The sequence below is a fragment of the Bidens hawaiensis genome, unplaced genomic scaffold (genome assembly GCF_021521415.1).
Source record: "Bidens hawaiensis isolate Kalapana, Puna unplaced genomic scaffold, B.hawaiensis_p1.1 tig00025182_1, whole genome shotgun sequence".
NCBI classification, from domain to species: Eukaryota; Viridiplantae; Streptophyta; class Magnoliopsida; order Asterales; family Asteraceae; genus Bidens; species Bidens hawaiensis.
In genome coordinates, this window is record NW_027494006.1 from 271967 (window position 1) to 344055 (window position 72089).

The following is a 72089-nucleotide window of genomic DNA, read 5'->3' on the forward strand; positions in this document are numbered from 1 at the left end:
ACTTGGAAAAGATGAAATATTAAAAATATATTATCCTTGAATTAATAGTAACTCAAAAAGAATAAATGATCAGATAGATGTTACCTATTTAGGGGGATCCTTGATCCTTTAAGGATAAAACATCCTCTAAGGATAATAGATCCTGATCAGAAAAAATATCTCTTGAGGTGGATAGCATTCCATGCTCTTGGTAACCTGTTGCTTTCCATTATGAGCAAATGATATGCCCCCTTTCCTGCCTCCGATTCAATTTGATAAGGTCCTTCCCATTTGGGTGCTAACTTTCCATCAGCCGAATTGGTAGTATTTTGGAAGGCTTTTCTCAAAACTAGATCTCCTTCTTGAAATCTTCTGATCCTTATATTTTTGTTGTATGCTCCAGCTACCCTCTGTTGGTAGGCTACCATCCTGATCTTGGCCAAGTCTCTGAGTTCTTCTATAGTATCCAAGTCTTCAAGAAGGATTTCTTCATTGGCTTCAGGATCACGGATGCTCGTTCTTTTCGTAGGAACCACCATTTCTGTGGGAATTACTGCTTCTAATCCAAACACTAATGAGAAGGGTGTTTGGCATGTTGCATTTTTAGGCGTAGTCCTGTCTGCCCAAAGAATATAAGGAAGTTCTTCAGCCCATTTTCCCTTCTTGGATCCTAGCTTCTTCTTTAGATTGTTGATGATGATCTTGTTGCTAGACTCTGCTTGACCATTGGCTTGAGGATGAACTGGAGTCAAAGTAATCATCTTGATGCCCCAACTGTCACAAAAGTTAGTGGTTCTATTCCCGATAAATTGGGAACCATTGTCACAAACAATTTCAGCAGGAATACCAAATCTAGTTATAATATTTCGTTTAATAAAAGATATTACTTCCCTTTCTCGGACTTGTACAAATGCTTCTGCCTCAATCCATTTGGAGAAGTAGTCAGTCAAAGCAAGCATAAAGACCTTTCCACCAGGTGCTTTTGGTAGCTTGCCTACAATATCCATACCCTATTTCATGAAAGGCCATGAGGAGGATATAGGATATAGAGGCTCCGCTGGTTGATGAAGGATGTTCGCGTGTCTTTGACAAGCATCACATTTCTTTGAATACTCCCCTGCATCCTTCTTCATTTTTGGCTAGAAGTATCCAGTTCTGAGTATCCTGGAAAATAATGCTCTTCCACCTGTGTGATTGCCGCAATATCCTTCATGAAAATCCTTGAGTACTTCTTGGATCTCGGGATCCTCAATGAATCTAAGATATGGACCTGTAAGATATTTCCTATATACCATATCATTTAACAAAATATATTGGGATACCTTGATTTTGAAGGACTTGGGATTTTCTGTGGCTGGAATTTCTCCAGTCTGAATGTAGTTCTTGATAGGATGGATCCATGATCCTTTGTTATTTGAGGATAAAGGATCCTAGAGCACGATTTCTTTATCATTCGTTATCTCTCCAAGTTCTTGTTCTCCTATTGCTGGAGAGAGAATGTGGATTATTGGGTTTTCAAATCCTCGGGAATCTTCAGAGATGAGGCTAAGTTTTCCAAGGCGTCTGCCCTAGCGTTTTCTTCCCTCGGTACCTGTGTAATACTAAATATTTCAAAGGATTTCGATAACTCCTTCACAACATCTAAATATTTCATTAGTTTCTCACCTTTAACAGCATACGAGCCATTAAAGTGGTTAGTTATCAATAAAGAATCTACATAAACCTGAAGATACCTGATCCTCATTCTTTTGGCTAATTGCAAACCTGCGATTAGAGCCTCGTACTCTGCTTCATTGTTTGTTGCTTGGAATTCACAAGCTATGGACTGGGGTAATATGTCCCCATGTGGCAATTTCAATAGGATCCCCAATCTTGTACCTCTTACATTGGAAGCACCATCGGTGAATAGTATCCAAGGATCCTTGGTCTTTTCCAGTTGTTGGACCTCCAAGTCAGCTTCTTTTTGTAGATAACTAGTGAAATCAGCCACAAAGTCCGCTAGTGCTTGAGACTTGATTGCTGTTCTCGGCTCGTATTGGATATCAGATGCACTTAATTTTACAGCCCACTTGGCCATTCTACCTGATAACTCTGGTCTTCTAAGAACATTCTTTACAGGATAGTTAGTTCTCAAAATAATAGGATGGGTTTCAAAATAATGTCTCAATTTATTAGAAGCCATAATGAGTGCAAGAATCAACTTTTCTAAATATGAATACCTGGCTTCCGCATTTAGAAGACTTTTACTTACATAGTAAACAGGATGTTGTTCACCTTCATGATCCTTTACCAAGACGGCACTTACTGCATTTCCTGAGACAGCAAGATATAGATATAAGGATTCTCCATCCACGGGCTTCATTAGAGCTGGAGCTGAGGATAGGTAATCCTTTAAGGCTATAAGCGGAGCTTCATGCTTCTCTGTCCACTCAAACTTCTTATTCTTTCTAAGTATGTCATAGAAGTCTTTGCACTTCTCGGAGGATCTCGAGATGAACCTATTGAGAGCGGCTATCCTTCCTGTGAGCCTTTGGACATCCTTGGCATTTGCAGGAGACTTCAAATTAAGGATGGCTTCGATCTGTTCGGGGCTTGCTTCAATTCCTCGTTTAGTTACCATATATCCCAGAAATTTTCCAGCCCTAACACCAAAATGGCATTTTGACGGATTCAATTTCATGTTATAATGGTCAAGGATATTGAATGCTTCCTCGAGGTCCCTAAGGTGATCCTCAGCTTTCTTTGATTTTACCACCATATCGTCTATGTATACTTCCATAGTCTTGCCCAACTGATCCTTGAACATCATGTTGACCAGTCTTTGGTATGTTGCCCCTGCATTTCTTAGTCCAAACGGCATAGCAGTATAACAGTATATGCCGGTGGAGTCATAAATGTTGTATCCTCTTGATAAGATGGTTCCATCTGAATTTGTTGAAATCCAGAGGAAGCATCCATAAAGGTAAGCATTTCATGTCCTTCCGTTGCATCCACCATGGAATCTATATGTGGTAATGGGAAAGGATCTTTGGGGCATGCCTTGTTTAAATCGGTAAAATTGACACACACCCTCCACTTTCCATTCTTTTTTGAAAAAACGACCACATTAGCTAGCCATCGAGGATATTGAACCTCTCTGATCATACCGGCCTTAAGAAGTTTTTCAACTTCTTCTTGTATGATCTTGTTCCTCTCAGGAGCAAATTTCCTTCGCTTCTGATGGACGGGTTTAACAGATAAATCAAGGCCGAGTTTATGAGTGATTACCTCTTTTGAAATACCTGTCATGTCAGAATGCTTAAAGGCAAAGGTAGATCTTCTTTGCCCTAAAAAGGATATTAAATCCTCCTCAATCTTACTGGGGATACTGGATCCTAGGAACACCTTTATTTCTGGATCTTCGGGGTCCAATAATATTTCCTTAAGGTCTTTCTCCCGAGCTTCCAGCACGTCCCTAGGATGTTGCTGTAGTTGCTACGCTATAGATTGCTTGGCTGTTGGCTTCATTCAGGATGAATAATAGTTCTTGGCCTCCGCTTGGTCACCCACTATTTTTACAACTCCCCAAGGAGTAGGTAGCTCGATGCATTGGTGATAAGTTGAGGCTACTACTTTTATTCCATGGAGCCAAGGCCTACCTAAAATAACATTGCAACAGGAAAGGTTATCTATAACACAAAATTTTTTGTATGAATTTAACCCTTCGATATAAATTGGGAGGTTGATGTCCCCCAATGTCTTCTTGGTTTCACCACTGAAACCGACTAGCACCGATGTTCTAGGAATAATCTCCGAATCCGGGATGTTCATCTTATTGAGGACATCATGTTGGATAATGTTGACCGAGCTGCCACCGTCCACTAGGATCCTGCGTACATAATGGTTAAAGATAAATAAAGTAATAATCAAACCGTCATGGTGAGGATCTTGAATGTTCAGCTTGTCTTCCTCATCGAAGAAGATTCTCTTGTCTGTTGTTAGGGTGGTTGATACTATTGGTCGATCTCCGTTATCCATCTTTATCTCTTTGGCTAGTCTTTTTGATGCAGAAAAACAAGTTCCACATATGTCTGAACCTCCAGAGATGAAATTGACCGTTTGCACATCCAGCTTGTCCTGATGAGGATCCTGGATCCTTGAAAAAGATTCTCTGATCAATCACTCAAATAGTGGGGATGAGCGGTCTTCTCTCATCGTCCAACTCGAATTCTTCTACGGGATTTTCTTCTATAGCACAAGAATCTTGAAATAATTCGTAGTCTCTGGAGATAAAGTTGATCACTTGAGCATCTGGCGGTGGTGGTGTTGCTTTCTGTGGATGGTCTTCGGGATCCTGGATCTTGGATTTCTTTCTTCCCAAGAGTTCTTTAAAGTGACCCTTGCTCAGGAGGTATCCAATTTCCCTCCTAAAGCCGATGCACTCGTCTGTCGTATGGTCAAAGTCTTCGTGGAAGGCGCACCACTTAGACTTGTCCTTGAAGCCGACAATCTTTTCATTCTTTTGGGGCCACCTTGCTTTTTCTCCAGATCCTTCATGGCACAGATCAAGCCATGAGTGTCCACAGAAAAACAATAGTCGGAGATACAAGGATAGTCTTCATCGTCATCCCCTTCTTCAACTGCTCGTACGTTCTAATTGTTGAACTTGGCATACGGCTTCGAATTGTTCCTGTTCCAGGATCCTTTATTCTTTTCGGGGGTTTCTTGCTTTTTTTGTCCCCCAAGACGATCCTGGATCCTTCTGTCTTCTTCCAATCGGATGTATCTTAATGCCCTGTTTCTTACTTCGTCTAATGTCCTGCAAGGAGTCATCAATAAATCATCATAAAAAGGGGAGCTTTTCTGAATTCCCATCTTGAATGCTTCAACAGCAGTAGTAATGTCAAGATTTGGGATTTCTAGAGCTTCCTTGCTGAACCTGGTAACGAAATCCCTAAGGGATTCATCACTAGGTTGGATTACACGATATAAATCAATGGTTAACCTCTCAAATTTTCGACTACAGGAAAATTGAGTGTTAAATAAGTTAACTAAGTGAGAGAAAGAAGTAATTGAAAAGGGAGGAAGACTTAGCAGCCATTTTAGTGCGGCTCCCGTTAGTGTGGATCCAAATCCTTTGCAATGGCAAGCCTCCTTGAGCCTTTCAGGAATAGGATTAATTTCCATCCTTTCCCTATATTGGGCAACGTGTTCCTCAGGATCGGTGCTCCCGTCATAAGTCTTCAAGTTAGGAGTTTGGAACCGCTTCGGGATTTCAGCATTACAGATAGGTGGAGCGAATCTGGATAACTTGTGACTTCCCTCCGGTATCTCAGGAATTGGACGTATCACCCCGGGAACACTGGATATCATGTCCTTGAGTTTTTGCAACTCCTTAGCCATTGCCTGGTTGATATCTGCATCCTGCATCGAACCACGGTTAGTGTCTAAGGATATAGGATCATACCAGTTACCTCTCTATTGGGTGAAGTTCGGTATCCCGGAAGAGTATCTGGGATAAGAGGAATCAGCAATCGGAGTGGGTCCTCCAGAAGCTATGGTATGCATGGGGATTATGTCCCCATCATGGACTTCAGAAGACCGTTGATGGTGGGATTCAAAGGATCCTTGATCCTGAAAGAAGGATCCTTGATAAGGAATCCCGGAGGATCCTGGCGGAAGCATCCCTGATCCCCTTTGGAACATCGAGGAACTCTGCATTGGTTGACCTATCGACCCATGGTTGAATCTAGATGGTCCTTGCTGGAAATCCGAATATCCTTGGATCTGATGACCCATGGATCCTTGTTGAAGGATGGATGATCCTTGTTGAAAGGCTGAGGATCCTTGAGTCTGAGGACCCATGGATCCTTGTTGAAGGATGGATGATCCTTGCTGAAAGGCTGAGGATCCTTGAGTCTGAGGACCCATGGATCCTTGTTGAAGGTTGGATGATCCTTGCTGAAAGGATGAGGATCCTTGAGTCTGAGGACCCATGGATCCTAGTTGAAGGATGGATGATCCTTGAGGAAACTGAGCCAGGGATCCTGGACTTGTGAAACAATCGTCCTAGGCATCAGAGGGGTGAGATCCTCTGCTGGCCTCTTAGATTTCTTGATGTCTTCGATCTCACACAGGATCTTTTGGTTGGTCTTGTTTTGTTGCTCCATATATGCCTTGACCTGCGAAAACATAGATGAAACATCATTGTTAGTGTTAACCACTAGGGCAGTAGCAGCAGTTTTTGAGCTCTGGAAGACTAGTAGTTGTGTCTTGCTTCCAGAGGCAGTAGCCTTTGGTGCTCCCGTGATTGGCGGAGGCATCGGCGGCAAGGTCCTTGAGGAGAGAGAAACAGAAGACGGCATTGTTGATGAAGCAGAGGTTGATGGAGAGGCAATTGAAAGTGATATGGGTATGAAAATGTCGAGAGTCGATGGAAATGATATGGATTATAGCATCAATTGCCCCACGGTGGGCGCCAAATTGTTTTGGACAAAAATCTGCTAAGGATAATGTATCCAAATCTGTTATGTGAGGTTTAGTGCCAATACGGAAATGATGGGTATATAATCGTAATCTTGGTGAATACAATGATTTGATCACGAGGGAAAAAGCCCTTAATTACGATAATCTTACTTCGGTCAAAACTTAACAAGGCAATCTTTGATAAAATGACTTCGGTCAAGGATTAACAAGATAATCTTTGGTCGAATCACTTTGGTCAAGGATCAACGAGGTAACCTTTGGTCGGGTATACGTGATTATTGTAATCTCCGGCACAAAAAGCCCTCGGACGGTGAAAACTATCACCGTCGTTTATATTGATAATAAAAGGTGGTTACAAGTGTTGTGGAATTGATGATCGAGATTACAAAGTAAACTAGTGATTAGAGAGAATGTATTGCTTCTGCTCTAGCATGTGTGATAATACATGTGTCTTATCTACTCGATCATAACTCGGTTATATAAGAAAATACAAATAACAATATTTCCTAACAATCCGGAAGTCTTCCACTAGCCTCTCCCATGACTTTGACAACGTGCCAATAGCCGTTCAATAGCGAGATAAGCGGAAGAACGAGTCTTGGAGCCGTTATTGATATCTAAACATCAATCTTCAGGTGAATTCGTCTATTAACAGCTATATTGAATAAGGATCCTAGATCCATACTCCAGCTAGAGAGTACTCCGGGAGGATAATTGATGCAAGTACGTCTCAAAGTTGCCACACCTGTCTTACACATCACCATACTAAACGCAATCATTAGTAAACAAATGATACCGAGGATCGTCGATCCTTTATACCCTGATACATATCTCAAGGATAATCTATCAGTAAGATAGTTAAGGATAAAGAATCCTCAGTATAAAATTCATGGCCTAACAACAACCATGTCGTCTATATAGACTTCCATGGTTTTCCCTAATTGATCTTTAAACATCATGTTGACTAAGCGTTGATAAGTTGCTCCTGAATTTCTTAGTCAAATGGCATGGCAATATAGCAATATATTCTCGTATGAGTCATGAATGCTGCATTTTTCTGATCAGATGGTTCCATATGAATTTGTTGGAATCCAGAGGAAACATCCATAAAAGTAAGCATTTCATGTCCTGCTGTTGCATCCACCATGGAGTCTATATGTGGTAATGGGAAAGGATCCTTGAGGCATGCCTTTTTTAAATCGGTGAAATCGACACACACCCTCCACTTTTCATTCTTCTTTGAAACAACAACCACATTAGCCAACCATCGAGGATACTTAACCTCTCTGATCATACCAGCCTTAAGAAGTTTTTCAACTTCTTCTTTTATGATCGCTTTCCTCTCAAGAGCGAATTTCCTTAGCTTCTGATGGACGGGTTTAATAGATATATCAAGGCTTAACTTATAAGTAATTACCTCTTTTGAAATACTTGTCATGTCGGAGTGCTTGAAGGCAAATGTAGATTTCCGTTGCTTGAGGAAGGATACTAGATCCTCTTCAATGCTGGTAGGAATACTGGATCCTAGGAAAATTTTACTTCCGGATCCCCGGGATCTAAGGATACTTCTTTCAGGTCTTGTTCTCGAGCTTCCAGCACGTTCGTAGGATCTTGTTGTAGTTTCTATGCTATCCTTTGTTTGGCCGTCGGTTTCATGGACGAAGAATAATAATTCTTAGCTTCCACTTGGTCGCCATCTATTCTTACTACTCCCCAAGGAGTTGGTAATTTTATACATTGGTAATAAGTAGATTCTACAGCTTTCATTCCATGTAGCCATGGCCTGCCAAGAATTACATTGCAACAAGAAAAGTTATCTATAACACAAAAATTTTTATAAGAGTTTAACCCTTCGATGTATATAGGGAGCTTGATGCCCCCCATTGTTTTCTTAGTTTCACCACTGAAACCAACTAGCACGGATGTTCGGGGAATGATTTCTGAGTCTGGGATAATCATCTTCTGGAGTACATCATGTTGAATTATGTTGACTGAGCTTCCACCATCGACTACGATCCTGCGCACATAATGATTAGCAATAAATAGAGTTACAATCAAACCATCGTGATGAGGATCCTGGATGCTTATTTATCTTCTTCGTCAAAGAAGATTCTCTTATTAGTCGTTAAGGTAGTGGATATGACAAGTCGCTCCCCGTTCTCCAACTTGGTCTTTTTAGCATGTCTCTTGGCCGAGGAGAAGGAGGTTCCACATATATCCGATCCACCGGAGATGAAATTGATGACTTGTGCATCAGGTGGGGGCGGAGTTGCTTTTTACGGGACATCTTCAGGGTCCTGGATCCTTGACTTTTTTCTTAATAAGAGTTCCTTTAAGTGGCCTTTGCTTAGAAGATATCTGATTTCTCTTCTTAGACCAATGCAGTCGTCAGTCAAATGGACAAAATCTTCATGGAATGCACACCATTTGGATTTTTCCTTGAAAGATGTTGCTTTCTCATTCTTCAAAGGCCACCTTGTTTTGTCTCCAAGATCCTTCATAGCACAAATTAAGCCATGAGTATCTACAGAAAAGCAATACTCGAAAATACTTGGATAATCCTTATTATCATCATCTCCTTCTTCGACTGCTCGGACATTTTGGTTGTTGAACTTGGAGTATGGCTTTGAGTTGTTATTCTGTATAAGGATCCTTGATTTTGGTTAGGTGACTCTTGTTTTATTGGAGCTCCTAACCGTTCTTGGATCTTCATGTCATCCTCTAGCCTTATAAATCTGAGTACCCTGTCATCTAAATTCTTGCATGGGGTTATCACAAGATCGTCATAAAAGAGGGAGCCCCTATGTAGTCACATCTTGAATGCCTCAACAGCGGTAGCCATATCAAGATTAGGGATTTCTAGGGCTTCCCTGCCAAACCTTATAACAAAGTCCCATAAGGATTCATCATAAGGTTGGACAACTCTATATAAGTCACTAGTTAATTTCTCAAATTTTCTACTACAAGAAAATTGGCTATTGAATAAATTAACTAAGTGTGAAAAAGAAGTAACAGAGTAGGGAGGAAAACATAGCAGCCATTTAAGTGCAGATCCTGTTAACATGGATCTGAAGCTCTTGCATAGACAGGCATCCTTGAGTCTTTCAAGAATTGGATTGATCTCCATCCTCTCCCTATACTGAGCCACATGTTCTCTGGATCAGTGGTTCCGTCGTACACCTTCATATTGGGGGTTTGAAAGTGTTTTGGGATCTCAGCATCATATATTGGTGGAGCAAATCTAGACAGCTTGTGGCTCCCCTCTTATATTTCAGAAATTGGTCGGACCACTCCTGGCATGCTGGATATCATATCCTTAAGCTTCTGAAGTTCCTTAGACATGGCCTAATTGATACATGTATCCTGCATGGAACCAAGGTTAATGTCTAAGGATATGGGATTATAAGGATTGCTTCTTTGTTGACTAAACTTTGGCATCCCAGAAAAGTAGCCAAGATAGGAAGCATCTGCTATGGTAGTTGGCCCACCAGAGGCAATGGTCTACATAGGGATGATGTCTCCTTCATGGACCTCTGAAGACCTTTGATGTTGAATTCCTAAGGATCCTTGACTCTGCCAGAAGGATCCTTGGGTTTGGAAATTGAAGGATCCCTGATGATACAATCCAGAGGATCCAGGCTAAGGGATGGATGATCCTTGCTGAAGGAAAGTGGATCATTGAGTCTGCTGACCCATAGAACCTGGTTGAAGGATAGATGATCCTTGCTGGAAGATTGAGGATCCTTGAGCTGGCTGAGCCATGGATCCTTGAGTGGTGAAATCCAGCATCCTTGGCATCAATGGAGTCTGATCCTCCAATGGCTTCTTATTCTTCTTGATATCCTCTATCTCACGTAAGATCTTCTGGTTAGTCCTGCTTTACTGCTCCATATACGCTTTAACCTGTGAAAACATAGCAAAAACATCATTGTTAGAGTTAACCACCGAAGTGGCAGCAGTAGTTTTTAAGCTCTGGAAGACTGGAATTTGTTTCTTGTTTCCAGCCGCGGTGGTCCTTGGAGCTGCTGCTAGCAAAGGAGGCATCGGTGGTAAGGTTCTTGGTGGGTGAGAAACTGATGAAGGCATGGTGGATGAAGAAGAAGATTGTTGAGAGGCCATTGATGGTGGTATTGTTTGAAAAGGTTGAATATTGATAGGATATTTTCTGGATTATAGCACCAATTGCCCCACGGTGGGCGCCAAATGGTTTTGGTCAAAAATTAATCAAGGATAATATAACCAAATTTGTAATGTGCGGGTAGATTGATAATAACGATTATGAAACAGTTGCAAAAACAAACACAAGGATTTTTTACGAGGAAAAGCCCTTGATCTTGGTCGGATCACCGGCACAAAAACCCCGGGTGATGACAATTGCCTTTCACACTATATTAATCAAGAAAATAAGAATACAAGGTTGGAGATTATGATCAGTAATATAAGATTTCTAAGTGTGTGTGTGTGTGTGTACAGCTAGAGAGAGTTCTTGATGTTGCTTAAGTGCGTAGGTGATGTGTATATGCCCTAGCTGATCAATAATCTCGTTATAAATCAAAAATAACAACTAACTAGAAGCCCTATAAATCCATCACTCTTCCATTAGCTTCGTCCACTCCTTTTGACCACTTGCAGAAGGAGTGCAGCAGTGAGATATAAGGTAGACTTGGTCATGTTGCGGTTATACCTATTAATCACAATACCATTCAAACACAATCATTAGTACACAAATAATACCGAGGATCCTTGATCCTAAGTAACCTGGAATATATATCAAGGATAAATTATCCAGAAGTAACACAAGGATAGAGTATCCTCGGCATAAAATCTATGCCCTAACACGCCTAGGCCGTGGTTTGGGGTGTGACAAGTGCTGGTATCAGAGCCATCAATCTTAGTGAATTAGGTATTAAATAATAATACCTATGCTTCGATCCAAGTGAATAGGAAAAATATTTTATTACTTGTTTTATTTAAATAGGGATAAGATAGGTTGGTAACATTTTCTATCACTCCTCAATCTAAACCACCCTTAGATGTCTTTCAAGAAGATAATGGAAGGTTTCATGAGATATGCAAGGAAGGCTGGAATTCCCGAACCTCTATCCAAGGACAATATGAGCGAGGATTACTACGAGGCCTTCTTCAACCAAGATCACACAATCGACCCAACCAAACATATGTACTTCCCTGGAACGGAACAACTGCCGATCAACATACCCGATGATCCACCAAAGCAAAAGTATGAAGCACCAAGGCATTCAAGTTATCATCCATCAAGTATAAAAATGTACCATCTGTGCGACATCCCAATGTATCATACGTCCAACGTCCCGACATACCATCCATCTGGCATCCCGACGTATCAACCACCCAATCCTCATCCGTCATATGCATTCCTCTCCAACAAGCAAATCAAGGAGGAACCCAAATCTGATTTGTCTGACTGGATACAATGCCACTCTGACCAAAGAAAATGGCATACAGGAACTTCTGCCTTCAACTCAATTGACTCCCACCCCAACTCTTACGATGGACCATCCCAAAAGCCGAAGATGAGGGTTACGATGCCGTATGAGAGTTATCATCTCCATCCAATAGTGTATGAGACTGTGAATTTAATGGAGGAGGAAGACCTCAAAGAGAAGGAAGATCTGGAAGAAGAGGAAGACCCCGAGGAGGAACCTGATGAAGAGATCACCGATGCGGTAACGACTCCAATGGAGGAACCGACGAGTTGTGATTGTCCACCAAGTCAAGGATGTCTGCAACTGTTCTTTCATAAAAGTACAAGATATGGCTCTGTGGACCCCTATGTTCCATACCTTTAAGAACTCAAAAACAAATCACCACCAAGTTTCCCACCATATCAAGGCAAGATTCCGTCAATCGAAGAACAAGCGACCGAAATCCTTGAGCAAAATGAAGCAGTTAAAGCTTTCTTCAACTATCCGTCTGACGTTACATCATCACCATACCCCCAAGAACCACTACGACATCGTTATGATGGGGTACCGTGATCCGCCACCTCGATATGGATACCCGAACGAGATTTCGCAGTCCTAGGAGAAGCATCTTGATAGGGATTTGCATGAGACCGATGATTTGAGAATGAAGGTAGCTGTTGATGGAGCCAAGAAGAAGACGATAGGAGATAAGCTTCTTCGTAAATGCAACAAAATGACCAAAATGGTGAAGAAATTTATGAAGGACTGAAGAATTGGGTGAAGTGATGTGTGGATGTTTTGTGTTGAGATGTGTGTTGTGATGTAATGTTGTGAATCGTTTTAAAATAAGGATAGGAATATATATATATATATATATATATATATAAGTATGTGTTTGTAATAATATATACATATCATTTATGATATATATATATATTGTATGTGTGTGTGTGTGAAATGCATAAAATGTGTGTTTAAGAAAAGAATGTAATTTTAATTTCAGAATGCCGAACCAAAGAAATGCTGAAGCTTCTCGAAAGGAAGTAGAAAATCATGCAAATAAAAATAAATAAAAAGAACAAGAACAAGAACAAATCCCCGAAAAATATATGAATCAAATTCAAAAGATGATAAAAGAAGTCGTGAGAGCTGAATCTCACATTAGAACTTAATCTAGGCAATCTCAATCCATTGAACCGTCTAGAAAATCTGTTGAATCCAAACTCCGTCCCAATCCATCACATCTCGAAGAAAGCGTTCATGAATCTAACGTTGATGGCGGCATTAACCACAAATTCAAGAAATTAAAAATCGAAAGCTGCTCGTTTAAAGACTTCAAAAACTTTGGACCGAAAGAACTTTATGGCGACAAGGGCGCCACTGCAACACTAAGATGGTTGGAAGAGATGGAGTAGATTGTAATCATAAGCAAATGCTCCGAACAAGAGAAGATACAATATTCTGCTCAAATGTTTAGGGGCGAAGCTTTGGAGTGGTGGAATACGCTGATAATAAGCAAAGGACGACCAATGTTATACAACCTAATATGGGAGGAGTTTAAAGAGATGGTACTGGCAAAGTTCTGCCCAATGCACGAGACTGACCAAATCCAAACCAAGTTCCTAAATCATAGAGTCGTAGGAACCAATCTCCGAGAATACAACACGAAATTTCATGAATACTGTCGGCTTGTACCCCAGCTGGTAACCCCTGAGTCCAGTAAAGTCACTCGTTACATATAGGGACTCTCGCGGGAAACCCGCGACATGGTAAGGTCTCACCTTCCACAAACCGCCGACTCAGCGATGGATTTGGCTGGTTATTTGATGAATGGCATGATACGAAACAAAGAAGAAGATAATAAAGTGGTGCCAACTCACGACCACAAGAAGACCGGTGGAAACGCCCGATTCAAGGGCAAGGGTATGGAACAACGCAAATTTGGAACCAACTCCAACAACACTCAATTTAAAAAATGCAAAAAGTACCAAAAGGCTGATGCCACTTTGCTCCATCCTCAACCACAATTGTTTGCGACTCGTGTCACAAACCCGGCCACGCAACGGCCGATTGTTGGAAGAAGACGATGACTTGCTTCAACTGCAAGAAAATGTGTCATCTAAGCTTTGAATGCCCCATAAACAAACCCACTGCTGGTGGTGCGGGTGGAGGTGGTCAGAAAAATGAAACAAAGAAGGGCAATGCAAGAGTCATTATGCTTGAAGCCCGAAAAGCGGCCGACATACCGGAAACCATCACCGGTACGTTCCTAGTCAACGACACATATGCTAGAGTTTTGTTTGATTAGGGTGGCAACTTAAGTTTTATAGATTATAGCTTTTATAGTCTATTAAACGAACCTTTAACAAAACTAAATAAAACTCTAAGCGTCGAGACCGCTAGCGGCGAAATTGTTAAAATCTCCAAAGCTCTAGAAAACGGAAAAAACGTATTAGCTAGTTATGTTCTGCCTATTTAATTGTTACCAGTGACTCTTACTGGTTTTGACATTGTACTTGGAATGGATTGGCTATCAAATAACCATGTCTGTATCATTTGCAATAGCAAAGCCGTCGAACTTCGAGCCCCTGATAAACGAACCATTCGAATTGAAAAGGACAAATATGTTGGCCAAGTTCGCATAATCTCCATGATAAGGGCTAACAAATGTTTAAATCAAGGATGCTTAGCATTCATGGCCTACGTCACCGAAGAATTCAAACCCAAGGAGATAAAGGACGTACCTATTGTCTCCGAATTCTCCGACGTTTTTCCCGACGAACTTCCTGGTATCCCTCCCTATAGAGGAGTCCAATTTAGGATCGATCTAATGCCTGGAACCGCTCCAATCGCCAAAGCCCCATATCGTTTAGCACCGACCGAGATGAAGGAGTTAAAGAAACAACTTGCCGAGCTACTCGAGAAAGGCTTCATCCGCCCAAGTTCAACACCATGAGGAGCGCTAATTCTATTCGTCAATAAGAAAGGTGGATCAATGCGCATGTGTATAGACTACCGAGCTCAAAACGAAGTAACCATCAAGAATCGATATCCACTCCCTCGAATCGACAATCTTTTCGACCAACTCCAAGGTGCAAGCTATTTCTCTAAAAAAGATCCGTGTTCTGGTTGTCACCAACTCAAAGTCCAATCCGAAGACATTCCGAAAACCGCTTTCCAAACAGGTTATAGACATTATGAGTTCACGGTCATGTCGTTTGGTCTCACTAATGCCCCAGCCGCGTTCATGGACATGATGAACCGAATCTGTAAACCTTACTTGGATAAATTTGTTATCATATTCATCAACAACATACTTATTTAATCTAAGTCAAAATAGGATATGTCTCACATCTCTAAACCTTACTTGAATTACTTAGAACCGAGAGATTGTAAACCAAGTTCTCGAAATGCGAATTTTGGCTTCACGGAGTACAATTTATTGGGCACATCATAAACGTGAACGGAATTCAGTCGATCCCACAAAGATTGAAATTATCTCTAAGTGGGAGATTCCAAAGTCACCAACCGAGATCCGAAGTTTCTTAGGTTTGGCCGGCTATTATCGAAGGTTCATTGGAAATTTCTCTCGTATAGCCGTTCCCCTAACCTCGTTTACCCGAAAGATCATCAAGTATGAATGGGGAACCAAACAACAAGAGACGTTCGATATACTCAAACAAAAACTCACCTAAGCACCTATACTGGCCTTGCCATAAGGTACCGATGATTTTGTTGTCCATAGTAATGTGTCCCATTCTGGTTTTGGATGTGTACTAATGCCACAAAAGAAAGTAATCGCATACGCCTCTCGTCAACTCAATGTACACGAAAAGAACTACACAACTCATGATCTAGAGTTAGGCGCCATCATCTTTGCCTTAAAGATATGGAGGCACTATCTCTATAGAGTCAAGTTTGTCTTGTTTACCGACCACAAGAGTTTGAAACATATCTTTGAACAAAAAGAACTCAACATGCGTCAAAGACGCTGGATGGAAACTTTAAATGACTACGACTGTGAAATCGTCTACCAAGAAGGTAAAGCCAACGTTGTGGCTGACGCTTTGAGTTGTAAAGAACATGAAAAGCCAAAAAGAGTTCGAGCGCTACGATTAGAACTCCAAGTAGATCTGATCGAGCAAATCAAATCAGCTCAAGTCCAAGCAATCAATGAAAACAAGATCTCCGACGAAAAACGTAACGGCACCATTGACTCGCTAGTCAAGGGTGACGATGGTATACTTAGAATGGGAAACCGTATTTGGGTACCAATCGTTGGAGACTTACATGAAAAGATCATGAGTGAAGCTCACAAGTCCAAATACATGATGCACCCCGGTAATGACAAAATGTATCAAAACTTAAAGCCGAACTCCTTGTGGAATTGAATGAAAAAGGACATCGCTTTGCATGTGGCAAAGTTCCTGACGTGTTTAAAGGTCAAAGTCGAACATCAAAAGCCCTCATGATTGCTTCAGCAACCCGAACTCCCCATTTGGAAATGGGAATTGATAACCATGGACTTCATCACGAAACTCCCGAAAACCACTCCTCAACGTAATGCTATTTGGGTCATTGTGGATAGACTAACAAAATCCGCACACTTCATACCCATCAACGAATCGTACTCAATGGATAAATTGGCGCGAATATATGTGAACAACATCGTTGTTTTGCATGGAGTACCTTTGTCAAAAATCTCTTATCAAGACAGCCGATTCACGTCTCATTTCTGGAAGAGTTTCCAACAAGCGTTAGGAACCAAGTTAAACCCTTGCACTGCTTATCACCCTCAAACCAATGGGCAAAGCGAAAGGACAATTCAAACGTTGGAAGATATGCTCCACGCTTGTGTGATTGACTTAGGCAGAAGTTGGGACTGTGACAACTGCCCGATCCGACCCGACCCAGGTACCCGTTTTCGAATCCGATTCTTTTATGATTTAAAATTTGATTATTAATCTTTGTAAATTTAACATTAAATAATTTATATATATATTTTTATAATACTTACTAGTAATAATAATTCCGTCCCGCCTCTTTCTCTTTCTTGTCGCCGTCCCGCCCCTCTGCTTAACCCTTGCGCCTTGAACTCCCTTTTTCTCTTAACTCTTTGTTTGTCCTTTGGTTCTTCCCGCCTAAGGATGTCTGCGCAGCTCCACGCGCCAGACTCCTTACAAGGAAGCCTGCGTGAAGACCAGTTGTTCCTGCGATACGCGAGGCGAACTGTTCTCGCAGCGCGCTAAGAATTGTAGTTCTTCTCGCAGCGCGCTAAGAACGGTAGTTCTTCCCGCGACGCGCTAAGAATTGTAGTTCTTCTCGCAGCGCGCTAAGAATGGTAGTTCTTCCCGCGGCGCGCTAAGGATTTAAGTTCTTCCCGCGGCGCGCTAAGGCTTGTACTGTCTGCCTTCGCCCTCGCGCGTGCGCTCGAATCTTCTCGCGCTAGACCTTAAGTCTCTTCTTCTGTTTAGGTCAGCCTGTATTCTTTTGATATCTTATCTTTTGTATGAGCACTTTAGGTCAGTTCCGACATCTGTCCGAAAAGCCACTTTCGGCGCAGCATGCGCACCAATCCTATTGGTTGACAGAAAAAGTGACTGACATAATCTTTTGAAATCTTCTTTTGCATGTCTTGAACAGTGTTTTACCTGACACCTCCCATGCTTTAATCTGTAACCTGTCAGCCTTCCCCATCCCCTGCAGCTGCCGGCATATCTTTGGATATCTTTTGCTTTTGTTTTCTTGTGCTTTTTGATATCTTTTGCTTGATTTGTTTAGATCTTTTCCTCTTTTCTAGGGATTGTGTTCCCTAGGGTTTGCCTATAAATTAAGCTATTTTCTTAACACTTCACACACTTAAACACTCCCCATATCTCTCTCCCTCTGCTCTCTTCTCCTTGCCCTCTGCCCTAATTCCTCAGCCGCCTCCTCTCTCTTTGCCTCCGTCTTCTCTTCTGTTCTGCCCAGATCTCGGTAAATATATATATTTTGTTTAAGTAACTTACATATACTCAAGGCATAAAAACAATCGTTAAACCAATAACCTCTTATTTATAGGTTAACTTGTGCTTGTTTAAAAGTTGGTTCTTGCATTATCTTTCAGCACACCGTTTACAAGTGAGTAATCTCGTACCTAATCCCTTTTTATTTTTTAATGTTTTGGGATGTTCATGTGTTCATACAAACTTGAGTCTTAAACTTGTTTATAAACTTTTGTCGCGCAAAACCCCATGTGTTATGGACGTAGATTTGGCTGTTTATTTGTATGTGTGGATCATTAACCGTCTTGTCGGCCTATTCCGCAGTTTTCATGGATCCATTAGATGAACACGGGAGAACTATCGTTTATGATTTCTCTTTTGTTTACACTTGCACAGTTTTCTTGTTTTTGTGCTCAATTGGGAGCACGGATTGAACTATGAGCTATGATCTAAGGCTTGATCACAATCTGATTACACCCTTGTTGAACACCAGTTATACACATGATGCGCGCAGACATTGTTATCTATTTATATCTATTAAACTTGATTTCTCACCGACACGCAAGTGTTGACGTTTTATTTTAACACATGTTCAGGTTTGCTGTAGCTGTTTCTGGAAGCTTGAGGACACATAGGATGTTTTCTTTTCTTTTGGACCTAGTTTAAAATGTAACAAGACAAGATTATGTTATTTGAATATTTTAAGATATGATATGATTTATGTTACTTTATGTCGTGTTCTGCGCGTGCGCAATGAAATGTATTTATTAAATATAGACACCCAAATAGTGTCACGAGTAATGAAACAATACGTGGCGCCCCGATGTATAATCCGCCATCGGTCGGGGTGTTACAGATTGGTATCAGAGCTCCGTGACTTTAGGATAGGTGGTTAGACGTAACGACCTAGAATACCTAAGAGTCCCTTCTCGCGCATGAGAAATATCTCATGTTTGCGCGCTAATTGTTAATTACTCGATATTTATAAAATATGCTTGCGTATATGCAGCACATGATTTCGTGTTTTATTCGCGATCTTTCGATTTTTTTATTGTTAAATTTCAATCTATTTCTTTACTTACATATTCGTTTGTTGTGGGGATTGAAAATCCGAGAAGTCATGGTGGTACATGAATAGTTGATTTTCAATTACCATTAACTTTATGTTTTAAATTGAAGATTTGAAAAGTCATGGTGATACATGAATTGTCAATCTCCAATATTCATTTACTCGATATTTTAAATTGAAGATTTGAAAAGTCATGGTGATACATGAATTGTCAATCTCCAACATTCATTTACTCGATATTTTTAAATTGAGAATTCGGAAAGTCATGGTGATGCATGAATTGTCGATTCCCAATTCAAATTCATTACCTGTATTATGTTTGCATTTAAATTTTACTTCAAAATTTGACAGCATTTAACTTCGCGAAACAAGCTTTACGACGATATAACTTTGCGCTAAAACGATTTCCCATACCAAGATATTAACAAAAATTAAAACTTTTATAGAATGCCTCCGCTATCTCGCCGACATCAGAGGAGAGAAGCCTCGCGCAGACGTAGGCAGCAACGTTCCCAGGAAATGGCCGCCGCGATAGCCCAAGCCTTAAACCAAAATAATCCCAACTCCTCCGGATACAATATTAAATCCTTCAATGCAGGTAACCCTCCGAAATTCACCGGACTTGAAGGAGCCACCGTAATGCTCCAGTGGCTCGAGAAAATTGAAAACACTTTCCTCCATACCCAATGCCCTCCAGACAAACGAACCTTATATGCCTCTAGTGTCCTGGAATCAAGGGCGCTTACTTGGTGGAACGGAGTAGCTCATGCGCGTGGCGCAGAGGCTGCTTCTAGCATGCTTTGGGAGGAATTCAAGGAAATCTTGACGCGAGAGTTCTGCCCTCCCAACGAAGTAAAGCGCCTTGAGGAAGAATTTTGGAACCTGAAACAGTACAGTGGCGAAGCGCGCGAATACGCGACGCGCTTCCATGAATTAAGCTTGCTTGTCCCGCACCTAGTTACCCCTTCCCGCCGAGCCATCGAGAAGTTTCTTGGGGGTCTCCCCATGGAAATCCAAGATTCTGTATGGGCCAGGAACCCACTAACCCTCTCTGACGCCATCGAGTTGGCCGCTGTGCTCAGCGACAACCATGTCAGGGCAGGAACCCTGTTCCTGCGGGGAGCTGAGAAGACCAAACCCACCAAGACTGTCCCAGAACCAACAGAAACCAAGCCAGAGCCCTCAAACCGTAACAACCTCAAGCGCAGGCACAAAGCCTATGCGCTTACCAACCCGCTCATTGTCCAGCAACCCACCTACCAACCTCCAGTTTACGCGCCTAACCCACTGTCGACCTACCCAACACCTCCTGTAGTCCACAACTATGCCTTAACCAATCCAGCACTCCCTGCCCCGTCAACTAAGAAACCCTACACAGGAAACCAACCCTTTTGCCCAACCTGTAGACTTCACCACCCACCTCAAGTCCCGTGTCGACAATGTAACCGATGTGGCCGTACTGGTCACACTGCTGAGAACTGTAGAGTCCTTCCCTCCAACTCAATTGCGCAAACACCACCAACCTACCTGCAGAACCCACAACCAACATACCCTAATCCACGACCCAGGTCGTGCTATAACTGCGGTGATCCCAGTCATTTCCGGAACGCGTGCCCGAGACTACAAGTTCAGATTACGCAAGCGAACCCAGTTAACCAAATTTCGAACCAAGTGACGCGCGGCCGAGCTTTTAATATAACCGCGCACCAAGCGCAAGCGAATAATGACGTGGTTAATGGTACATTTTTACTTAACGGACAATATGCATCTATACTTTTTGATACTGGCGCCGATAGAAGTTTTATTTCTCGCGCATTTGAGCAAAAACTCGCGCGACCGCGAGTAAACTTAAACGAAAACTTTTCAGTTGAATTGGCTAATGGTGAAACTATTTTAATAAACTCCGTGATCAAAGATTGCACGCTTAACCTTAACGAAAACGATTTTCTAATCGACCTCATTCCTATGCCTCTTGGAAGTTTTGATGTGATTATTGGTATGGACTGGCTCTCGCAAAATCGCGCCGAAGTAATCTGCGCCAAGAAATTGATTCGCATTCCTCGGGAAAATGGTGAAGATCTTCATATCTACGGCGAGAAACCATCTAACGGTCTTAAACTTATGTCATGCACTGAAGCCCGAAGACTTTTGCGGAAGAAATGTGTTGCATTCTTAGCCCATGTGGTCAAACCCGATGAAGGAAAGAAGAAACTTTCTGAAATCCCCATCGTGCGTGACTTTCCTGAAGTCTTTCCCGATGATCTTTCTGGTTTACCTCCCGCTCGGGAAGTCGAGTTTCGTGTTGATCTGGTCCCTGGTGCTTCCCCCGTAGCCAAATCTCCTTATCGTCTTGCGCCCGCTGAAATGCAAGAATTAGCAAGTCAACTCCAAGAGTTGACCGCTAAAGGATTCATTCGCCCTAGCTCTTCGCCCTGGGGCGCTCCGGTGTTGTTCGTTAAAAAGAAAGATGGTACGTTTCGCATGTGTATTGATTACCGCGAGCTGAACAAGCTCACCATTAAGAACGGGATCCCTTACCGCGTATTGACGACCTCTTTGATCAACTCCAAGGTGCCTCTTGTTTCTCCAAGATCGATCTCCGTTCTGGCTATCACCAGTTGCGTATCCGCGAAGAGGACGTTCCCAAGACTGCCTTTCGAACCCGCTATGGCCATTTTGAATTCTTGGTCATGTCCTTCGGTTTAACCAACGCACCCGCCGTTTTCATGGATCTAATGAATCGGGTGTGTAGGCCTTTCTTGGATAAATTCGTGATCGTGTTCATCGATGATGTTCTGGTGTATTCTAAAACCAAGGCCGAGCATGAGCAACATCTTCGGTTGGTGTTGCAAAAGCTTCGAACCGAACAACTCTTTGCCAAACTCTCCAAGTGTGAGTTCTGGTCGGATGAAGTACAGTTTCTTGGTCATGTTGTAAACAAGATGGGTATTCATGTCGACCCATCCAAAATTGAAGCAATCAAGAACTGGATTGCACCGTCCACTCCTACCGAAATCCGTTCCTTTTTGGGCTTAGCTGGTTACTACCGGCGATTTATTTCGAACTTCTCAAAGATCGCTTTGCCTTTAACAGCTTTAACGCACAAAGGCAAACCGTATATTTGGGGCTCGAAGCAAGAAGAAGCCTTTCTGAAACTCAAGCGATTGTTGTGCGAAGCTCCTGTTCTAACTTTACCAGAGGGTAATGATGATTTTGTCGTGTATTGTGATGCCTCCAACCAAGGTCTCGGTTGTGTACTTATGCAACGAGGCAAGGTTATCGCTTACGCGTCTAGGCAACTCAAAATTCACGAAAAGAATTATACGACTCACGATCTCGAACTTGGTGCAGTTGTATTTGCCTTGAAAATCTGGAGACACTACCTCTATGGTACTAAGTGTATCCTTTACACCGACCATAAAAGCCTTCAGCACATTTTTGTTCAAAAGGAACTTAACATGAGACAACGCCGATGGAACGAACTCATCAGCGATTACGATTGTGAGATCCGGTATCACCCTGGAAAGGCTAATGTGGTAGCTGATGCGCTCAGCCGCAAACCCTGCCAGCTTAACTGTATCTTGTCGCGCACGCAGCTTCACTTCGCGCCGATTCAAAGCAATCTTGAATCACGCATTCGTGACGCGCAGCGCGCATCCATCAGCAATGGCAACCTTCGCGCCGAGTTAGCGTGTGGCGCGGAAGCGCATTTTGTCCCTAATCTGAGTGGAATTCTCTGCTATCTCAATCGCATCTGGATTCCCAATGATGAGAATCTTCGCACTGTCCTCCTAAGTGAAGCGCACAAATCTCGGTATTCCGTTCATCCTGGCGCTGACAAAATGTACAAAGATTTGCGCCTTTCTTATTGGTGGCCTGGTATGAAAAAGGATATTGCTGTGTTCGTAGCTAAATGCCTAACTTGTTCTAAGGTAAAAGCTGAACATCAACGCCCATCTGGTTTGCTCGAACAACCTGAAATTCCTACGTGGAAATGGGAAAGTATAGCAATGGACTTTATCACCAAGTTACCCTTGACCGCAAGCAAACATGATAGCATTTGGGTAATAGTGGATCGATTGACCAAGTCTGCCCACTTTCTGCCCATTCGTGAAACCTACCGTGTTGAACAACTTGCGCATCTATATGTCAAGGAAATTGTCTGCCGTCATAGTACTCCTTTGAGCATCATATCCGATCGCGATGGCCGTTTTATATCTCGCTTTTGGAAATCTCTCCAATCTGCGTTAGGAACTCGTTTGGACATGAGTACTGCATATCACCCTCAGACTGACGGACAGTCTGAGCGAACCATCCAAACCCTTGAGGATATGCTTCGATCTTGTGTTCTTGATTTGGAGGTAATTGGGATTCACACCTACCTCTGGTCGAGTTCTCTTATAATAACAGCTATCATTCCAGCATCGGTATGGCCCCTTTTGAAGCACTTTACGGTCGAAAGTGCCGCTCACCGATTTGTTGGAACGAAGTGGGTGAAGTTCAAATCACAGGACCCGAACTAGTTCAAGAGACAACCGATAAAATCGCCAAGATCCGTGATCATCTGCTGACTGCCAGAAGCCGACAGAAGAGTTACGCAGATCGCAGGCGGAAGCCTCTCGAATTTCTAGTTGGTGATCTTGTTCTCCTCAAAGCGTCGCCCTGGAAGGGTGTTGTCCGCTTTGGGAAGAAAGGTAAGCTTGCACCTCGTTATGTTGGTCCGTTCAAGATTCTTGCGAGGGTGGGAAAAGTTGCTTACAAACTGGACCTGCCGCCCGCGCTCAGCAATGTGCATCCAACTTTCCATGTATCCAATCTCAAGAAATGTTTAGCTGACGAGAACCTCCACATACCACTTGATGAAGTTCAAGTTGATGAGTCTATGCATTTCGTTGAGAAGCCTGTTGAGATTATGGATCCCGAGGTAAAGCAAACCAAGCGCAGTCGCATCCCTATTGTCAAAGTTCGTTGGCAGTCCAAGCGCGGAGCCGAGTTCATTTGGGAAAGGGAAGATCAAGTACCCGCACCTTTTCTCTGCGCAACCTACTCCAAGATAAATTTCGGGACGAAAGTTCTTAAAGTAGGGGAGACTGTGACAACTGCCCGATCCGACCCGACCCAGGTACCCGTTTTCGAATTCGATTCTTTTATGATTTAAAATTTGATTATTAATCTTTGTAAATTTAACATTAAATAATTTATATATATATTTTTATAATACTTACTAGTAATAATAATTCTGTCCCGCCTCTTTCTCTTTCTTGTCGCCGTCCCGCCCATCTGCTTAACCCTTGCGCCTTGAACTCCCTTTTTCTCTTAACTCTTTGTTTGTCCTTTGGTTCTTCCCGCCTAAGGATGTCTGCGCAGCTCCACGCGCCAGACTCCTTACAAGGAAGCCTGCGTGAAGACCAGTTGTTCCTGCGATACGCGAGGCGAACTGTTCTCGCAGCGCGCTAAGAATTGTAGTTCTTCTCGCAGCGCGCTAAGAACGGTAGTTCTTTCCGCGACGCGCTAAGAATTGTAGTTCTTCTCGCAGCGCGCTAAGAATGGTAGTTCTTCACGCGGCGCGCTAAGGATTTAAGTTCTTCCCGCGGCGCGCTAAGGCTTGTACTGTCTGCCTTCGCCCTCGCGCGTGCGCTCGAATCTTCTCGCGCTAGACCTTAAGTCTCTTCTTCTGTTTAGGTCAGCCTGTATTCTTTTGATATCTTATCTTTTGTATGAGCACTTTAGGTCAGTTCCGACATCTGTCCGAAAAGCCACTTTCGGCGCAGCATGCGCACCAATCCTATTGGTTGACAGAAAAAGTGACTGACATAATCTTTTGAAATCTTCTTTTGCATGTCTTGAACAGTGTTTTACCTGACACCTCCCATGCTTTAATCTGTAACCTGTCAGCCTTCCCCATCCCCTGCAGCTGCCGGCATATCTTTGAATATCTTTTGCTTTTGTTTTCTTGTGTTTTTTGATATCTTTTGCTTGATTTGTTTAGATCTTTTCCTCTTTTCTAGGGATTGTGTTCCCTAGGGTTTGCCTATAAATTAAGCTATTTTCTTAACACTTCACACACTTAAACACTCCCCATATCTCTCTCCCTCTGCTCTCTTCTCCTTGCCCTCTGCCCTAATTCCTCAGCCGCCTCCTCTCTCTTTGCCTCCGTCTTCTCTTCTGTTCTGCCCAGATCTCGGTAAATATATATATTTTGTTTAAGTAACTTACATATACTCAAGGCATAAAAACAATCGTTAAACCAGTAACCTCTTATTTATAGGTTAACTTGTGCTTGTTTAAAAGTTGGTTCTTGCATTATCTTTCATCGCACCGTTTACAAGTGAGTAATCTCGTACCTAATCCCTTTTTATTTTTTAATGTTTTGGGATGTTCATGTGTTCGTACAAACTTGAGTCTTAAACTTGTTTATAAACTTTTGTCGCGCAAAACCCCATGTGTTATGGACGTAGATTTGGCTGTTTATTTGTATGTGTGGATCATTAACCGTCTTGTCGGCCTATTCCGCAGTTTTCATGGATCCATTAGATGAACACGGGAGAACTATCGTTTATGATTTCTCTTTTGTTTACACTTGCACAGTTTTCTTGTTTTTGTGCTCAATTGGGAGCACGGATTGAACTATGAGCTATGATCTAAGGCTTGATCACAATCTGATTACACCCTTGTTGAACACCAGTTATACACATGATGCGCGCAGACATTGTTATCTATTTATATCTATTAAACTTGATTTCTCACCGACACGCAAGTGTTAACGTTTTATTTTAACACATGTTCAGGTTTGCTGTAGCTGTTTCTGGAAGCTTGAGGACACATAGGATGTTTTCTTTTCTTTTGGACCTAGTTTAAAATGTAACAAGACAAGATTATGTTATTTGAATATTTTAAGATATGATATGATTTATGTTACTTTATGTCGTGTTCTGCGCGTGCGCAATGAAATGTATTTATTAAATATAGACACCCAAATAGTGTCACGAGTAATGAAACAATACGTGGCGCCCCGATGTATAATCCGCCATCGGTCGGGGTGTTACAGGGACGACCATCTTCCCCTAATGGAATTTTCGTACAATAATAGTTATCACACGAGTATTCAAGCCGCACCGTTCGAAGCGTTGTATGGTCGTAAATGTAGAACGCCGGTATGCTGGTCTGAAACCAGAGATAATCAAATGTTTGGACCAGAGATAGTCCAAGAAACCACCGATAAAGTTTAGCAAATCCGCGAACGACTTAAGACGGCACGAGACCGCCAAAATATTTATGCCGATGTCCGTCGTAAGCCGTTAGAATTCAACATAGGCGATAAAGTTCTATTAAAAGCTTTGCCATAGAAAAGCGTTGTTCGCTTCGGCAATAAAGGAAATTTAAGTCCTCGATTCGTTGGACCATTCGAAGTACTCAAACGAATTGGTACTGTCGCATGTCGTTTGCGACTACCCGAGGAAATGAAAGGGATACACGATGTATTCCACGTCTCTAATCAGCGAAAATGTCTAGCCGATGAATCTTGTCAATGCCCTTAAAAGACGTCGAAATAAATGAAAAATCTAAAATTCGTAGAACGTCCAATCCAAATCGAAGATTCTAAAACAAAGAAACTAAAGAGACGAACGTTGAAAATAGTCAAAGTAAAACGGGACTCACGAGGAGGCCCCGAATACACTTAGGAACTTGAATCCGAGACGAAGAAAAAGTACCCTCATTTTTTCTAAGAGCAAATCTCGCGGACGAGATTCATTCCAAGGTGGGGAGGATGTAACATCGTGAAAATATCGGATCAAAAATACCAAGTTCCAAAAGTCCAAGGACCAAAATGTAAAATTCTGATTTCCTGTCTCGTCGCCATACGCGACGGATCAGAGAACAAGCCCGTAGCGTATCACGAAGGGCCTGTTTACAAACTCAAGATTTATGCGGTGGGCGATACGCGATACCCTAAGACACCAACGTCATCACGTATCGCGATAACGTGGTCTGACAAGCGTGGCACACCGTCAGCCACGTGTCACCACGTGGCAACCCTATGGGTGACTGGTCACACCTATGTCGCGATACGAGATGGAGGAACCAAAGGACCATCGCGTATCGCGATGGGTCCTGTGATCAGCCTATGACTAGCAAGCTACAGCCCTCATTTCATCACACCTCAAGTTCACAGCTTCTCTCTCTCTAGAAATCCCACTCACTCTCTAAAAACCTCGTAAAGCGTGCCAAGTGTTTTCTCGATTTCCGTGACAAACCAAAGTTTTCTCGAAATACGTGCAAAGTACCAACGATAATATCTCGAAGTTCGTGCTGCCAAGAGACGACCCGACGACCACGTCGACGTACGTGCCAAGCAAGATTGAAGAAACGACGCACCTCGATAAACGCGTCGAAGAAGGTGTTGATTAAGAAAATCAAAAACCAAAAAGGCGTCAAAGTGATGCCCAAGTTCCTAGGGTGTTTATAAGCCAATCAAGATCGGCATAAAGCCCGAATAAAATAATAATAAAATATTAAAAGGCTTAAACCCCTAAGTCAAGGATATACTCAATACCTCGAGAATAAAATAAATAAAATAAAATCAAGTAAATGTAAATAAGAAATATGTGATATAAAATACATCTTTGTTATTAATATTATTATTTGAGTATTCTTAGATAATAATAAGAAAAAGATTAAAGTATATGTTTCTTAAAGAAGAAGAAACATAGAGTTTTAGAAAATGTAAAATAAATTAAACTAAAGGTTTTAAATTTGTAAAAGAAAAGAAAGAAAAGATATTTTAAACTAAAGGTTTAGAATAAAGAAAAGATGTTTTAAACTAAAGGTTCATAAAGAATATATAATCGAGGTAAAGATTATATAAAAAGACTAGAGGTCTTAATCCAGATTAAAGATCCAGCATTAATAAAAGAATATACTCATACTATAGGTGCAAGATAGCAAAGAAAGGAAAGAACCGGTCAGTGAATTGAAGCTGATCATTTTAAGAGAAGGTGAATACGCCCAACTTTATAAACTTGTGTTAAACGTGTCAAATAAATTGATTACATGAGATTACGTATCTCTAAAACATTATAAACAAAAGTAATCGCTAGCCCTCAGGCTGTCGTGTACGTTTGTTTGGATCTTTACATATGCGGTAAAATTCGGTGGGCACACCGCGCCACACCTGGTCATTTGACTCTTCCACGATGGGCTGGACCTAAGTTACGTCCAAGTGAGGGTGATCATGTGTATACGTATGGTACCTAAGTAATGTCGAACGTTGCAGTGTTTGTTGTGGTGTCTTGTGTGTGACTTAAGTTTATAATTGTGTTTTGTTTTAAAAGCTTGATTATTCCTAAGCCACGATGGGACGGACCTAAGTTATGTCTCGAGGGGTAATTAAGTAAAGAAAAATATTTTATGCGTCAGCTTATTCACTAGTATATGTTGTTGGCATATTTTTTAAACATTTTGCAGGTAATCAAGATTAAGAGCTTTGAATTCTCGAAGTGCTTTGATATCTGATGGGTCGGATCATTTTGTTAATATTAAAATAAAAATTGTGGTTTTTGTATAAACAAGTAATATTTTATAAACACTAAATGGGTATTTTATAATCCCATGTTTTGTTATGTAAACATAATATATTAATCCACGTAAATATATTTCCGCTTTAATCTGCTACCTCTGATTTAATTACAATTGTGGTACAAACATATGTGTCATACGCCTAGGTCATGGTTTGGGGTGTGACACACCGTTGCTACTCCTAAGGCCATGTGTAGTGAAGGGCTACAAAATGTAGACAATTTTTGACACGTGGCGCCACGCTAGCAGATGGACGATTTTATTTTAAGGGTGTTTTGTGGTGTTGTAGCCCCATCCCATCATATATATATATATATATATATATATATATATATATATATATATATATATATGTGTGTGTGTGTGTGTGTGTGTGTGTGTGTGTATGTATGTATGTTTAAGTTCATAAGAGAAGTCATTTAATTACGTGAAGTGCGAGAAGTTATTCCAATCAATCAAATTTTTTCTTATTTAATTAAATGAAGGGCATAATAGTAAAGATATCATTTTTTATATTTGGTAAGTATTTATATTTTTAGAAGTTTCAATTTTACTAATGTATTAATGTATGTATTTATTAAATAAATATATCAAACATCAACATTTTGATGGATTCATGAGTATAATTTTCGTACCAAATTATGTTTGTTTTTTCTCATTGCCACATTCAAATATGGATTGAACCAAAGATGTAAATGATTATCCCAATTATATTACTTTATTTTTTTCAATTATTTAAATTTTTTTATCTATAAAATTTATAACTCGAAATGGTTACGACTATACCTAATATAATCATGTGCATATCAAAATCATCTCTTCTCATTTCAGAACAGCAAATTCAATAAAATTTTACATATTTTATGGTGTACACAATTACAATATTGGAAAAATAAATAACTACAAATGGCTGACATAAAAACATTCACCTACATTTAACAGAAAACAACCTACACATGACATCATTCATGCACAACTATTAAATAAATCTCACTACACAACCAGTATATACCTACACAATTTACTTGTATTTGGGGAACCAAATTAACAAATACCTACACAAACTTTTAGCAACCTACACAACCAATATTTATCTAGAGAACTATATTAAGATAAACCTACACAAATTTTTAGCAGCCTACATAATAAAAATTTCTCTACATAGTTTGGTTGATAAATCCAAATGTAATTATTATATTTTTATTATTTTTTTGTAATAACTATGTAGAATTTTAAAATATGTATATAGCTAGTGGATATGTAGGAAAAATTGTGTTTTTGTATGCTTGTAAACTTTAATAGTGTGGTGGTTGCTTACGAGTGTTAAGTATGTGTGTGAATTTTATAGTTTTTGTGTAAGACATTTTCGTATATGTAGGTTAATAAATCCAATTACGATATATACATTTTATTGCGTCGGACATTCCTTTGATATTTTTGTTAACAATTACAACAAATTAATGTCTTAAATCTCACATAGATGTTTATGAGTTTACCCATACACATATTTACAAATTAAATGTAGGAATTTATCAAATTTGTGTTGGATAATATACATATACAGCAAAGCCTCCCCACATGTTTACCCATGTGTGTAGGATTATATCAAATTATCTAGGCATAATCAAACAAACATAATTTATGAATATGAAATAATAAAAACGCAAGACTTACAAAAAAAATGAAAACAAAATTTTTTTTTTACAAACAAAATATAAAAATATTTTTTTAATTAAGCGTCAAAGATAAGTCAAATAAAGAATTAATTAAGGATTGTTTCCAAAACGAATTCTTCTAATAAAATACAGAACTACCCTTAAAGCATTGAAATCAATTAAATTGGAGAGTTAAAATTTGCAACATTACCATTTTAATTATTGACCATAGATCAAAGATAATCAGTGATCCAGATTTATTTCGCTCACTTTTCGTAATAAAACCATTTCTCTCCTGAACCATCTCATATATATAAATCTATGCCCCTCTTATCGCCAAGGGATGGGGGCGGTGTTCTCGCCCCTTGTCGCCCCTGCATGTCGCTCACTACACTTAACCTAAGGGTGAATCTCTGGCTAACTCTTTTTAGAGAGTGGGTTTATTATTTGGGCATTTAAAAGAATATTAAGGGGCCTAAATCAAAATCATTTATTTGATTAAGTGTTTATCCATTTTTTGAAAATTATATTTTCTTTTATATATTTTGTTTTTGTTTTTACTTTAAGTATTTGATTCATTTAATAAAAGAAAAATGATCATAACATACTTAAGCGTCGTTTTTGATTTTGAGGTTTTAAGGTGGCTATGAGGGGTGACGGGAAGGAGATGGCTAAATACCTCGGTGACTTTCAATTTGGGGTGGGAGTCCCCAGTGGGGCAGAGGCCGTGCTTCATAGCGCGAACAGGTTTCTAAATCAGTTTCATTCAGATGGGTCATTGGCTATGCTTACTGTTGATTTCTCCAATGCCTTCAACTTAGTAGATAGGACGACCCTTCTACATGAGGTTCGGAGTCGATGTCCTTCCATTTCTCTTTGGGTGGATTTTTTATATGGGCAGTCGGCTAGGTTATATGTGGGTGATACTTTCATTAAATCCACCACTAGGGTTCAACAGGGGGACCCTCTTGGGCCTCTCCTTTTTGCCTTAGCTTTGCACCCACTTGTTCACCAAATCAGAGATCGGTGCAAGCTTCTCTTTCATGCTTGGTACTTGGATGATGGCACGATTATCGGGGATACTAGAGAGGTAGCCAAAGCATTAGATATTATCAGGTCTGAGGGGCCTCTTTTGGGTCTTGAATTAAACGTTAAGAAAACAGAGTTATTTTGGCCAACATGCAATGGGGTGAAGGCACAGGAGGGGTTGTTCCCTTGCGGGATTGGAAGGCCGGTGCTTGGCGTGAAACTCCTTGGTGGTGCTGTAAGCCAGGATGCGGGGTTTATCAGCAGTTTGGCTATGAAAAGGGCATCTAGCGCTGTGGAACTGATGAGCTGTCTCCCAAGACTTCGGGATCCTCAATGCGAGCTTCTTTTGCTTCGCTCATTTATGGGAGTCGCCAAGCTTTTGTTCGGTTTGAGAACATGCCAACCTATGTATGTGGGGGAAGCTTTTTCTATATTTGACAATGGTCTTCGAATGGCGATTGAGGACATCGTGGTTTGTGGAGGTCCGTTCTTTGGGGATCTCCAATGGAGGTTGGCATCACTTCCGATCTGTTATGGGGGGTTGGGTCTCTGTTCGGCCGAGGATGTATCTACATATGCTTTTGTGGCTTCGAGAGCACAGTCGTGGTGTTTGCAAGACCATATTCTTCGGGGTTGTGATATTTATGGGTTGGACTCTGATTATGGGTGTGAGATGGATCGTTTACGTACTTCACTTCCAGATTTTGATCTTAGCGGGTTCTCTAATAAGGATACTGCCCCCCCTAAAGCCCAACATGTTGTGGCGAGTGCCTTATTTAGTGGAATCGTCAAGAGTTTAGAAGTGAAGTTTGATCTATCTCCTCGCCAAAAGGCGGTGTTTGAATGCCTTCGGGCTCCTCGGTCTCAGGATTTTCTAACGGCCATCCCCATTGAAGGATTAGGCCAACGTATGTCGGGTTTGGAGTATCGAGCTATCCTTAAGTACCGGTTAATGATCCCTATGTTCCCGACGGATGAACCTTGCCCAATTTGTCGCAAGGTCTGTTTGGATTCTTTTGGTGACCATGCGGTGCATTGCAAATAATTGCTTGGCTTTAAATACAGACATGATCTGGTTAGGGATGTTCTGTGTGATGTTCTTAAACGGGCAGGGAATTCTGCTAAAAAGGAGGCCCCTGTTAACTTTCTCACGGATCCTCTTGAAGGGAGGTCTACTTTACGACCAGCTGATATTCTTGTGTTCGGGTGGGCAGGGGGGAAACACGCCTGTGTGGATCTTACAGGAGTGTCTCCTCTTGTTGGGCTCAGGGACCGTGGGTTTGTTGTGGGTCAGGCTGCGTTGAAGGCTGAATCGGGCAAAGTTGTTAAACACGAGAAAGCTTGTTTAGATAATCAACATGTCTTTCTACCATTTGCCTTTGATACATTTGGTTTTCTGGCTCCAGAGGCTGTGAAATTTTTGAGTAGGGTTCAGCGCGTCGTACACGGAACCTCTTCAGCTTCTAGGTCCCAAAGCTTCGTTTTTAGCAGGATTGGCTTTGCTATTCAAAAGGGGGTTGCGGCGCAGCTTGTTGCCCGTTTGCCTGCCACTTTATTGTAATCGTTTTATAGTAAATGTAAATTACAAGGCAATATATTATTTGTCAGAATTGGGGTACTTGAGCGTAGCACCTCTCTCATCCTAATTCCTAAGACATGGATAAGGTATTGGCTTACATTAAAAATTGTAAGAGTATAAGACATGTCATGTTGTTTTGATTGTGAAGGACTTCAAATGATGGAGATGAGATGAAGGGAAAAAAAAAGAAACTGAATTTGATCTCCGGCAGGCAGCAGTGCAGCACCACAAATGTTGAAGAAGAAAACAAAACCTAAATGGAGTAATTGATATTGGGATTTTTAACTAAGATAATGAGCTTTCTCTAAAAATTACAAAAGTCCAATCCATTCACATTTATTTTTCTGTTTAAATAAGTTTTTATTATTGCTGTTAATTATGTACATAAATATTTTATGTTTTGTTATTTTATGATCATGATCTTATTATGCTTTATTTTAAAGTATTTGTTTTTTTTATTTAGTATGTTTTTTTTTTATAAATGTAAAAAAGAAATAGAAATAATAATATGAGGTAATGATTAGAAGAATTTCATCCACTATATACATTTTATCCAAAAAAATTCTTATGGTAATTATAAGGGCTCCACTCCTCCACTACACATGGTCTAGTTTTTTTCTTTTTATTTTATTTTTCTTTTGTATTGGAAAATAAATTAATATACTAATATTTAGTTTCTCTTGAAAATACACTATTGGACAGTTCACCCAACTTTTGTAAAACTCAACTTTAGAGTTGAGTATGAAACTGAAATTAACCATATCTTTCTGTTTCCACGCTTTATGATTTACCTTTACTGTATCTTAAGTCATAATCGTTCGTTGCAACAACATTTCTACACGCATAAATGATCATTGTAACGGCTCACCAAACACATGAAACATCATTCAATTTTAGTTCACAAAACCATATCTTCATTCACCTTATATCATCCACAACTTCTTCCATCAAATCATGGCTTCATCTACCGAAATCGCCCATGACTTCCAACCATTTATTCGAGTATATACCGACGGTCGAGTCGAGCGCCCACTCACCACGCCCCGTCTCCCACCATCCACTGACCCCGTCACGGGCGTTCAATCAAAAGACGTCATTATTTCCTCCTCCGAAGTAAAATCACGCATTTTCCTTCCGAAAGTCAACCCCGTTGACCCGCCACAAAAGCTCCCTCTCATAATCTACGTCCACGGAGGCGGGTTTTGCATCGGGTCACCGTTAAACATCGTCACACAGAACTTCCTAACGCCGTTAGTCTCCCAGACTCATGCGGTCGCAGTAGCCATTGGGTACAGGCTCGCCCCTGAACACCCTCTCCCTGCAGCGTACCAGGACTGCTGGGACGCGTTTCAGTGGATCGCGTCCCATGCATCCGGGTCAGGTCTCGAGCCGTGGATCAATGACTACGTTGACACGGCTCGGGTTTACCTGGTGGGGGAGAGTGCTGGGGCGAACTTAGCCCACTACATTGTGGTTCAAGCGGGGGTTAATAATACCCGTTTGGGTATCCGTGGGTTGATTGCATTGCACCCGTATTTCTCTAATAAAGAACCCGATAAGATGATTCAATACTTTTACCCGGGTAGTTCGGGTTCGGATGATGACCCGAAACTGAACCCGTGTTCGGATCCGGATCTTGAGAAAATGTGTTGCTCGAGGGTTTTGGTAGTAGTGGCGGAGCATGACTTTTTGAAACCGAGAGGGGTCGGGCATAGAGAGACATTGGAAAAGAGTAAATGGGGAGGTAGGTTGGAGTTTATGGAGAATGAAGGCGAAAATCATTGTTTTTACTTGTTTAATCCATCAAGTGAAAAGGCCAAGAGACTAACTCAAACAATTATATCGTTTATCAACGAGTAATCTAAGAGTATACCGGTTGTTTTTACTATCTGGTACAAGTTAAAGTTAAAATAAGTCGTTATAATTCAACCAGAAGTCGTGTAATTTATGAAGAAATAAGAAAACGGATGAACTGTGAACATTTTGATTTGATGATTGTATGGTTTTTGATAGTATGAAGATCAAAAACAACGTTTAAGCATGATAAGTCCCTAAACTTTGCTATCTTAGTCGAGCAAACACCGAAACTCCATGTGATTATTCCCAATTTTGCTAATTTCTTAATAAGCAAAACATATTTAAAAAACTACCTCAGCCAATTCCTGATGTGCATCATTAACTTCTTAATCATAAATGGTATATTCTAGAGACTCACTCTGTTTATCAAGCTGATAATACTTCTTCAACTCTGCTATCTATTCATCAAGCCCTCTTAATCTGTCATCCAAGTATTGCAAAGCTTGAACTATCTGATTTCTCTAAAATCCTGATATTATAAAAATAATAAGAAACGAGTCACCAAATGCAAGAAATACCTATCTTAACAATCACTTGCAAGTTTCTTGCATGATTTTCAGGCTTCCGTGGCGACGCTATCAAAGTCAATGATGCTATCTGCAATTAGTGAATGATTGTTAATTATATATATTTCACCCATTACAATCAGACATAAGAAATGCCATGCATTCCCCTGTTGCACAACTTAATAAGAATTGCTTGTTATATTGTGTGACCCTTAATAAAGTGAGTGAATTTCAGATACACAGAAGCAAGTGGCTTGACCAATCTAAGTGTTTCTGTTTTGTGTTTTAAGCTACTTAAAAGTTAAAACCTATTAAGTTTTTCCTGATAAAATCTTATTTTCTGTTTCCCCCATGACTTTATCTAGTTTCATGAGTAACATTTTCTAGACTATGGGGCTATATTTTTAACAGATAACAAGGTATGATTGATCACTATTTTATTTGAAAAAAAAACAAATGTTTCATGATAAATCACTCACAAAGATGCACACTTTCACCTCATCTTGTTAGTCACTATAGTTTTAAGTATCTAGTTTGATATTTATCCCATAATGCCTATTTATCATTTCCCTCTCTCCACATCTTGATGTTTCTTTCTACTTCATTTTCTCTCTATTAAGCATGTGCGTGCAGTATCAAGTATCAATATTGTGAGAAACCATCATAACAAAATGTGAGAGAGTAAATGATGAATTACACACATACAAAGAAAATTTTATGTTCACTAATAAATGATGAAGATTACCGGGATACAATTATCAGTGTTATCAAAAACAATCTCAACAAATGCTGAGAGAAGTTGAATATTGATGGCCTGCTCCTACTTAAGCAAGGTTCACAAAAAAGTTACTATTTAATATCGCAAACCAGTTGATAAGACCATAAGAACTTTACCAACAATACAAAGAGGAAGGCATGCATGTCTTCAACACGCGGCTTATGAAAAAGGTCACTTAAAACGGACTGATTCATACTAGATAAAAGTATTATATTTACAATAATAATAACAAAAATTGTCAATCAAATCAACAGGGCCGGCTCCAAAAAGACGAAATTTTTTTTGGGCCAAAGGCGAAAATTTTTTCGAGCCTTAAGTAAAAGGAACACTTTTTTTTTGTTTAAACAATTTAATTTTAAGTGGGCTACTTAGTTATGATTTGAGTTGTGTAATAAACTTGTGTATATAAATAAACATAAAAATGTCTCAACTAAGACTAAAACCTATAACCTCTTGGTTAGATGTCATGCCTCTTTGGCCTTTGCCACTACACCAAGCTAGTGGTTATGAAATTATGTTGAAACATTGATTATACATAATATTTTTCCATAAAAATAAATATAATTTTTTAAAAAAAAAGTTTCGGGCCTAGCGGGGCCGTGGCTGTCACACCCCTAGGCCGGCCCTGCAAATCAATTCTCTAAACAATGCATAATTTAACTACAACTAAGCAATCAGTTCGCAGATCCACCCATCTAAGTAAAAAAATTGAAATTTTATAGTGTTATAGATACAGATGATTCAACTTGATACAAAAGAAAACAATAAATGGCATATTCACATTCTAACATATGAAAAGCTCCAAACAAATAGTTACCTATTCGTGAAATTCGAAGCAAAAACTTCAAATTGATGGCGGGGCAACTCGTTTAGGATTCGCTTTGTGGATTCAGTGAAAAGGAAACAGACGATGGTGCATTTAGGGTTCGAAGAACTGCTGGCGGGTTTGGGTTTAGAGTTTGGAGAATTGGTGAAAACCGATGGCGCTTTAGGAGAAGTGAAGGCGGTAACTGTGAAATTAGATTTAGGGTTCAGAAACAGCTTCAAACTGGCTATTAAGATTTACAGCTGTCTCCTGTTTTTTTGAGCAGGTTAGAAGCGGTTTATAAGCTTTTAACATGAAAATTCAACCGCTTCAAATTGACGGATTTTGTAGTAGTGAAAACTGCATCAGATTGGGTCTTAGCCTCTTAGGAAATGTAGGAAAGAGAGACGTACAATTGGTTTGCAATAGTCATGTTTAGGGGTGGCAAATTGCCTCAATGGATTGAATGGGTTGTATCAAAATGTATATAAAGGGTCAAACTAAAAATGAATATGATTGAAACGGGTCCAATTATTTTAGCATTTTTTTATGGAACGAGAAAACGGGAAAAAAATAGTATTTTTACTTTTTTTAGTTTTTGATTTATATTTCAAATTATGATTTTTTAATTATTTTTTTGAATTTTTTAATGAGGGGCTTTTGAAATGGGTTAAATGGGTTGAGATTACAAAAACCTCTCATTAAAAAACTAAAAAAATAATTAAAAAAATTATAACTTGAAATATAAATCAAAAACTAAAAATGTAAAAATACTAAAAAGTTTTTTCCGTTCTTCTCATTCCATAAAAAAAATAAAAAAAACTCGAGAAATGTAAATCCATTTCAATCATTTTCTTTTTTAGTTTGACCAATTCTGATCTATTGTATACATTTTAATACAATCTATTCAACCCATGGATTATATTTGCCACCTTTAATTATGCTGGTCGAAAAAAGCCACACTTCATGTGGGTCAATTTAAGAGTCTCACGGTTTAAATGTACGGTTCACATTGGTTGGTTCCATGGAACCTATCAGTTTGAATAAGTCACATAAAAGGTTTTGGTTGTAATAAGTTGGTTTAAAGAATAGCATTATTGAAACGGGTCCCGTGTCAGTTATAAATGTCACGATGACACCTTATAACAACCAAACTTTAAAGTGAAATCTTCATACACACTCAATATTTTGTTATCTACTATATTACTAATAATGATGTTGCTACCAAAGACGATTTTTAAATTTTAATCATAACTTAAAATACCTAAAAAATACTCATAAGTTAAATCGGTTTATTAATAAACGTGCATGATTAATAAGAAAGTGATTTCAAATTTTCCACATTCTTCGATTAAAAAGGAGACCACGATCGTATGACTGGGCATTTGGATCTCTATATTATTATGAGACTAGGAGGTGTACTCGCCGATTCCCACTTTCCCTCTTAGGCTGTCATCGGCGCTACAAACGTATATTATTATTAGACTACAAACGTATGGATTTGTTTTTTTATAGTAGTATTTTTGGTCTTGTAAATGACTTTGACATATATTAGACCGATAAATTTGGTGAAATATATTTATGTTCTTAACCACCCGCCGTCGATGAGTATTCGACAAATTGTTTGTTGTCTCCGACAGACACAAAGGTATTATCAATGTATTAAGTAATGATAGAGGATGTAGAGATAACGTTGTTCATATGTTTTGTCTTCGACACGTTCGAAGCAACCTGATGCAGATGTTTAATATTAGAGAATTGAAGGAAATTTGTTGGGATATCGGTAGCACCACACAACAAAGGAAGTATGTGTCACGCTCCCATTCTAGGCCTAGGAGTGTGATCCATAGTTGGTATCATATTTATAAATATATCAGAGTTGGGGGTTAATAAGGAAAACTTATAAAAACATGGGGATTTATATTATGAGTAAAACCAAATTTTGGCGCCAAAGTTCCGGTTAAGAGGGAAAGGGGCCGAACCAACGTTGGTAGTCCACATGTTTCATCCCTCGCACGCCACCGCAGCATCTAAGATTTTTTAATGTCTCCATGTGCTGCCACGAATACATGCAACCTCTACTCACCATCCATCCATCCAAATTACCTTCTTGTATGGATAGACAATTAGAAACCAGCGGATACGCCATAGATAAATCTTACTTTGATTCCTTTTTCTTTTTAATTTCTAGGGTTCGTCACCATAAACCCTTGAAGAGGTAGGTCCCAGCAGAGACCAGTTGGTCCCGCAAGACTCACCTTGAACAGGGACGTCTGCGCAAAGGCCATCTGCTCCCGCAGGACCCACCATGCTCATAGAATCTTACGCGCAGTACGCAAGCTGTACACGCAGGGAAAGCCTCCCAATGGTGAAGTACCCCACCTGTTCCCGCAGTTGCGGATACAAGCCATCAGGGAAGGCTACCCGCAGACAGCAGGGCTACACGCACAAGGCAATAGCTACTTCAGTAGTCACATGAAGGAATGAGCAAGGCGGGAACAATCCCGCCAAAATGAGCCAGTCCGTATGATTCTGAAAGATCTTTTGTACTATACCTACCAAGGTATGGATAGGACAGACAATCTGACCAGAACAACCCATGAGCCAATCACAGGGTGACAGCTCACCGACAACAGTACGAGGAGGAGCACCCTCTAGTACTGTTTGTCACTATTAGCCGCTGCCTACTCACCAACTCTTACTGAGGGGCGTGCGTAGCCTACAGTTGGTAGAATAGTGTTACTGTTGGCCGTAACCTATTCACCAACCAGCATGGCCTGCGTATAATCCACAGTAGGTGGGACGTGCATAATCTACAGTTGGTGGAATAGTGCAGCCGACTTTGTTACTGTTGGCCGTAACCTATCCACCAACCAGTATGGCCTATGCATAATCCACTGTTGGTAGAACAGGAATACTATTCAGCCGGCTGTACCTTCTAGGAAACCTACCTTCGGCTATAAATACTCCAACATCTTGGAATGGTAAGGGCATCTGATCTCAATCTTATCTAGCAATCTCTTAATATACTCTTATATTCAGAGCAACCTAGTCTGATTCTCACGCCGGAGGGTGGTCACAAGGAGGAACCCCCCCTTCTCAGTGACGAGCTTACGGTGTCTGTTTTGCAGGTCTCCTGAAGAACAGCCTTCTCAGCTAGATCTCACCCGTGGGAAACATTACTTAACCCCCAGATTATCTATAATCTGTCCAGGGTTCACTTAGTGTTTCTTCATTGGCGCCATCCGTGCATAAAAGCTAGAACTATTTTAGTTTTTTCACAATTTCTGAAGAAATGGTTAACGTTACTCCGGTCCAAAGGCCAGTAACCGACCAAGAAACCCCGGTAACGACCCCAGCAACTGGGGGGAACACCGGCGGTTATACAATCCTTACGAACACTACCCCGACTACCCAAGCCGGGGCAAGTGCAGTAAATATTCCACTGGGGTTCACCGATACCCAGCTGGAAAAACGAACGAGGGTCCCTCGCCAAACACTAGATCAAGTGAAGGCGTGGGCCGAAGCACGGCAAAGAGAATTCCAAGCCGAATTGGATGAACGCTTGCGTTCAGCTCAACAGGCTGACGAATTCGGCAGTACTCGCCAACACCTCAATATGAGCAGTGACTGCGAGTACTCAGACGAGTTGGAGTCCGATACCGACGCAAACCCTCGCCATAAGGCGAAAGGGAAGCGTAAGGAAACGGACGTCCAACCAAAAAGGAATTTTGGGGAAGCTTTTAAACCAATCGCGGAGAGAAACCCGCGTGACTTCTCCAAAACCTTTAGACCAACTGCTACAAATGCAGGAAAGTCAAAATTCGCAAGGGACATTGCGGAAGCAATCGCCCCGAGAAGTGCCAAACAGATGTCCAACATTGGCACTTATGATGGTCTATCCGACCCAGACGACCATTTGAACAGGTTCATTGCGGGGGCTACCGTCAGCAACTGGACGGAACCCACGTGGTGCTACATGTTCCAGATGACTCTGGTCGGAGCGGCCAGGGCATGGTTCGATCGTTTACCGATCCACCACATATATGACTGGGCGGACTTTCAGAACAAGTTCAGCCAGCACTTCAGCCAACAGAGGAAGTACACTGAAGAGCAGTGGACGATCCTCAACTGCGTGAGAGAGGAGGATGAATCTTTACTAGACTTCATCACTCGCTTCAACTCCAAAAAGCTAAGTCTCGGCAACATAAGTGAGGATCTGGTTCGCGCCGCCTTCATCCAAGGCGCCGAATACCCAGAACTTATCCGCACATTGACGGGTAAGGATGGCATGCCATCAACATGGGATGCCATCATGACGGCGGCAAAGCGCTTTGCCGAGACGGAAAAGCAACTGGGAAGGGACCTTCCCCAGAGTACACACCTCTACACGCAGAGGACAAGAGAGAACAATGTCCGGATCGCCCGGCAGAACAAAAAGAGGAGGCTAGGTATTTGGCAGTCAAGGGTAAACTTTGACACCTCATCCAGCTCTCGCCCTCTTGTTGGCGGAAGAGACAACACACACCCTTCAAACCGAAAACACCGGTGGACGCCACTCACGAAGAGCGTCACGGAGATATTTGCCACGGAAAAATTGCCATGGCCAAAAGCCCCATTGATCCGGCAGAAACCTAATGCGGATCAAAGCAAATCCTGTGATTTCCACGGGACAAAGGGTCATGGTACTGAAGAGTGCACATCCTTGAAGGATATTGTTGAGACATTTGTCAAGGATGGAAGACTTGCACATCTCGTGGCATCAATCAGGAAGGGAGGAAGGAATGACAACCGGTACAGAGGTAACGGACGAAAGCCCGTCGACATCAGCATCAACATGGTTCATGGCAAGGTCAGAGGAAGAAAAAGACGAGTGACAGAACCATGCGCGTGGAAGGAAGCTGAGGTGCGCTTCCCGCGAGTGCCAGGAGGCCCCAGCAAAGAAGGCCCCATCGTCATCAGAAGCCAGCTGGGGCATTACATCACTTCCCGCACTCTTGCTGACAACGGCGCTTCGTCGACAGTGATGTACAGGCAGTTCTTTGATAAGCTGGATGATGAAGACAAAGAACGCTTGGAAACGGTCTACGCTTCAATGGAAGGGTTTGACGGCAGTACAGAAACCCCCCTGGGTATCCTATCTTTCCCCGTTACTCTTACCGATGGGAATCATTCACGCACAGAAGACGTGGATTTTGTCGTGATGAAGAAGCCACACCACACGTACGACATCCTATTCGGAAGAGACGGGATGGCAAGATTCAACGCCGTGGTATCTTCAGTCCACGGCATGATGGGATGGCCAACAGCTGAGGGTGTAGCGATGATCACTGGCATTCCCCAGGTATGCATCGCATCTGTCTCATCTAAACCCAAACCGAAAAAGGTTAAACCAACCATCACAGAACCGGAAAAATGGGCCTTCAATGGCAAATACCCCGACCAGGCCGTTACCATTGGACCAACAATCGTTGATCCCACCCGCACCCTACTCAAACGCTTACTGCAGAAAAACGCTGACATCTTTGCGTGGGCACCAGCTGACATGACTGGTGTACCCCGAAGTAAGGCGGAGCATAAGCTCAAGTGCGATCCCGCTGTTACGCCAGTCGTACAAAAGCGCAGAGTAATGGGGCCTGAACAAACTAACGCGTGTAGAACCCAAGTCAAGGAACTCCTTGACGCAGGCATCGTACGCGTTAGCAGATATCAAACATGGGTTGCAAATCCCGTAATGGTACCGAAGAATGACAAACAATGGCGCATGTGCATAGATTTCAAAGATTTGAACAAAGCATGCCCCAAAGATTGTTATCCGTTACCAGAAATTGATCTTAAGGTGGATTCGTTGGTACCATTTCGCCTCAAATGCTTCTTGGATGCGTATAAGGGGTACCATCAAATCCACATGGCCGTAGATGACCAGGACAAAACCGCATTTCGGACGCCCGATGGTACATTTTGTTATAAAATGATGCCATTCGGACTTAAGAATGCAGGGTCCACGTACCAACGACTGATGGACAAAGAGTTTCATGCCCAAATCGGGAGAAACTTGGAAGTCTATATGGATGATTTGGTCATCAAAAGCCCCGAGCCAGAAGCGATGTTGAAAGACATTGAAGAAACTTTCAACACGCTCAGAAAGATAAACATGAAGCTCAACCCGAGCAAGTGTTCATTTGGGATGGAAGAAGGGAAGTTCTTGGGAGTCATTATTACTAAAGATGGCTTCAGAGCGAACCCTGAAAAGGTCGAAGCCATTGTAAAAATGGAATCACCTACCACCATCAAACAGGCTCAGACACTGAATGGACGACTAGTCGCACTTAATCACTTTTTGGCAAACCATGCGGATAAGTCGTTTCCTTTCGTGTCAACATTGAGAAACTGCTTAAAGAAAACGCACTTCCGCTGGACACCAGAAGCGGAAGCAGCTTTTCAGGAGATTCGGTCACTCCTGATCGAACTCACAACACTTACAGCACCACAAGCGGGAGAGGAGTTAATCCTATACCTTTCCGCAACAGATAGAGCAACCGGCGCAGTCCTGCTAATAGAACGAAAAGGCATCCAGGTGCCAATCTATTATGTTAGCCGTGTACTAACAGACGTAGAAACCCGGTACTCTACCCTCGAAAAATTGGTCTTAGCACTTATACACGCTTCACGCAGGTTAAGACAATATTTCCAGGGCCACCCAATCACCATTCTCACCAACTTCAAACTCTCAAACGTTCTAGGCAAACCCGAATTATCGGGACGTCTAGCCAAATGGGCAATTGAATTGGGAGAATATGCAATTAAGTACAAGCCAAGACCAGCCATAAAGGGCCAGGTCCTGGCCGATTTTATTGCAGAAGTCCCCGCTTCGCGGGAGAAAGAGTGCCAGGAGGAGGCTCAACCCTCCCCAGCACAGGACATCAATGATGTCTGGCGACTCTACACTGATGGAGCAGCCAGTAACGAGGGTTCAGGCGCAGGGTTAAAATTAACCAACCCAGCAGGCCAAGAATATACTTACGCTATTCGGTTGGATTTTCCAAGTACGAATAACGAAGCCGAATACGAAGCATTCTTGGCCGGTTTGAGAATTGCGCGTAAGATGGGAGTGAAAAACTTGGAAGCCCACGTGGATTCCATGCTGGTGGCCAACCAAATAAATGGGACGTACACGGCTGTGAACGACACAATGGCCCTGTACCTCGCCCAGGCAAAAACCCTTATGCGTGATTTTAATGATTGTAAAGTCATACACGTCAAGCGCAGCGAAAACAAATCTGCGGATGCGTTAAGCAAGCTTGCGTCACTAGCCTTCACCCACTTGGGAAAGGACATCCGCATTGAACTCCTCGAAGCACCATCAGTCCCGCACAAGGAAATTTGTGTCATCCAAACCGGTACAGAAACGTGGATGACACCAATAATAAATTACCTTACAGCAGGAACGCTACCAGAGTCAAAAACACAGGCAAGAAAACTACGCTGTAAAGCACTGAATTATCAACTCGTCAATGACATCCTTTACAGACGTAACTTTCTTGGCCCACTCTTAAGATGCGTGGACAACCAAGATGCTGACTACCTCCTAAGGGAAGTACACGAAGGCATCTGTGGAGTACACGCAGGTCCCCGCGCTGTTGTAGCCAAGCTAAACAACGCGGGATACTTTTGGCCGGGGATGCATACGGATGCACTGGCATACATCAGAAAATGCAGGTCTTGCCAACTTTACGCACCCAACACGCACCGCCCGAAGAATGAACTGGTTCCAGTCACTTCTTCATGGCCATTTCAGAAGTGGGCCATCGATGTGACAGGCCCATTTCCTTCAGCAGCAGGAAATGTTCAGTTCCTAGTGGTAGCCATCGACTACTTCACCAAGTGGATAGAAGCAAAACCTTTAGCCCAAACAACCGCGAAGCATATCAAAAAATTTATTTGGGAATTTATTATTTGTCGTTTTGGACTTCCACAGAATTTGGTGAGCGATAACGGCACCAACTTTGCTGACAAGAAGCTACAACAGTGGCTAAAAGAACTTCAAATCACCCACACATTTACCTCAGTGGCACACCCGCAAGGTAATGGTGAGGTGGAAAGAGCAAACAAGAGCATCGTCGATGGCATAAAGAAAAGACTCTTGGAACACAGATCCGGCTGGGTGGACGAGCTTCCGCACGTCCTTTGGGCAAACAGAACGCTGAAGAAGGCCAGTACGGGAGAAACCCCGTTCAGCCTCACTTATGGCACTGAAGCCATGGTCCCGGTCGAAATTGGTCTACCCTCACCAAGGGTCTTGAGTCAGCCAGAAGACAATGATGCGGAAAGACGGTTGGATCTTATGCTAACCGAGGAACGCAGAGACTTAGCCGCAGTGCGTGAAGAGAACTACAAACGACAAATGCAAAAGTACTACAACACGCGGGTAAAACTCTGCAACTTCAAGATAGGAGACTACATACTGCGTAACAACGAGGCTTCAAACCAAGAGCGCCCGGGAAAGCTGGCCCCGGTTTGGGAAGGGCCATACATTATCAAAGAAGTCCTGGGAAAGGGCGCATACCGGCTCGAAAGGCTCGATGGCACTCCCATCCCAAGAACATGGAATGGAGCTCAATTACGCAAATGTTATATGTAGATCAATTCCAAAACTTGTAAAGAAAAGGCCTAGAGCCACTTCTAATGGAAATGATTCTCCTTTCATAATGTGTTTACCTTTATACTTATGAACTTCCCACTGATACCGGTATTCACCGCATAAACGGGAAGAAGTAAGTCGTTACGTGTGGAAGGCGGAAAAAACCCGCATAAACACAACGTTAATAAGGGAAACCTACACGCAGGTATGATGTAAGTAAAGTTTAGCCATCCTTGTAAGTGCAAGTGACGGTCTTACCCGCACAATCACGAACAAGGAAGCAAAACTTCAACCTATCATCTACCACGTTCAAAGGTTATCCTAAAAAAAAAAAACAAAAAAACAAAAAAAATAAGGAAAACCTACACGCAGGTCAGATATGGGTAAAGTTTAGCCATCCTACTAAGTGCAAGTGACGGTCATACCCGCACAATCACGAAAGAGGAAGCAAAACTTCACACCTATTATCTACCACGTTCAAAGGTTAACTTATCCTCAAATAAGGTAAACCTACACGCAGGTCAGATATGGGTAAAGTTTAGCCATCCTACTAAGTGCAAGTGACGGTCATACCCGCACAATCACGAAGGAGGAAGCAAAACTTCACACCTATCTACCACGTTCAAAGGTTAACTTATCCTAAACACTTGGAAAATTGCTAATTTAAACTAAAGTATGCAAGTCATATAAAGTTTATAAAGCAAGGAATCCAATGAATCAAGCGGTCTTAGCCGCGCAAAGATTTACATTTCATAAATATTCGTTACAAGAATGGACAGGTAACTACCCGCCTACAAGAAAGAATCTATACAAACTAAATCTATCCTAGTAGCGGGAAGGGATCTTCAGGATCAGGCTTCAGGGCCACTTCCACTTGGACCAGCGCCGTCAGTAGAGCGTGGCTGTTCAAGGTAAGCCTTAAGGATAGGTAGCCCGTCATCAGCAGCAGCAATTTCATTCACCTTCTCCACCACCGGATGCGGGAAGGCGGCGTATTGATTTACTGCTTGGTCATATATGGCTTCGGTATCTACATTGTACAAAGGGAAGTTAGATGGCGGGACGCCTTTCTCAACAAACCCTAGACCAAGCAGGAAGCCGACCCGTTCCCCATCCTCGTGAGAAGCGTTGAGGGCTGCGCTCATTGCATTGTCGTAGGATGTCTCTGAGAAGACCCGATGCACAACCTACATAAGAAAATATACAAGTGTCAGCACCCTATCTACAAAGAAAAGCGTGAAGACATGAAGATAGACATACCTGAGACAACGCTTCTCGAAGAAGCCATTCCTTGGCAACCAGAGCTTCTTTAAGGGCGGCTTGAGCTTGGGTGCAGGCGCGTTCGGCTTCGCTTTTGTTAAGGTTGGCAAGTAGAACTTCCTTTGCGGCAGCCTCTTCGACGCCCTTAAGCTTCCGCTCGGTATGGTCAAGCACGCCCCTCTGGTCCAAGATCTCCTGGAGCTTCTTGGCATCTTCCATCGCCAAGGCATCATGAGCACGTTGGAGAGCCTCTAATTTGGCCTTGAGCTCCTCGTTCTCCATGCGTAAAGGCTCAGCAACGGCTTCAGCCTTGGTGGCCCTCTCGGTCGCGTTCCTCGCAGTCTCCTTAGCTAGCCGAAGCTGTTCGTTAACAGCTTGGGCAGCCTTGGAGCGGGCCTCGAGTCGCGCTTGAACCTCAACCTCGAGGGCCTTGAAGGCCTTCTCCTTCTCCGTAGCAGCTGCGGACAGCTTTTGGTTCTCCTCCCGAAGAGCCCGCGCTTGAGATACTTCTTTGGCGCGAGCTGCTTTCAACTTGTCGTTTTCACGACAAAGCAGCTCGACGCGCGGCTGCATCCGGGCTTGGAGAACCCGAAGCTCGTTGGTTAGCCTACCCTCCTGGTAGCTAGCCATGGCTTCCCCCAACGCACCATGGGGAGCAGCGTGGCGAGCCCATTCCACGCACTCCACAGGGGTACGAAGGGTTGTTCCTCGGCGTATGTTCCATCGCGGAACATACACTTCATTGGAATCCGACACTGCAGAAAGCAAAAAGCAGTTAGGAAAAGATGATAAAATATATATAGAAAAAAGGGGCCAAAAGAACCCTACGCACCTGTAGGGTCAATTACAGGCCGATAGCCGCCGAACCCACCACCTGAACCCAATGGAAATCCGTCCAAGAGGTCAGGCAGATGGGAAAGTGGCGGAAAGATGCGAGAAGCCCCACGCGTACCTGAGGGACCGGCCGTCGTTGCCGATGACGGGGGCATGGTAGCAGCCGCCGTGGTCGCCGCCGCGGTCGCTGCCGCAGAATCCGCGGCAAAAGTAACCGCCGGCTCTGTGAAGGATGCTGTAAAAATCGCACTCACAGCCGGCGGTGACGTCATCTCGGCTGGAACAGTCGGCTCAGAATGAGCAACTGAACCAGCGGAAGCAGGCGCAGGCGCCTGGGTCGACGCCTCAGGTAGGCTGACCAAGCCTACCGTCATTGGCGGAGAAGTAGTACTCGGCCCCTCACCCTGGAATGCGCCAACATCCACGCCTGCGTAAAGAAGAAAAGTGTTAAAAGACTTGGATTAAACTACGAAGATAAAAGCTAAGAGAGTTGTACTTACGGGTTTTCTTGAGCTTGAACGTACGGACGGGCGGGGACGAACCCGATGGAGCCGGTCTCTTGATGCCGGTCACCGTCGTCGTCATTGGTTCTCCGGAGGTAACAGTCGTAGCCTCCGGAACAGTGGTCTTCTCACCACCGGGGTTCCCCGCCACCTCTTCACTATCTGACTCAGTGTCAGATAGGAGCACTGGATCGGCTGTGGAGGCCGCCTTCTCCTTCCCTTTCCCGCCGGCAGCCCTCTTCTTCCGCACTAACGGAGGACCATCTGCGGATTCCTCAGAAGAAGACAGGATGTAAGGAATTCCAGCAGCGGGTACAGCACTGAGGGGTGGAGGAGAGAATAACGCCTTACCTGGCCGCCGGTGGCTAAGGATCTCGTGGCCCAGCGGATAGACCTCCACAAACCGATCCGCTGTTTGCTCCAGGATGGGCAACTCGTTCTCGTCAAGAGCACGAGTACCCACCCGCACAGGGTCGTCAGCTTCCCGCGGGTACAGGAGCGACTCCAAATTGTTCCCCTCTGAAAGAAAAGAAACAGTTAGAAGACAAACTCATATCAGCAAGAAAGACAAGACATACCATAAGGAGTAGAGTTCAAACCGTATTCGAGAAGGATGGGAACCTGAGACGCCTCCTTCCATACCCGGCTCATCCCCAGCATCACCATCCCGGACTCCGCAAACCGGTAAACCGGAGATTGGACCCGGGATATCTTCGCAAACCACTCCGCCTCCTGGTAGTTGGTGGCGTGGTGGCTTGGAATTGCCTGGCCATTTTTAAACTTCATGGCAATGGGGATGGCGCGGGCAGAAATGTAGAAGAACTCCCGCTTCCACGATCGGAGACTGCGCTCGGTCGCGCAAATCTTCAAACCCTTGATCCGGGTTGTCAGGGTGTACCACCCCTGGATGCACCTCCAAGTATAGAAGGTCATCAGGCGGTCCACATAGGGCTCAATGCCCAGAATCCGGCACACCCACTCGAAATGGCGAATCTTGGCGATCGCCATGGGGTGCAACTCGGTCAGATGAACACCGTGCCTCTCAAGGACACGGTAAACAAACTTTGTCAATGGGAACCTAAGATTCCCATAGACAAAGAATGCTGCATAAACCCCGATCTTGCCTCTGGGGGCATCGTACACGGTCTGATGGGGTTCAGGAAACTCAGGCTCGAAAGGATCGAGCATGAACTTCCTAACAACATACCGGTACTGATCGCCGGGCAGAGCACACTGGCACTCACCAGCAGTACTCCTGTCATCGGTGGTAGACTCGAGATCATGTGAAGACATCTTGCAGAAAGAAAGCGATTTCGGGAAAATGCTTGCCTGAAAAGGGGAGTATTTGCCGGAAATCGCTAAGAAGAAGAGAAGGGTGAAGGTGTGAATTACAAAGGACCCTCTCCCCCTTTATATACTAATCGCAATTAATGCGGTGAATTTAATGCGGAGGAGAGAGAAATCGAGGGTGCAATGAAACTATGACGCGTGGCAAAAAGCAAGCTGGCAACAGCTGTCAGAAGGACGCGTGCCAGTAATTTCGTGGCCACGCGCCCGAAAAATCGCGCCCACGCGCCTGAAAAAGCGTCTGGAATGACCATGTACTGTCACGTCACCATAACTTCCTGCACGTCCTGACACAGTCAGAAGAAACCGTCGCACGACGTTTCAGATGTTTGGACTGTTCTTATCCTCACCAACCTTTCGAATTTCAAAATTCAAAATTCAAAAAGATTCAAAAGTAAGCGGGAAAATACCCCTTACCTTGGCAACCAAGTAACCATAAGACGGATGCGGGTACAGTGTTAAGGCAAAACCCTTCACATACCTAGCACCCGCAGGGAATTGAAGCCAAGAATACCCCGGCAACAAAGTAACTATAAGACGGGTGCGGGTACAGTGTTAAGGCAAAACCCTTCACATACCTAGCACCCGCAGGGAATTGATGCCAGGGGTACCTTGAAAGTAAAGTAACCGTAAGACGAGCGCGGGTACAGTGTTAAGGCAAAACCCTTCACATACCTAGCGCTCCGCAGGGAATTGAAACCAAGAAGGATCTTCTGGGCAATGCTTGCGGAAACGGAAATAACATCCCCGCATAGCGGGAACGTCGAGAACTACATTGTTTGAGGCTCCAGGATGGAATTGGTGGTTTAAACATAATTGATCACTATGTTCAAAACCACTAAAACCTCAGGGAGAATCCACACAAGTGAGACCCAACGCTCCTGACTTGCGAGAAGGTTACATACCTACCCGCATCATACCTAAAGATCAAGCAAAAAAATCGGGAATTTTTGCAAGTGACATTAGGAAACCTGCGGGAAGAATCCCCACGAAGAACCTTAAAACTAAAAACCCTTTTCAAAACCCCTTGCTTAAAGTCCAAAGGTTCACCTCACTTTATTAAACATTCATGAGAAGAACATTGGACTGGGGGGACTTGAAGAGGTAGGTCCCAGCAGAGACCAGTTGGTCCCGCAAGACTCACCTTGAACAGGGACGTCTGCGCAAAGGCCATCTGCTCCCGCAGGACCCACCATGCTCATAGAATCTTACGCGCAGTACGCAAGCTGTACACGCAGGGAAAGCCTCCCAATGGTGAAGTACCCCGCCTGTTCCCGCAGTTGCGGATACAAGCCATCAGGGAAGGCTACCCGCAGACAGCAGGGCTACACGCACAAGGCAATAGCTACTTCAGTAGTCACATGAAGGAATGAGCAAGGCGGGAACAATCCCGCCAAAATGAGCCAGTCCGTATGATTCTGAAAGATCTTTTGTACTATACCTACCAAGGTATGGATAGGACAGACAATCTGACCAGAACAACCCATGAGCCAATCACAGGGTGACAGCTCACCGACAACAGTACGAGGAGGAGCACCCTCTAGTACTGTTTGTCACTATTAGCCGCTGCCTACTCACCAACTCTTACTGAGGGGCGTGCGTAGCCTACAGTTGGTAGAATAGTGTTACTGTTGGCCGTAACCTATTCACCAACCAGCATGGCCTGCGTATAATCCACAGTAGGTGGGACGTGCATAATCTACAGTTGGTGGAATAGTGCAGCCGACTTTGTTACTGTTGGCCGTAACCTATCCACAAACCAGTATGGCCTATGCATAATCCACTGTTGGTAGAACAGGAATACTATTCAGCCGGCTGTACCTTCTAGGAAACCTACCTTCGGCTATAAATACTCCAACATCTTGGAATGGTAAGGGCATCTGATCTCAATCTTATCTAGCAATCTCTTAATATACTCTTATATTCAGAGCAACCTAGTCTGATTCTCACGCCGGAGGGTGATCACAAGGAGGAACCCCCCTTCTCAGTGACGAGCTTACGGTGTCTGTTTTGCAGGTCTCCTGAAGAACAGCCTTCTCAGCTAGATCTCACCCGTGGGAAACATTACTTAACCCCCAGATTATCTATAATCAGGTTCACTTAGTGTTTCTTCAACCCTAGAAACCGTGCTTATGCTTACTTTGATTCCTTTGTAATTGTTATTATTTGATTATGTTTGCTGAAACTTTCTTAATGCAGTGGAGATGTCGACATAATTCCTTCTTCATGATCCCGGGTAAGTCCCTAACCTCTAATCTGATATGTCTTCTTATTCTATTTATTTGAAATTAGGGTATCATAATTACATTTATGTTCAGTTTATGGCTTTATTGATGAACAACAACCTCTGAATCTTTCAATTGCATATCTAGAAGCTAAATGAATCGTTAAAGTTGAAAGCGAAGCTGATTTAACTTTTTATAATACAGCCAGCCTTTTGTGTTTTTAATCCTGGTCAACTACAGATTTTGTACAAGTCTAATTATCTTTAATACATGACATGTATTTATTGAAAATATCATGTGTGTAATTAGGACTGCTACTTTTCAATTCGATTACCGTTTCATTATGGGGGTTTTGATAATGTGTTATTTGCTATAATTATTGTTCATTTGTGTCTGTAATGCGTCCTTTAGCTTCTCACATTTGTTAGCGGATGCTGTTGTCCACATATTTCAGGTGGCTTTTAATAATTTCCCGGTCGATTGCTTGGATGCTTTGTTAGGTTAGCTTTATATGGTTGTGAATGTAGGTTTTTTTTAAGTGTTTGCTATTTGTTTGGTTTTAATGGGCTGAAAGTGAATTTGTGGGTTTTAGTTCTTTAGATTGTTGATAAACATACATAAATATTAAGTTTTGATAAACACTTCATATTTGTTGACTTTGTTGGCAGCTCATTTTAGGTGGATTTTCAACAATTGAGGACTTGAGGTTAGCCAACTGCAAGTTGTAACAAATCTTATTTGTTTCATATTCTTGGTGTATTAAGCTTGTATGAAAATTGGCAAAACAGTTAGTGTTCAACCGGCTAAGGATAGCATCGAGCATAAGTGGTCAATATCCGATAGTTATCGATAAGCCAACATCGAGTTCAAGCCTTTAGACCGTATCTAGGTTCGACATTTTAGAGGTTAAACAAAACCTTAGTTTGACCCGTTAGAGATAGAAACATAACATGAATCGACCTGTTAAGAGATAAGTGAAATGTACCAGCTAAAGATAAAACATAACCCAAATCAATTAGTTGTCGGTTAAACTTAACTCGAGTTCGCCCCGTTAGGAAGACTGTACAAGAGCTCGACCCGTGAGAGATTAAAATAACCCAATTTGACATGTTAGGAACTAAACATGTCCTTAATCAACCTGTTAAGAGATGAAATATAGTTTGAACCAACCCGTTAGAGATAAAAGATAGTCTACTTTTTTTTGCCACTATTTAGGCTTTTGAGCTTCTTTTCAATTGTGATGTGTTAGTCGCGGTAACTTGCAGTAAATGGCGAGTTTTGTATTGCGGTTTTTTTTTTTGCTTAATTAGTATATTTTACAAGTTTTACGCCACAATGTATTGTTTGTATGATTTGTATATCTGCAATTAGTTTCGATTATAAACAATAGTTTAGTTATGGCCTGGTGGTTGTGTTTAGTTGTTGACGTGCTCACCGGTCTGGTGCTCAGATTCAAGCCCCAGTTATTGCAGACGGTGGGTTTTTTAAGAGTTCTTTTTAGGTGGGGTCAGAGATTTTTGGAGTTCTTTCTTAGTGTGTCTGTCTTGTGTGTTCCCTTTTGTTGTTATTTCAAATAAACAGATTGGGTTTTATTGGTGTTTTTTGTTCTTATGTTTAATCTTCTTACACATTATGTGTCTGCTATCATCTATGAGGTGAGTAAGTTTTGTAATTTTTGTTAAAGAAAAGTCTAGGGTTTTTGCGAAACTTAAAAAAGATGTTTATTTTATGCTTGCCTAATTAGGGGTTTTTGAGGGTGTGTTAATTTTTATGTTAATTTAGTTTGTTTCTGTTTATACATTTGGTTATGGAAGTTACTCTACTGATGTTGTTAAGGTGTTGTGTTTATTGAGTTTTTATTTTATTTTACTTTTTTCCCTGTTTGTTTTAATTTTGACAATGTTAGTTTTCTTACTTGGTAAAGTAGGGGTAACCAAACCTTAACCGTTTAACGAAAATAACCGATAACCGATCTAAGTTAACCGATAACCAAGATTAAAAGACAGTTATAGGTAAGGTTATATGATTAACCGATTAATCGGTTATGGTTACGGTAAAGGGTGCCTCATAACCAAACGTGAACCGAACCTAACCGAAAAGATTAAGACATGCTACATGAATATGCATATAAATAACTATATGTGTAGGCAGTGTAGCGTAAGTTAAGAACGGAAAAATGCCTGACCCTGATATCATTTACTTACTAAAAGCCCATGATATCGGTTTTTTTTTTACATACGGTTTGATCTATAATATGGCATGTGTAAATTGAGATACCTAAAACAAGGTACGTGAAACCAATTCATGAGTTAAGAGCAAGAAAAAACAAAATGTTACATTTTTGATACAATAAACAAACAATTGTTTTCCTATAAAGAGTTAACCCAAATTAATAAGTAGCGTAAAAAGAAATATAGGATGACTTCGGTGCTGATGATCGTTAACCCAAAAGAGTTGCAGTACAAATGAATGATTTAACAGTTGACCTTTGTTTATGGTAGCCTGGGTATCTTCATATTGATTCATTCAAACATGACTTGCTTAATTATATTGTTTTGAGCTATTTTTGTTTAACTCAAATTTATGGTTAACTGACGTGGCTCAATTATGGTTATCGATTAACCTGCATCTCGGTTATGATTATGGTTTTAAGCAAAAACCGTTTCATGCACACCCCTTTGGGAAAGTATAAATGATTTGTAGTTTTGTCCAATTCATAAAAGATATTCTGTCTCTGTTTTGGTGTGGTTTATGTAGGGGTCTGGTCTGTCTGAAAGTTAACGTTAATTTTTTATTTATTATTTTTTTTCCGGATTGTGGGTTTGGTGAATAGCGATTTATGTAGCGTTTTATGTGGGTTTGATGAATAGTGGTTTGGTGGATAGTTTTCAGCACATTGATCAGCTCTGCTCTAAGGTATGTCCCTTTTAAGTTTAAGTTTGTGCTTTATGGTTTGTGGTGTTCGTGTGTGTTTGATCGATCTTATTAAGTGCTAGTGATATTTGTATGGTAGTGTTAACTGTATATTTTGGAGTTTTTTTTGTGTGAAGTAAGTTTTGTGTGGACATGTTGTATTGGTTCGTTAGATGTTGTATGCTTTTAAGTTGTTACTGATTAATTAAGTAAACAATATTTGTGCCCTCGAGAAATGATGCCGGAAAGGCAATTGGGTCAACAGGTCAGGTTTATTATTACACTTACTTGAAGTACGCCAACCGTTCATTTTTAAAAGAAAACAGTTCCCAGTTAAAGAGTGTTATGTGATGACTACCAACATAAGTCAAGGCCAATCACTAAACAAAATTGGTGCCTACCTACCTCATCTGGTGTTTAGTCATGTCGGGAGCGACATCACAATCTTTCAATACAGGTTATGCAGACGGTTTGCAGGAACATATTTAAAGGCTGTCATAACAAGAAATATGCTGCAATTTTGAAACAAGAGAAGACTTTTTGGCAATGACAACAGCGGAGGCAGCATAGCTAGTGCAGCAATATAACTATGTCTTTTGCTAAAAGCCTCGCAGTTATGATTCTTAATATGTAAATCTCCAAAAATACTTAGATGTTTGTTAAACACTACTAAATGTCATGCTAACAATGATAGTTAATCATCCACAAAACAGCCACATAATTGCAGCTACTGCACCACCAAGCCCGGCGCGTTGCGCCGGGTCAACCCCTAGTATACAGTAAAATACAATTTTGGTGCCGCTAGCATCTAATTGGACCAAGTGGCGGTCTGCCACTGGTCCATGCAATTTGCTTTTTTTTTAAGTTCTGGTATCGTAACGAATATTACGAAAAAAATTAATATTATACAGACCAGCTGCCTCAACGTTGGGAGTGACAAAAATCGGGTTTTATCAATGTCCGAGTTTCACAGCCCGATGCCAACTCACCTGTTCACCTCGATTTTTTTTAATTTTTTAGTCGGAGTGACAAAAATCGGGTTTTACCAATGTCCGAGTTTCACCGCCCGATGCCAACTCACATGTTCACCTCGATTTTTTTTTTTTAGTCTCGGTATCGTAATGAACGTAACCAAAATCGATCGAATTTGATTCGACTCACTTTCTCAACGCAGGGACCGACAACGCTTGGGTTTTATTAATTATATATAATAATTTTTATGTTTTTTTATGTTTTAGTTTTGGTACCGTAACGAATATAACGAAAAAGACTACTATTATATAGACTCGTATATAGTAAATGTCAACTTTGATGTCGCAAGCCCGTGATTGGCTACTTTGCGGCACCCTATTGGTTGGATTTTTTTTTTGTTATTTTAGTTCCGGCCCGCAATGAAAACGTAACGAATACCTACCGAATATGAATTTTTTTATTTTTCTTTTTTTTCATTACTTTGTTTTAGTTACGGTATCGTGTCAAACACGACGTTAACCGACCTAATTAAATAAACTCACTGAGTTTTGTTTTACTTCCAGTACGTAATGAAAACCGACCGAATGTTATTTTTGTTTTTTTAGTTCCGTTACCGTAACGAACATCCTATTGGTTGGATTTTTTTTGTTCTTTTAGTTTCGGCCCACAATGAAAACTTAACGAATACCTACCGAATGTGAATTTTGTTTTTGCTCTTTTTTTTCATTACATTGTTTTAGTTACGGTATCGTGTCAAAGGCGACGTTAACCGACCGAATTTAAGTAGACTCACTGAGTTTTGTTTTAGTTCCAGTACGTAATGAAAACCGACTGAATGTTTATGTATGTTTTTTTAGTTCTGTTACCGTAATGAACATGATGAAAATCGACTGAATTCGCGTAAACTCAACTGCCTCAACGCCCGAGATCGATAACGGTCGGAATTTATCAACGATCGAGTTTTGCCGATCGACACGACACCATTGGTTCACCACAATTTTTATAATATTTTTGTCTTAGTTTCGATACTATAACGCACGTAACCGATTTTGTTCTTTTAGTTTCTCCCGCAATGAAAACGTAACGAAAGCTGATCGAATTCAAGTAGACTCGCTGAGTTTTGTTTAAGTTCCAGTACGTAATGAAAACCGACCGGATGTTATTTTTGATTTTTAGTTCAGTTACCGTGACGAACATGATGAAAACCTACTGAATTCGCGTAGACTCAACCGCCTCAACGCCCGGGATCGATAACGGTCGGGATTTACCAACGATCGAGTTTTGCCGACCGACTCCACGTCGTTGGTTCACCCTAATTTTTATAATATTTTTGTCTTAGTTTCGATACTATAACGCACGTAACCGAAACCGACCGAATTCACGTCGACATACTGTATCAACGCTTGGGTTTTACCATTGCCCGAGTTTTACCGAACTGCCCGGCGCAACGCGCCGGGAGAAATACTAGTTATAAATATTTACAACAAAAGAGACGAGACGAAAGTCTCGTTTAGTATTTACTTGTTTATATGTTTAACAAAAACATCATATTTTAATATCTAACAAAATTATCCGATCCATCAGATTCTTGAGCTTCTTCGTCCTTTAAGCTCTATTCCTGATTACCTGCAAAATGTTATAAAAATACGTCATCAACGAATGCTGGTGAATATGCTAACGCTAAAAATATTTTCTTTTACTTAATCACCCCTCGAGACCACGTAAGTCTCGGCCCATCTTGGCTTAGGAATAATCAAGTTAACAATCATTATAAACTCGAGTCTCTACACTAGGTCACCTCAGCAAAACACCGCAACGTTCCGACGTACTTAGGTACCATAAATATACACAAGGTCATTCTCACTCGAACATACTTTGGTTCGGCTCATCGTGGCCGGAGGTCGTGACCAGGCGTGGTGCGATGTGCCCGCCGCATACCACATGTGTAAGGATCCAGACAAACGTATACTACAGCCTGAGGGCTAGGCTCATACTCTTATTTACAATCTTTTTAGAGACACGTAGCCTCATGTAAAGTTTTACACATAACACGTTTGTTTGTTTGAAAATAAGTTTGTAAAAGTGGGGGCGTATTCACCTTTTCAATAGGATCGGCTTCCAACACCGTCCGTGGATCTTTCCTTGCTATCTCGCACCTATAGTACGAGTATAACCTTGTTAGTCGGATACACGATCCGGCTTAAGACCTTTAGTCTTATTTATCCCGATGAACCTTTAGTTCAATATCTCATTTTACTTTAAAACCTTTAGTTAAAAAGTAATATTTATAAACCTTTAGTTTATTCATAAAACCCGACGTTTCTTCTTCATTAAGAAACGTATTTTTCTTTCTTTATTATTTAAGTATACTCATTATACTTAAATAATATATTTCATAACAACGAATAATCTTATAAACTTATATATATTCATATATATATTTTATCTTTCTTTTCTTCATTTCCTTTGTTATATCTTTCGTTGTTTATCGAGAATAATATCGACTTGGGGTATTAAGCCTTTATAATTATTTTGTTATTATTTTGGTCGGGCATTATGCCTACCTTGCTTGGCTTAGAAATACCCTTCACACTTGGGCCACACTTCGACTCTATCTTCCTTACCAACACCTTCCCTTTGACACGTTTATCGGGACGTCAACTCTCCATGGCACGTACTTCGATATGGTTGTTGGGACGTCGGGGCAGCACTTCCTTCTTGTTTAGAATGTTGTCGGAGAGTGGTACGTAAATCGAAATGATGGGCACGAAAAACGAGGTAACGGGGCACGGATTTTGAGAGGGATCGATGGCACATATATCGAGGTTTAGAGAGAGAGTAGTGAGAGAGTAATGTGTGTGTTTTTGGTGTGATTTTAAATGAATCCGTAGCCCTCCTATTTATAGCCAAATTTTGACCACATCGCGGTACGCGATGGGTCACTTGGCAGGCCTATCGCATACCGCGATATAGGCCTGCTGAGTCACACAGTAGACCTGCCACGTGTGACACGTGGCGGACGTGTTGCCACGTGGTGACACGTGGCGGCAACCGTTGCCACCGTGTGCCACGTGGCACACGTGTCACAACCTGTCAAACATCCGCGATGGGTGTCTCTCTTGCGCGATGGGTCAAGAAAACAGATTTTTCGTTTAAGCCCCTGGAGTTTGGAGATTGGCAGAATTGGTCCCTATACTTTAGAAAATTGACATTTTTGGCCCGATATTTACGTGATGTTACAGTATGATCGTTCGGTGGATTTATTGAAGAGCATCAAGCCAGAAGTGTGGGAGTATCTGGAAGAGATAGGCGAGAAGAGGTGGACTCTTATGAAGGATAAAAACAATCATCGATGGGGTATTCTAACGACTTACATTTCAGAAAGCTTTATCTATGCATACATCTTTATTCGATGAATGCTATCATGAGTTTATTAAACAATTTAACACATGCATGTATTTTTCTCATCTTGAAATTTTAACTCATTCATTCATCTTCAACCACCCATGAATAAAAGAAAGAATTAATGTGACTATATTTTCCAGAATTTGTCATTACTTACGGCAACTTTCCAGAAAACTTTTTGATAGAATTGGTAAAGAGATATGATTTGATCGATGAATCCTCCTCCTCTATTAACATCATATATATATATATATATATATATATATATTGTTTATAATACAATCTTCTATATAAAGATAAGAATCAACAATAAATGCATTTTACATGGAAATAATATTGACTAAAGATAACTCAATAATAAGTCTATTACTCCCCTGCAGTCGAAGCGGGAGGATATCGAATGCTGAGACTGGATCTGAAATCTTTAAACAGAGTACGCGGTAAACCTTTTTTAAATATGTCAGCAATCTGAGAAGAGGTGGGGCATGGAAAATTCGGACTTGGCCCTTTTGTACTTGTTCGCGAACAAAGTGAATATCAAGTTCAATGTGTTTTGTTCGCTGATGTTGAACAGGGTTGCCGGATAAGTAGATGGCACTTACGTTATCACAGTAGACCAAAGTGGCTCGAGAAAGTGGACGATTTAACTCTAGGAGAAGGTTGCGTAACCAACATATTTCAGCCACTACATTTGCGACTCCGCGATACTCGGCTTCGGCACTTGAATGAGAGATAGTCGGCTGTCTTTTGGAAGACCAAGAGATCAAGTTATGACCATAATAGACATAGTAACCCGAGATTGATCTACGCGTATCCGGGCAACCTGCCCAATCAGCATCTGTGTATGCGAGAAGGGACGGACTGGTGGTTTTACCCAATGTTAGGCTATATTCAGCAGTCCCGGAAATATACCGAATGATACGTTTTAGAGCATCCCAATGGCTTGTCATCGGAGCGTGCATGTGCATGCATACCTGTTGAACCGCATAGCTAATATCTGGTCTAGTGAAAGTGAGATATTGAAGAGCTCCGGAAATGCTACGATATAAGGTTTGATCGGAAAAAGGAGTGCCAATTGAGGCACTTAGCTTACTGTTGGTTTCGACATGGGTAGACATGGGTTTGCAGAATTCCATGCCTACCCGTTTTGTTATTTCCCGAGCATAGATAGCCTGAGAAAGGAACATGGTGTCACCTATACGTGTAACCGAAATGCCAAGGAAGTGGCTTAACGAACCTAAGTCTTTCATGGCGAACTCAGTGGCGAGGCAAAACATGAGGTGTTGACGTAGAGTTTCAGACGATGTAGTGAGTAGGATGTCGTCAACATATAGGAGAAGGTATGCCGAGTCGTTTCCTTGATTTAAAATAAAGAGAGAAGCATCACAACGACTTTGTCGAAAACCCAATCGTAAAACATAATCCGTGAATCGTTGATACCAGGCCCGCGGTGCTTGCTTTAGCCCATATAAGGATTTTTTAAGTAAACAAACGTGGTTCGGGTAATCTTTGTGTATATATCCCATCGGTTGATACATATAAACCGTTTCGTTTAACTTCCCATGTAAGAAGGCATTCGCCACATCCAACTGATGAACCGGCCAAGATCGAGTTAAAGAGATAGATAAAACTGTACGAATCGTTGCCGGTTTGACAACCGGGCTAAAGGTTTCCCCACAATCAATACCAACCTGTTGTGAACGACCGTCACACACTAATCGAGCCTTGTATCTTTCGAGGGTGCCATTGGAGTTAAACTTATGCTTGAAAAGCCACATTCTACGTATAATGTTCATCTGAGGGTGACGTGGGACAAGTTCCCAAGTCTCATTTTTAATAAGGACATTAAACTCGTCGGTCATGGCATTATGCCATTCCGGGATGGACAAAGCAAAGGCCGGGTTTCTTGGAATGGGAAATATTGAACTAGCGGAGAGGTTGAAAAGTTTCTTAGGTTTAACAATTCCGTCCATGCCACGCGTGCACATAGAGCGGGTAGTGGGAAGTGGTGGTGTTTGGACGTTAATCAGTGGTATAGTGGCAGTATTTGAGGTTGTGTTGGGAGATCGAAGATTGGACTTGAGGTGTATGAGTGGAATTGTTCATGTGGGTTGACATTGGGAAGAGATAGTTGTCCGGGGAGTGAGCTGTGGGTGTTGGGGAGGGTTTATTTAGTGAGGGGGCTGAAGTAGGAGTGGGGTCCACGTGGGCCCAGATTTGAGGATGAGGTGGAGAAGAGAGGAAATTGTAGTTGTGGGTAGTGTGAGGTGGGCTTGAAAATGGAAAAATTGTTTCGTCAAAAACAACATGACGGGAAAGAGTTATTTGGTTAGTTTTAAGGTTCAAGCATTTGTAACCATGGTGTTGGGTAGGGTATCCGAGAAAAGTGTAAGGAGTAGAACGATGGGCAAGTTTGTGAGTAAGAGTGGGCGGATGGAGAGGATAACAAAGTGATCCAAAAACACGTAAATGTTCATAGGTGGGGTAACGATTATAAAGAAGTTCGGTGGGTGTTTTGAAGTTGTGAGTTTTACTAGGAAGGATATTGATAAGATAAGTAGCCATTTCTAAGGCATGATGCCAAAATGAAGCAGGTAAAGATGCATGAGCAAGGAGGATGTATGAGGGCATGAGATACGAAAAATCATGCCATGTTGGTCACAATATTGTTTGAACGCAGAATTAATATATTCAGTACCGTTTCACATTGGAAGGTTTTTATTTTACGTTCAAATTGTGTTTCAATTTGTTTGGAGTAGTTGCAAAATATGGAATATACTTGAGACTTTTTAGCAATTGGTTATGTCCATAGAAAATTAGTTAAGTCATCCAAAAATAATATATAATACCAATGGCCCCCGGTACTTAAAATGGGAGATGTCCAAAGGTCGCTATGAATAATGTCAAAAGGGAAAAACGTACAATTATTGGAAGACATAAAAGGTAATTTAATACTTTTCCCAAGAACACAAGATTGACAAAGAGTCTTACTCATTTTATTAAAAGAAAGAACATTAGAAAACTTTAAAATTTGCAATAAGTCCGGGCCGGGATGACCAAGACGTTGGTGCCAAAGTTGTTGAGAGATTGCAGCAAAAGTGGAAGGTGAAGTATATTGAGTAGACTTTGGTGGAAGAAGCAGATAGAGATCACCGCTGCTGTTGCATCGAAGGATAGGGATCCGGTTTTTGAAATCCTTCACAAGAAAACCAAACGGGTCAAATTCTATTGAAATCCAATTATCAGTGGTTAGGCGACAAACAGAAATAAGGTTCTCAATTAATTTGGGAGCGAGAAGAACATTATTTAGTTTAAAGGGTGGGTATGGGGGTGGTAAAGTTTGAGTGCCTTGTCCATTAACCGGACAATAATATTATGTAAAATGCCATTAAAAAAAGATTGGAAATTATCCGGGTTGTTGGTCATGTGAGAGGTAGCGCCGGTATCCATGACCCATTGGTTTGGCGGATTAAGTGGCATAGTGTGTAGAGCCTGCTCAGTATTTGTTGGAGTGTAGACTGCTGCATATGCCTGGTTAGGTCGAGGCCCAAGGATACCGGATCCAGACTGGCCATGAGATTGCTGATTGGGACGTGGAGAAGTTTAAAGGGTAGGGGCATGGTGGGTTCCAATTGTTTTGATAGTTGTAATTTTGAGGAGCGGTGTATTTTGACACTGTTGTTGTTGACTTTGGAATCCCAGGCTTAAATTGTGAAAATGTTTTCTCAAACAACATTACAACCTTACAAGCAACCAGTACCACCAGATCACAAACACAAACAGAAAAAAGAATGGCAAGAGAAGTATCAGAGATTTGTATGTACAGCAATGTACTCTACGCCACTAAGCCGGAACTGTGTGTGTGTTTTTATTAGGTTTTAGATTGTGTTAGGGCTTGTAGCAATAGAATCATCGTGTTTATTCGCCTGGATCTTAGAATGCTGATCTATCAAGTGTCAATGTATGTGTATTTGATTGGTTTATTTTAGAGGATACAGGATACGAAGATCTCGATATACATTACCAAATCGATTGATATAGGCATGTTTCTGAATAGAACCTTAATATTTGTTACTGAGTTTAAATCCTAATTAGGTACACAATGGAACGACCACGGTTTAGTGATCACTTGGAGGCAATCAAGTTCATCTGTAAAGATTTCTGGTCTGAGCTTTTCAAGAAGCAGATAGACAATTTAAAGACGAATCATAGGGCAAGTTTCACTTTTCACACTCCATATAGTGTATAACAGCTATAAATTATAGCAGAGGATTGATCAAGTGGCTTATTTATATTATTTCAGGGTACATTTGTTTTGCAAGAGGATAAATTTGCATGGCTTTCACGCATGTCGGGTGAGGGTTCTATTACTGAGGCTGGAAACAAAACTGCAGAAACAACTGGCATGCATCTTTACTTCCCTTGTGGGATTATAAGAGGGGCTCTTTCAAATTTGGGCATTCCTTGTGCTGTTTCTGCAGATATATCCAATCTTCCTGCTTGTAAGTTTTCAAGTGCTTCTGATTAGGCGTAAACGAACAGAACGTTCAGTGAGTCATTTGTGGACCTTTACTGAAAGTTCGTTTCTTTAGTAAACGAACGAACGAATAAGCATGAACAAATGTTTGTGTTCATTTAGTTAAACGAACAAACATGTACAAATGTTTGTGTTCATTTAGTTAAACGAACGAACCTGAACACGTTTCTGGTTCGTTCATTTATGTTCGTGAACGTTCACCTGTTTATGTTCTTTTGTTCATATTTTTTTCCCGTCAGTTTACGTTTGTTTATATATTCATTTAAAAATATTTAGGTCTATTACACTTTAGTCTAGTTTAATGAAATGAAAATATCACATCGTACAATTTAGTCTAAATTTATTAACTTTTTAAGCTCAACAGATTGATGTTTACGTTTTCTTTTAATTTGTGTTATGTTCGCTCCGTTATGTTTGTCCTTGGATGTTCAATTATGTTTTGTTTGTTTGCTTTTGTGTCATTAATACTATTAACAAACGAACACATTCATTTTCTTAAGGAATGAACACAAACAAGAAAGCCTTGTTTGTTTAATTGTTCGTGCTAGATCGTTTGTTCGGATAAAGTTAAACGACCGAACACGGACTTCTTCTTTGTTAGGTTCATTTACAAGCGTAAAATATGTTAACAAAATTTAAATGGTTGTACGGGTTGAAAATCACAAAATGTGTATTCATGTACATAAACCTACCTGCCTTGTTTACTAGAAAAAGGTTAGATTGGTATTGTTACTACTATTAACATCTTCAAAATATAGTATTTGTAATGTTATTTAAAGCATTAATTATTTTTCCATACATATGATGAGCAGGTTCATTTGTGATCCGGATAAAGGTTTAGCAAACGTCAACTTTTTTGGGCTGCAATTCAAGCTTTGTATTTTCTTTTACAGCAATGTAAGTAAGCAAGTTTGTAACTGTTGTTTCTGTTTTAACTGTTGAGAGTTGAAATCAATCAACAAGACTTTTAGAAGGTTGGAAATGTGATGCTTTATTATTATCATATCAAAAAGACAACCATATGATTATTTTTTTATGTGCAATGTGCTCGCAAACGAGATTGACTTGTATTGTTAAAAGTATTTTTAAATTTGATTGTTGATTGCTTCAATGATGCTTGAAATAGCTTTGTTTTTGTTTGAAACTTTAAAAAAAGCTGTGCGGTTTTGCATGTATTCTGTCATGTGTGAATTCTTTAAAGAGTATGCTGTTGGTTACCTTAAAAAGAACAGGTTGGCATTTCACGATGTTGTAGGTAAGTATTGTGAATTCTTAAATCATAGATCAAACGCAACGCAAAATAATTGGTTTGGGTTAGCTAACATAACCCATTCACCAAACATGATCATTTTAATAAATGAGATAACCTACAGATGACTTAGTTTAACATGTTAATCTGTTTTAAGGGTTTTATTTTTAAATAGCACATTTGACTTTAGAGAGAGAAAATTGTTATAATATTATCTATAATATATATAAACGAAAACATAAAAATCTTGCGTGTACGTGTCGTCATGTGGTCGTTCCCCCTTTTTTTGGAGTCACCAAATTTTGCTTGATTTTTAAATAAAGGTTTCTCATGCATTTGACCCTAATTCATGGGTATGGGTTTTACCAAACCCAGATATTCCTTAAACGGGTTATAACATCTCCTTAAATTAAAAATTATTCTCACTAAATTATTAATGTAAAAATCCTATAAAATAGGATATATTAAAAATTAATACTAGAGGTGGCAATGTAAGTGGGTTGGGTTGGATTTGGGTGATGGGTCAGGATGGATTTTTAAAATAAAGGGTTAGGATTAGAGGTGGCAAACGGGTTGGGTTAGGTCGAAATGGGTCATGGGTCGAAACGGGTTAGGGTTGAAACGGCGTAGGGTTGAAACGGGTTAAGGTCAAAACGGGTCACTTAAAAAAGGGTTGTTTTGGTTCGGGTCGGAACGGGTTATGGTCAACAGGTTCGGGTTAGAATGGGTCAAGGTCGGATCGGGTCAAAACGGGTTTCGGGTCCGTTTTTTTTGGACCAACGAATCAACGCGTTTTCAACACGCTACAACTCGTTTTAACAAAAAAAGCTCGTTTAAGTGATTTTCCAGTTCGTTTCAGCACGTAACAGCTCGTTTTAGCGATTTTTCAGTTCGTTTCAGCACGTAACAGCTCGTTTAAGCGTTTTTTAAGTTCATTTCAGCACCTAACAGCTCGTTTAAGCGATTTTTAAGTTCGTTTCAGCACGTAACAACTCGTTTAAGCGATTATTAAGTCGTTTCAGCACGTAACAGCTCGTTTAAGCGATTTTTCATTTCGTTTCAGCACGTAACAGCTCGTTTAAGCGATTTTTCAGTTCGTTTCAGCAAGTAACAGCTCGTTTAAGCGATTTTTCATTTCGTTTCAGCACGTAACACCTCGTTTAAGCGATTTTTAAGTTCGTTTCAGCACGTAACACCTCGTTTAAGCGATTTTTAAGTTCGTTTCAGCACGTAACAGCTCGTTTAAGCGATTTTTCAGTTCGTTTCAGCACGTAACAGCTCGTTTAAGCGATTTTTAAGTTCGTTTCAGCAAGTAACAGCTCGTTTAAGCGATTTTTCAGTTCGTTTCAGCACGTAATGGCTCGTTTAAGCGATTTTCAGTTCGTTCAGCACCTAACAGCTCGTTTAAGCGATTTTCAGTTCGTTTCAGCACCTAACAGCTCATTTAAGATATTTTCAGTTCATTTCAGCACTTAACAACTCGTTTAAGCGAATTTTCAGTTCGTTTCAACACTTAACACCTTGTTTCAGCACGTATTTGCTTCGTTTTCGTTGACTTTTCAGTTTCGGTTAATTTTTCGGGGGTTTTTTTTTGTGTTGAACGAGGACAACGGATTAAACGTTTTAGTTTTTTTACTTTTTTTTGTTTTTGTTTGATATTTTAAGTTATGATTTCTTTATTGTTTTTTTGGAATATTTTTTTGAGGGTTTTTGTTAAGATCAAAACCCCTCAAAAAAAAATTCAAAAAAAACAATAAAAAAATCATAACTCAAAATATAAATAAAAAATGAAAAAAGTAAAAAAACTAAAATGTTTTCGCCATTGTCTTCGTTTATCAAAAAAAAAAAACCGACAAATTAACCGAAATAGAAAAGTCGACGAAAACGAAACAAAAACCAAAATCGACCCGTCCAGTGCGAAAACTCGAGTCGGCACGAAACCTGATCCGAGCCGAAACCTAAACCGATATCGTTTCAATCTAAAACCCGTTTCAACCCGAACATGCCACTTTTCCTTAAGACATTAACCCACATCAACCCATATAGTTAAATTTTCAACTCATTTTGACCCGAAAATAAGAATGTGAAATTTCAAATTGACCCATTTAATTAAAACATATGACCCAAATCAACCCATTTAAATTTTAAAACAACCCAAATTGACCCATTTGAATGAGTTTGGGTCAAGATTGCCACCTCTAGTTAGGATAGATATGGGTCAAGATGGATAAAGCTAACCCATCTTGACCCAAGTTAAGGTATACATATAAGGGTGGTAAACCGAACCCAAATGGATTGTTTTGGGTCAAAATGGATAAACTTTAAAAGTAAAATAGGTTAGGATGGATCATAAAAATTCTTCAAGTGGGTCGGGATGGGTTGGAAATATAAAAGTGAGTTTTATTTATAGATTAAATGGGTCAAAACAAAATACCCAGGTTATTCAAAATTTATCTAATTCAAAATACCCAAACTATCACATGCGAAACAAAACTCATCTGAAACCCAAAAGACGATCAAAACGAAACAAAAACCTCGAACCGACTAAAACGAAACTGAACAGAAATAGAAAAAACGACCAAAACGAAACACAAAAAACCGGAATGAAACCAAAAAACTGACCAAAACGAAACAAAAAAGCGAAATGCAACCGAAAAGCTAACCAAAACTAAACAAAAACACCGAATCGACCAAACCGAAACAAAACTGAATCGAAATAGAAAAACGACCAAAATGAAACAAAAAAACTGATATGAAACCGAAAAGTTGACCAAAACGAAACAAAAAAAAAAGCGAAATGCAAATGAAAAGTTACCAAAACAAAACAAAAACACCGAACCGACCTAAACGAAACAAAAAAACCGAAACGAAACTGAACTGTAATAGAAAAACGACTGAAACGAAACAAAAAAACCAAAACAAACTGAACCGGAATAGAAAAACGACAAAAAAGAAACAAAAAAAAGCGAAATGCAACTGAAAAGCTGACCAAAACAAAACAAAAACACCGAACCGACCAAAACGAAACAAAAAAACCGAAATGAAACTGAACAGAAATAGAAAAACGACCAAAACAAAACAAAAAAATCGAAACGAAACTGAACTGAAATAGAAAAACGATCAAAACGAAACAAAATTCCAAAACGAAACTGAACCGGAATAGAAAAACAACCAAAATGAAACAAAAAAAACGAAATGCAACTGAAAAGCTGACCAAAACAAAACAAAAACACTGAACATACCAAAACGAAACAAAAAACCGAAACGAAACTGAACTGAAATAAAAAAACGACTTAAACGAAACAAAAAAAAAACTGAACTGAAACTGAAAAACTGACCAAAAGGAAACATAAAAAACTAAATGCAATTTAAAAACCGGATCAAAACGAATCAAAAACACCGAACCGACTAAAACGAAACAAAAAAACTGAAACGAAACGAAACCGAAATAGAAAAACGACTAAAACGATAAAAAAAAACGATATGACACCGAAAAACTGACCAAAACGAAACAAAAAAAAGCGAAATGCAATCAAAAAGCTTACATCGAAACCAAAAAACTGAAACGTAACGGACTAAAATAAAATAAAATGAATCGAAACGAAACAAAAAAAAACTAAATGAAACCGAAAAAACTGACTAAAACAAAACAACATTGAAAGCGAAAAAACTGAGAAATCGAAACCGAAATCATTGAAACCGAGCAAATACCGAAACCGACCGAAATGAAAAAAAAAAACAAAACCGAACTGAAAAAAAAACTCGAAAAACTCAAACCTGAACCGGTACAAAACGAGTTTTTTTTTATTTTTTTTATTTTTTTTGAACGAGGATGACGTGGGAAACATTTTAGTTATTTTACATTTTGCATTTTTTATTTATATTTTGAGTTATTATTTTTTTAATAGCTTTTTGAATATTTTTTGAGGGGTTTTTAAAACCCTTTGTATATATATTTAATACCTTATTTATTTTAATATATATATATATATATATATATATTATTTAAATTAAAAAACCAATTTTATAGTAAATAAACGGGTCTTGGGTCTAATTAAATCATAAGTATATTATTAACTTTCATAAATATTATTTTTAATTAAAAAACCAATTTTATAGTAAAAAAAATAAACGCGTATTGGGTCTCATCAAAACCATATAGCTTTTAAATCATGTTATAACATCTCATTTATTTGTGAAATAATTTATCATCAAACCATATGTTTATAATTAACTTTCATACAATAAAAAAATATATATTCAAAAAATAAATAAATATTAGAACAAACAATATAAAACAACTACTGTAATACGGGAGATAAAAACTAGTTGATAGATATTTTGATTAGTACTTTTCATTCTAAGTATTCATTTCTAGAAGCGGTCTTAAATTTTCCTCTTGAAGTCTCCATCAACTTTTCAGTTTCATCAATAACATTATGCTTATCAGAAACAAATTAAACGACTAAACATAATTATGACCAATAACATTTCATTCACAGATTTGTTTTCCTTTTGTCATTCATGCTACGACTTTTGTTGTTTTTGAACTGCGTGTTCTTGTGATTGCATCACGCGTATTTTAATTTGTTGTGACTCCTCCTTGAGATAACTTCTCCAGTCATATCCATTTTGTTTTGTCCTTTATCTTTGTTGAGTGCCAAATATGGTAATGGTCTTCACAGCTCTTGTTTCTTTGTTGGTATGTTAATTTTGCGAGAACTAGGATTGATTTTACCATCCTTGACTTGTTCTTAGCTTGTGTTTCGGCTTGGATATGTTTTTAGCGTCGCATGGACTGAATCTGTTGAAGGGTTAAAAAATAAGAATCCAGAGAAAGAATGACTTAAGATTGATGTAAAGAAAATATAGATTTTAGTAGGTTTATACAGTTGCTGGGGATTTTTAAATTAATTAATGGCCCCATTTTTAACGATGTTATCGTTTTTTCACATTGGGATGGTGTTGAGAGCTAGTCTCCAATCAGTGAAATATAATGGTGGTGCCAACGGAACATACCCATATTGTGTACCTAACTATCGATTCTCCGATTATTTTCATTTGGCTCCTCTAACCCGACAAAATTTACAACCAAGCTTGTTGATTAAAAATTATAGATAAGGAAGCAAAAAATAACAAAAAAGATACCATATACAAAATCGTGAATTTGAGTTTGAGTTATTGGTTGATTAAATTGTTACTAAATTACTCAAGTTGAAACACGATACAAACTAATTTTAATTCACGACACAAACTAGGCAAGTTGAAACACGATACAAACCGATTTTAATTATGTCCGATACAAACACAACATGAATAAATATATGGTTAGAGTTCATCTATTCAACCCGTCAACCGGACATGATTGACACCCCTAGTAAAACCGATATTTTTTTTAATGAAATTTGGAAATAAAAAATCCAGCTTATTAAAAAATATATATGAATTGCATGTAAAATATAAATTACAAAAATGTTAAAAACTTAAAATTTATCTATGGGGGTGTTTGGGATTGCTTATTTTCACCAACTTATAACTTATAAACTTTTTTAGAAGTAATACGGTGTTTGGGATTGTTAGGGGAAATTTTTCTTAAGTTACACTTTTTAAACTTATTAACTTAATGAAAAGTTATAAAAAAATAAAATAAGTAATCACAAACACCCCCTATATATTAAAGGAAACCTAGGGTTGCACTATAACAATATACAATGAACTTTATGTTTGTGCAGTTTTAGTCCTTGTTGTTTGAGTTATACATGTTTTTGTCATTGCTGTTAATTTTACTATATATATGTGTTATTTTTAGCACCTTGATTTAGTCCGTGTCTGATTTAGCCACCCTACCTTTTTATGTCCTTTTGTATTTTTAACAAGATGGACGTGTTATGTTCTATCTCTAACGGGATGAACCCAAGTCATATCTTATCTCTTAACGAGTCAAACTCAGGTTATGTATTATCTCTAACGGGTTAATTGGGGTTACGTTTTATCTCGAACCAATACCGACCGAATTTCTTTTGCATACATCTTAGACACACGATAAGATAAGTGCATACGTTGCACAGCTTGGCGCAATGTGCCTGGGTCTACTAGTTTATATAATATTAATGGTTATACGAACACGTAATAATGTCACAAAGAGGAATCAATACGCTACAAAATAATTTACGTATGCGATTGTGACATTTCGAATAACCATAATTATTAAAAAAATTATCCTTTTGGCACATTTTCCAAGTGTTTTTTAGTATAATAAAGCAAGCAAAATCAAATTTGTGTAAAGTATACGATAACAGAATAAAGAAATAAAAGAAGTAATGACGTCGGGGTTAGCTTTAGGTTAGAAAGTGATTGAAAAATTGCAAAATGTGTGATTGTTTTTTAATTTTGAATATTTTATTCAATATAATAGTATGTTCCCATTCAAAATATGTTGAGAAGTGTTCCGACTATTATTGTCTACAAAGTACTAAATGCTAAAAAAAAAACAACGTTTTAGTTCCGACTATTTTGTATAAAAAATCCAAACCAATAGACCTGTCTATCGGACCGAATTAATTTCTCTGTCCCATCACCACTTTGATGAGGTGGTCATGGAGGATTTCCTAAGAGTTGTCTTCATGTATATGTCACGTGTTTTAAACAAAAGAGGAAATTTTGTCAATATCTCTTATAGAGCTAGGAGTGTTGGTTGTTCAAAAAAATAAAAATAAATTAAGACTTCCCCTGACAATTTGGAAAAAAAGACATTTGCAAAATAAAAAGTGACCATGTCTAGCGAAACCGGGAGAAAAACCAACATTCCAACAGAGTCGAGCAAGTTTCTTAATATTGTGTATTTTGTTTTCGATCAAAGGTCTGATCTTCCAATACATTTCTTACGATGGAAACATTTATAATCATCATTGGAGCTGACTTGAATAAAATTCAAGATGTTAATCATAGAAATATTGAACTGTATCGAAATTGACTCAAAATACAACTTGGTTTTTTTGATTGGCTAGAGATATTTATGTCTTACATATTTATGATGATAGGGGCATGAACATATAGGAATGGAATAGTATTTATTACATGGGTAAAGTCATTTACCTGGCAAAGAAAAAGAAGATTGCAAAAAAAAAAAAAATAGAAAAAAAAAGAAAACCAGAAATGAGGGACTTTAGAGGCATGGGCGGATCTATATGGTAAATGAGTGATTTTCCGGAACCATTCGAGTTTCAAAATAATAGTGTATTTATGTATAAAAAATATTATAGGAACCACCTTATAATTTAAGAAGAAACCACTCAATTTACATTACAAAATCTGGAAGTTGGTTTTGTAAACTTAAGGTCATGGGTTTGATTCCGGTTGTTAGACTATTTTTTTTTCTAATTTAGTTCTATGCCCTTATATCAATTTAGGGTTTTATAAAATACACGGTACACAACTATGCCGCATCTCCCCCCTCTTCAAACTCATGCTCAAGCTA

The 72089-nt window shown here is 40.4% G+C and overlaps 1 protein-coding gene and 1 pseudogene across 1 annotated transcript; both read left to right on the forward strand.

The window, feature by feature from the left end:
• The first annotated feature begins 33677 nt into the window (after positions 1-33677).
• On the forward strand, positions 33678-34759 carry LOC143571015 (putative carboxylesterase 12 pseudogene; annotated as a pseudogene).
• Positions 34760-62925: 28166 nt separating this feature from the next.
• LOC143571016 (uncharacterized) lies at positions 62926-64395 on the forward strand. Its single transcript, XM_077056530.1, has 3 exons — positions 62926-63039; positions 63130-63328; positions 64176-64395. Exons 1-3 carry the CDS (start codon positions 62929-62931, stop codon positions 64202-64204), a joined length of 339 nt encoding a protein of 112 aa, XP_076912645.1. The 5' UTR covers positions 62926-62928; the 3' UTR covers positions 64205-64395.
• Positions 64396-72089: the final 7694 nt, after the last annotated feature.

Coding starts and splice junctions, on each gene's coding strand:
- LOC143571016 (XM_077056530.1), top strand. CDS start 62,929: ATGGAACGACCACGGTTTAGTGATCACTTGGAGGCAATCAAGTTCATC. Junction 63,040..63,129: donor ATTTAAAGACGAATCATAGG/GCAAGTTTCACT, acceptor ATATTATTTCAG/GGTACATTTGTTTTGCAAGA. Junction 63,329..64,175: donor TATATCCAATCTTCCTGCTT/GTAAGTTTTCAA, acceptor TATGATGAGCAG/GTTCATTTGTGATCCGGATA.